This window comes from Danio aesculapii, chromosome 4 (genome assembly GCF_903798145.1).
Source record: "Danio aesculapii chromosome 4, fDanAes4.1, whole genome shotgun sequence".
Lineage (NCBI taxonomy): Eukaryota > Metazoa > Chordata > Actinopteri > Cypriniformes > Danionidae > Danio > Danio aesculapii.
This window is the reverse complement of record NC_079438.1, coordinates 9,685,094-9,757,182: the sequence shown is the minus strand read 5'-3', so window position 1 is coordinate 9,757,182 and position 72,089 is coordinate 9,685,094. Positions and strand designations below refer to the sequence as shown.

The 72,089-nt window shown below is 37.3% G+C and overlaps 2 non-coding genes across 2 annotated transcripts; both read left to right on the top strand.

Moving 5' to 3' along the window:
- The first annotated feature begins 37,230 nt into the window (after positions 1 to 37,230).
- Positions 37,231 to 37,303, top strand: trnar-ccg (transfer RNA arginine (anticodon CCG)). The gene has a single exon. It is a non-coding gene; the product is annotated as a tRNA-Arg (tRNA).
- Positions 37,304 to 38,252: 949 nt separating this feature from the next.
- On the top strand, positions 38,253 to 38,325 carry trnaq-uug (transfer RNA glutamine (anticodon UUG)). Its single transcript has one exon. It is a non-coding gene; the product is annotated as a tRNA-Gln (tRNA).
- Positions 38,326 to 72,089: the final 33,764 nt, after the last annotated feature.

The following is a 72,089-nucleotide window of genomic DNA, read 5'->3' as shown; positions in this document are numbered from 1 at the left end:
TCTCATTGAAGACCAGCACCTGTAGATGATTGAGGATGCACGATGGGAATCCAGCTAGAAGAGCACTAGTGGTCCAGCCTTGAAATGACAGGAGTTTGCACTAAAAGTTGTGCAGCATGATCTGTTAAGAAGAGTCTGATTTTTCTGATGTTGAAAAGTGCAGATCTGCCTGATGGAGCTGCGTCACCAATGTCCTCTTTGAAGGACAATTGATCATCCAGAATCAGATTTCAAGATTTCTTACCGAACTACATGGGGTAAGGGTGGATGATCCCAGCTGGATTGAGAAACTGTGTTGAATGTGTGGAGTTGCAGGGAAGGTGATGTAAGCAGATGAGTAAGCAGTTGGTGATGTTTTTTCCAAGCCGATATCCTTCAGGCAGTTTGGTGTGAGTTAAAAATTTGGAAATTTAGTTTAAAACAGCCCTTTGTAGTGTTTTAGCAAAAAATAGGAGAGAGACTGGTCTGTATTTTTCCTCCAAACAAGTGTTGAGTGAAGTTTTTTTTTAACAGTGAGGTTACCCAGGCATGTGTAACCCCGCTGGCCCTACACCAGCTGATATTGAATTGGCAACCTTCTGCATGGCAGTTGCTCTAACAAGTAGGCTAAAGACCATGGCCCCTAGTGTCTGTCCACCAGCTACGTACCCTGCCTCTCAACCTCTGCTATCCCGCTCTACTTCCTCCTCGCTTTTCTCAAAACCCTCCCTCCTCTTTATCTTGCAATAACTTTAATATAGCAAGAAGCTTTCGCCACCCCTGCAAATTTCTCCATATCTGCAATTACTTTTTAAATGTCGGGGTAAAAAAACTAAATTTTTTTCATATTTTCTTTTGAGTAAGCCTAGCAACACCTTAGCAACCACCTAGCAACATCTTAACAATCACCTAGCAACACCTTAGCACCCACCTAGCAACAGCTTAGCATCTGCCTAGCAACACCTTAGCAACCACCTAGCAATGCCTTAGCAACCACCTAGCAACTGCCTAGAAAGATCTTAGCAACCATCTAGCAATAACTTAACAACTGCTTAGCAACACCTTAACAACTGCCTAGCAACACCTTTGCATCCAACTAGCAACACCTGAGCAACCGCCTAGCAACACCTTAGCAACCGCCTAGCAACCACATAGTAACACCTTAGCAACCGCCTAGAAACCACCTAACAACACCTTAGCAACCGCCTAGCAACAGCTTAGCAACCACATAGCAAAACCTTAGCATCCGCCTAGCAACACCTTAGCAACCACCTAGCACCCGCCTAGCTACACCTTAGCAACCACCTAATTCAATTAACTTTTTATTTGTATAGCGTAGTTTTCAAAGTTTAAGTTCAGTTCAGTTTAGCTCAGTTCAGTGTGGTTTAATAATCACTACTGAAAGTCCAAACACTGAAGAGCAAGTCCATCGATGCGCAGCCCTACAGATCTCGAACCATGCAAGCTAGTGGTGACAGCGGCGAGGAAAAAACTTCACCAATTGGCGAAAGTGAAGAAAAAACCTTGAGAGAAACCAGGCTCAGATGGGCACGACCATTTCTCCACTGGCAAAATGTCTTGTGCAGAGCTGCAATCCAAGTGCCGGAGGCTTGAAGCTGGACCTCAGCGAAGACTCGTCTGTCTCTGGAGCATCACAGGAATCAGTCTCATGCTCTCAACTCTTCCATGACCACCACAGTAGCTGCTCTGGGTGCGGCCTGGTCCAGGATATGGAAACCTTGGGATCATCTCGTCGCTGGTCTTGGATCAAATCGGTGGCGCTGCATGGTCTGAGGGTCTCGGGATAAGTATCCTCACATGGAAATAGAGAATAAAGAAAATAATTAGCATAGCTGATGTTCACAGTGTATATCAACAAGATGCATAACCTGTGTGGAAGCTCCCTAAGTGGTGCACTAAGTGTACGCTTTACTGAACAGATAGGTCTTTAATCTAGTTTTGAATTGGGAGAGTGTGTCTGAGCCTCGGACGTTATCAGGAAGGCTATTCCAGAGTTTAGGAGCTATAAATGAGAAGGCTCGACCTCCTTTACTCGACTTTGCTATTCTAGGTACTACCAGAAGCCCTAAGTTTTGAGACCTTATAGAGTGAGTTGCATTGTAGCGAGACAGAAGATTGGTTAGATAAACAGGAGCTAGATTATTTAAGGCTTTATATGTAAGAAGCAATATTTTAAATTCAATACGAAACTTAACAGGCAGCCAGTGTAAGGAGGATAAAATTGGGGTGATGTGATCAAATTTTCTAGACCTGGTAAGAACTCTGGCAGCTGCATTTTGTACTAATTGAAGTTTGTTAATAGAGGATGCTGGGCAGCCAGCAAACAGTGCATTACAGTAGTCCAGCCTAGAAGTCATAAAAGCATGGACTAGCTTTTCTGCATCTGAGATGGATAGCATACTTCGTAACTTAGCAATATTTCTCAGATGAAAGAACATGTTTTTGTGACATGGGAAATATGATTTTTAAAAGTAAAATTGCTGTCTAATATGACACCCAGATCTTTTATAGTAGAGCTAACGCTAACTTTGTATCCCTCTAGTTGTAGGTCGAGTTGTGAGATCTGCTGTGTACAGGATTTAGGCCCAATAAGTAATAATTCTGTTTTGTCTGAGTTTAAGAGAAGATAATTGTTGGTCATCCAGTCTTTAACATCTTTAATACACTCAGTTAACTTGGACAGTTTAGACGTCTCATCAGGTTTAGTTGAAATATATAATTGAGTATCATCTGCATAGCAGTGAAAACTGATCCCATGTCTTCTAATAATGTCTCCCAGGGGTAGCATGTATATTGTAACCAGCAAAGGGCCTAAAAACTGATCCTTGAGGCACCTCGTATTTTACTGGGCTGATTTGTGAAGGCTGTCCATTAATATTCACAAACTGGTAACGGTCAGATAAGTATGACTTAAACCATTGTAGGGCCTGTCCCTGGACACCTGTAGACCTTAAGCGATTAATAAGGATACCATGGTCAATGGTGTCAAATGCCGCACTAAGATCGAGTTCATGTATCATACCGCTAAGTGATGCACTGAGTGTATGCTTTACTAAAAAGATAGGTGTTTAATCTAGTTTTAAAGCCTTGGACATTATCAGGAAGGCTATTCCAGAGTTTAGGAGCCATAAATGAGAAGGCTCAACCTCCTTTACTTGACTTTGCTATTCTAGGTACTACCAGAAGCCTTGAGTTTTGAGATCTTAAAGAGCGGGTTGGATTGTAGCGAGACAGAAGATTGGTTAGATAAACAGGAGCTAGATTATTTATAGCTTTATAGGTAAGAAGCAATATTTTAAATTTAATACGAAACTTAACATGCAGCCAGTGTAAGGAGGATAAAATTGGGGTGATATGATCATATTTTCTAGACCTGGTAAGAACTCTGGCAGCTGCATTTTGTACTAGCTGAAGTTCGTTAAAGAGCATATTGTAGGTTAGACACCCCAGTGAGTCAATGTGTGTAAGAGTAAAGTAGGAACTAGATTTTCTTTTAAATATATGTTAAAGTTTATTATTAAGCCATCTGGAGTCGTTTTAGTCACGGAAATTTACTCCCGCATCTGAAAAAAATCGCCAGATCGGAAGTGACGTTAGAATAGGCATTTCGCGCAAATACACAGTATGAAGACAACTGATCGCGGTGCGTGTTTGGATGCCAAGATAAGATATTCTGAGAGATTCACACAAACAACAGACCATAGCCACACAATTATGAGCCTGTGGACAGAACAGCAGTCAGAGAAGTGTAATTGAACTGTATTTTGTGGAGAACAGAGCAGGTTCATGGTGAGACCAGTGTTGGCTTACAGATATGCAAGCTAACGAAATCTTATCTGGCAATAGCAAAGCTAGTATTGATCATCTATAAGTATTAATTATACTTACCAGTAACAGAAACTAATGAGCATTTAACAGTTACGCCACATTGACCCTATTTTTAATTGTAGATAAGTGAATACAAAACACAAACATGTAAACAAGGTACTTGAAAATCTTATTACACGAAAGGTTTTCAGAGCTTTTGTATTAAAATAAAAACAACATCAAATATTAAAACAAGGTAAATAAGTTTTTAAATATGTGTCTTTTTGTCCGTTTTTTTTCATTGGGTATAAGATGATCCATATTGGATTGCATTTTGGCAGAAATCCATAAAAAATACAAGTACATTTGTTACTGTATAAAATATTTACAAAGATTTGATCAACAGATCTGATCTGCATTTATGGTTAAATAAACTTCAACCCTAATTAAAGTTCAAATTCTAATTCAACTCAAGTTCAAGTTTTATTTATGTAGCCCAAAATCATAAGCACTGTTAATACCCAACATTTTTACTCTTTGTATATGTATAAGTACCTGTGTGAGTGTGTGTATAATAGTTAACAAACATATAATACTGAAAGAAAAATATATCATCTGACCCATTTAAAAGTAAACCTTATTAAAATTATTTTTCAGTAAGCGGGCCAACATTTATGTGGGTACCACAGTATCATGTCTTCAATGTGAGCTAAATTGTGAATGCTGTGTAAAATGATGCCGACAGCCTCATCCTTGTAAACCCGCTGCAAGGATCTAGAAAGCAAATGTAGTGGACAGTTCTGCATTCTCGTCGAGCCTGTGATGACCTCCAGTATTCCACCTTCAGAGACGCCGTAAAGGCTGATGCATATATATGCTGCGAAAAGAATGCAATAGTTTAAATCATCTTTATCAATCATGTATATTTCAAAATTGACCATATGATTTTAATATAACATAATACAGAATACTCAGCCACATTTGCAGACCCCTGGATAGTGAACTGCATACCACCTCACAAATATAGATTGTACCCATTATAAGTTGAGCATGTGTGAACAAACTTAAATTTTACAAATGTTATTTGTTTTTCTTCTACAAGATTAATATTCCAAATATGTGAATAAAAAGTGCCTTACCTCATTGACAGGAGTCACAGGACATGTTTTACTCAACAAGTGGTTTCAAACCTTATTGACTTTCTTTCTTCTGTTGATCACAAACAAAGATATTTTAAAGAGAGCTGAAAGCCTGTAACCATTGACTTCTATAGTAGGAAAAACAGATACTATGGAAGTCAATGGTTACACATTTACAATATTTAAACAAAAGGAAATGAAAGATGGTGTTTGAGTTTACCTGCCTGCATTATATAGAAATAGTCTAGCAATTATTTGCCCTTCTAGTTTTTGTAAACAGATAATACCTTGTATAATTAAGATAGTAATAATCTACCTGATGCACGAGGTGAAGGTCTGAGGTTACTCTGTGAGCCAAGGTGAAGCATAGTTGAGCGAGAGGCCCGTGGAGAAAAAGCCTTCAAATGTAGACAAAATCAGACAAAACAAAAGTAGACAAAATCAAAAATCAAACAAAACAAAATCAGACAAAACTAGCCAAAATTAAACTAAACAAGACAAAACTATATTAGACAAAATCAGACGAAACAAACCTAGACAAAAGTAGACAAAACTAAAACAAAAGGAGACAAAATCAGACAAAACAAAACTAGACAAAAGTAGATAAAATCAGACAAAACAAAAATAGACAAAATCAGACAAAACAAAACTAGACAAAAGTAGATAAAATCAGACAAAACAAAAATAGACAAAATCAGACAAAACAAAAGGAGACAAAATCAGACAAAAGTAGAAAAAATCAGAAAAAAACTAAAGTAGACGAAAGTAGAAAAATCTGACAAAACAAAAGTTGATACAATCAGACAAAACAAAACTAGACAAAATAGACAAAATTAGACAAAACAAAAGTAGACTAAATCTGAGAAAACAATACTAGACAAAATCAGACAAAACAAAACTAAACAAAAGAAGACAAAATAAAACAAAAGTAGACAGTCAGACAAAACAAAACTTGACAAACTATGCAAAACTAAACAAAAGTAGACAAAATCCAACAAGACAAAAGTGGACAAAATCGGACAAAACAACACTAGACAAAACTATACAAAACTAAACAAAAGTAGACAAAATCAAACAAAACAAAAGTAGACGAAATCACACAAAACAAAACTAGACAAAAGTAGACAAAATCAGATAAATCAAAACTAGACAAAACTAAACAAACCTAGACAAACTAAACAAAAGTAGACGAAATCAGACAAAAGTAGACAAAATCAGACAAAACAAAAATTGGTTAAAAAAAGACAAAATAAGACAAAACAAAATAGACAAAAGTGGACAAATTCGACAAAAATAGAGACGATCAGACGAACAAGCTAGACAAAGTAGACAAATCAGACAAAACAAAAAGTAGACAAAAACCTTGCAAAAGTAGACAAATCAGACAAAACTAGACAAAGTAGGACAAAATCAGAACAAATCAAAAAATGACAAACTAAACAAAAGTAGACAAAAATCAGACAAAAACAAACTAGACAAAAAGAAGACAAAATCAGGATAAAAAAAGTTAGACCAAAACTAAACACGTAGACAAATCAAACAAAACAAAAGTAAACAAATCAGACAAACACAAAACATACAAACAGACAACACTATACAAAAATTAAATTAAATGAGACAAACTATATTAGACAAAATCAGATGAAACAAACCTAGACAAAACAAAAAAAACTAGACAAAAAAACTAGACAAAATGTAGGACAAAATCAGACAAAACAAAAGAATGCAATAGACAAAACAAAACTAGACAAAAGAAGACAAAATCAGAAAAAAAACAAAAGTAGACAAAATCAGACCAAACAAAACTAAACAAAAGTAGACAAAATCAAACAAAACTAGACAAAAGTAAACAAAATCAGACAAACAAAACTAGATGAAAATACACAAAATCAGACAAATGTAGACAAAATCAGACAAAACAAAACTAGACAAAAGTAGACAAAATCAGACAAAACAAAAGTAGACGAAATCACACAAAACAAAACTAGAAAAAACTAAACAAAAGTAGACAAAATCAGACAAAACTAAACTAGACAAAACTAAACAAAACAAAAGTAGACAAAATCAGACAAAACAAAACTAGACAAAATGAGAGAAAACTAAACAACTAAACAAAACTAGACAAAAGTTGATAAAATCAGACAAAACAAAAGTAGACAAAATCAGACAAAACTAAACTAGACAAAACTAAACAAAAGTAGTCAAAAGTAGACAAGATCAAACAAAACAAAAGTAGACAATATCAGACAAAACAAAACTAGACAAAAGTTGATAAAACCAGACAAAACAAAACTAGACAGAAATAGACAAAACAAAACTAGACAAAAGTAGATAAAATCAGAGAAAACAAAAGTAGACAAAATTATACAAAACCAGACAAAACTAAACAAAAGTAGACGAAAATACACAAAATCAGACAAAAGTAGACAAAGTCACACAAAACAAAACTAGAAAAAAAGTAGACAACATCAGACAAAACTAAAGTAGACAAAATCAGACAAAACAAAAGTACACAAAATCAGGCAAAACAAAACAAGACAAAAGTAGACAAAATCAGACAAAACAAAAGTAGACAATCAGACAAACCAAACTAGACAAAACTAAACAAAAGTAGTCAAAAGTAGACAATATCAAACAAAACAAAACTAGACAAAAGTAGACAAAATCAAACAAAACTAGACAAAATTAGACAAAACTATACAAGACAAAAGTAGAAAAAATCAAACAAAACAAAAGTAAACAAAATCAGACAAAACAAAACTAGATGTAAATACACAAAAGTAGACAAAATCAGACAAAACAAAAGTAGACAATCAGACAAACCAAACTAGACAAAACTAAACAAAAGTAGTCAAAAGTAGACAATATCAAACAAAACAAAACTAGACAAAAGTAGACAAAATTAAACAAAACTAAACAAAAGTAGACAAAATTAAACAAAACAAAACTAGACAAAATTAGACAAAACTATACAAAACAAAAGTAGAAAAAATCCAACAAAACAAAAGTAAACAAAATCAGACAAAACAAAACTAGATGTAAATACACAAAAGTAGACAAAATCAGACAAAACAAAAGTAGACAAAATCAGAAAAAAACAAACGTAGTCGAAATCACACAAAACAAAACTAGACAAAAGTGGACAAAATCAGACAAAACAAAACTTAAAAAATTAAACAAAATCAGACAAAACAAAAGTAGACAAAATCAGACAAAACAAAAGTAGACTAAATCAGACAAAGCAAAACTAGACAAAATCAGACAACACAAAATTTGACAAAATAGACAGTCAGACAAAACAAAAGTAGATAAAATCAGACAAAACAAAATCAGACAAAACAAAACTAGACTAAAGTACACAAAATCAGGCAAATCAAAACTAGACAAACTAAAAAAAACTAGACAAAAGTAGATAAACTCAGACAAAACAAAACTAGACATCAATAGACAAAAGCAGACAAAAAAAAACTAGACAAAAGTAGACAAAATCAGACAAAACAAAACTAGACAAAAGAAGACAAAATCAGAAAAAACAAAGTAGACAAAATCAGACCAAACAAAACTAAACAAAAGTAGACAAAATCAAACAAAACAAAACTAGACAAAAGTAAACAAAATCAGACAAAACAAAACTAGATGAAAATACACAAAATCAGACAAATGTAGACAAAATCAGACAAAACAAAACTAGACAAAAGTAGACAAAATCAGACAAAACAAAAGTAGACGAAATCACACAAAACAAAACAAGAAAAAATTAAACAAAATCAGCCAAATCCGACAAAACAAAACTAGACAAAACTAGAAAAAACTAAACAAAAGTAGACTAAATCAAACAAAACAAAAGTAGACAAAATCAGACAAAACAAAACTATACAAAACAAAATCCGACAAAATCAAACAAAACAAAAGTAGATGTAAATAATCAAAATCAGACAAAAGTAGGCAAAATCAGACAAAACAAAACTAGACAAAAGTAGACAAAATCAGACAAAACAAAAGTAGACTAAATCCGACAAAACAAAATGACAAAACAAAACAAAAGTAGACAAAATCAAACAAAACAAAAGTAGATGAAAATACTCAAAATCAGTCAAAAGTAGACAAAATCAGACAAAACAAAAGTAGACAAAATCACACAAAACAAAAATAGACAAAATTAGACAAAACTAAACTAGACAAAACCAAACAAAAGTAGTCAAAAGTAAACAAGATCAAAGAAAACAAAAGTAGAAAAAATCAGACAAAACTAAAGTAGACAAAATCAGACAAAACTAAACAAAACTAGACAAATGTCAACAAAATCAGATGAAACAAAACTAGACAAAACTAAACAAAATTAGGCAAAATTAGACAAAACAAAACTAGACAAAACTATACAAAAGTAGACAAAATTAGACAAAATCAAACAAAACTAGACAAAATTAGACAAATCTATACAAAACAAAACAAAAGTACACAAAATCAAACAAAAGTAGAAAAAATCAGACAAAACAAAACTAGAAAAAATTACACAAAATCAGACAAAACAAAGGTAGACAAAATCAGAAAAAACTAAACTAGACAAAACTAAACAAAAGTAGTCAAAAGTAGACAAGATCAAACAAAACAAAAGTAGACAAAATCAGACAAAACAAAACTAGACAAAATGAGAGAAAACAAAACAACTAAACAAAACCAGACAAAACACAACTACACAGAAATAGACAAAACAAAACTAGACAAAAGTAGACAAAATCAGAGAAAACAAAAGTAGACAAAACTATACAAAACCAGACAAAACTAAACAAAAGTAGACAAAAACAAAAAAACACAACTAAACAAAAGTAGACAAAATCAGACAAAACAAAACTAGACAAAATCAGACTAAACAAAAGTACACAAAATCAGGCAAAACAAAACAAGACAAAAGTAGACAACATCAGACAAAACTAAAGTAGACAAAATCAGACAAAACTAAACAAAACAAAACTAGACAAAATCAGACTAAACAAAAGTACACAAAATCAGGCAAAACAAAACAAGACAAAAGTAGACAAAATCAGACAAAACAAAAGTAGACAATCAGACAAACCAAACTAGACAAAACTAAACAAGTAGTCAAAAGTAGACAAAATCAAACAAAACAAAACTTGACAAAAGTAGACACATCAGACAAAAGTAGACAAAATCAGACAAAACAAAACTAGACAAAATCAGACAAGACAAAAGTAGACAAAATCAGACAAAACAAAACTAGACAAAATCAGACAAAACAAAACTAGACAAATGTCGACAAAATCAGATAAAACAAAACTAAGGAAAACTAGACAAATGTAGGCAAAATCAAACAAAACAAAATTCGACAAAACTTAACAAAAGTAGGCAAATTTAGACAAAACAAAAATTGACAAAACTATACAAAAGTAGACAAAATCAGACAAAACAAAACTAGTTGAAAATACACAAAATCAGACAAAATCAGACAAAACAAAAGTAGACAAAATCGGACAAAACTAAACTAGTCAAAACTAAATAAAACTAGACAAATGTAGACAAAATCAGTCAAACAAAAAATTAAACAAAGCTAAACAAAAGTAGACAAAACAAAACTAAACAAACCTAGACAAAACTATACTAAAGTAGACAAAACCAAACAAAACAAAATTAGACAAAACTAAACAAAATTAGACAAAATCAAACAAAACTAGACAAAAGTAGACAAAATCAGACAAAACAAAACTAGACAAAACAAAAGTAGTCAAAATCAAACAAAAGTAGTCAAAGTCAGACAAAACAAAACTAGACAAAACAAAACTAAAGTAGTCAAAATCAAACAAAACAAAAATACACAAAGTCAGACAAAAGTAGACAAAATCAGACAAAACAAAACTAGACAAAAGTAGACAAAATCAGACAAAACAAAACTAGAAAAAATTTGACAAAATCAGACAAAACAAAAATAGACAAAATCAGACAAAACTAAACTAGACAAAACTAAACTAAAGTAGTCAAAAGTGGACAAGATCAAACAAAACAAAAGTAGACAAAATCAGACTAAACAAAACTAGACAAATGTAGACAAAATCAGATGAAACTAAACTAGACAAAACTAAAGAAAACTAGACAAATGTAGGCAAAATCTAACGAAACAAAATTAGACAAAACTAAACAAAACTAAACAACAGTAGACAAAATTAGACAAAACAAAACTAGACACAACTATAAAAAAGTAGACAAAGTCAGACAAAACAAAACTTGACAAAAGTAGACAAAATCAGACAAAACAAATGTAGATGTAATCACACAAAACAAAAGTAGACAAAATCAGACAAAACAAAACTAGTGAATAATTTGACAAAACCAGACAAAACAAAAATAGACAAAATCAGACAAAACTAAACTAGATGATAATGCACAAAATCAGACAAAAGTATACAAAATCACACAAAACAAAACTAGACAAAAGTAGACAAAATCAGACAAAACAAAACTAGACAAATGTAGACAAAATCAGATGAAACAAAACTAGACAAAACAAAAAAACTAAACAAAAGTAGACAAAATTAGACAAAACAAAATTAGACAAAACTAAACAAAAGTAGACAAAATTAGACAAAACAAAACTAGACACAACTATACAAAAGTAGACAAAATCAAACAAAAGAAAACTAGACAAAAGTAGACAAAATCAGACAAAACTAAATGAGACAAAACTAGACAAAATAAAACAAAAGTAGACAAAATCAGACAAAACTAAACTAGATGAAAATACACAAAATAAGACAAAAGTAGACAAAATCACACATAACAAAACTAGACAAAAGTAGACAAAATCAGACCAAACAAAACTAGAAAAAAATACACAAAATCAGACAAAACATATGTAGACAAAACAGACAAAACAAAACTAGATAAAATCAAACAAAACTAAACAAAAGTAGACAAAATCAGACAAAACAAAAGTAGACAAAATCAGACAAAACTAAACTAGACAAAACTAAATAAAACTAGACAAATGTAGACAAAATCAGACAAAACAAAATTAGACAAAACTAAACAAAAGTAGACAAAACAAAACTAGACAAAACTAAAAAAACCTAGACAAAACTATACTAAAGTAGACAAAATCAAACAAAACAAAATTAGACAAAACTAAACTAAAGTAGACAAAATCAGACAAAACAAAACTATACAAAACTAGACAAAACAAAACAAAAGTAGTCAAAATCAAACAAAACAAAAATACACAAAATCTGACAAAACAAAACTAGACAAAAGTAGACAAAATCAGACAAAACAAAAGTAGACAAAATCAGACAAAACAAAACTATACAAAACTAGACAAAAGTAGACTAAATCCGACAAAACCAAACTAGACAAAACCATACAAAACTAGAATAACTAAACAAAAGTAGACCAAATCAAACAAAAAAATTAGACAAAATCAGACAAAACAATAGACAAAATCAAACAGAACAAAAGTAGATAAAAATACTCAAAATCAGACAAAAGTTGACTAAATCTGACAAAACAAAACTATACAAAACTAGACAAAACAAAACAAAAGTAGACAAAATCAGACAAAACAAAACTAGACAAAAGTAGACAAAATCAGACAAAACAAATGTAGATGAAATCACACAAAACAAAAGTAGACAAAATCAGACAAAACAAAACTAGTGAATAATTTGACAAAACCAGACAAAACAAAAATAGACAAAATCAGACAAAACCAAACTAGACAAAACTAAACAAAAGTAGTCAAAAGTAGACAAGATCAAACAAAACAAAAGTAGACAATATCAGACAAAACAAAAGTAGACAAAACTAAACAAAACTAGACAAATGTCACAAAATCAGATGAAACAAAACTAGACAAAACTAAAGAAAACTAGACAAATGTAGGCAAAATCAAACAAAACTAAATTAGACAAAACTAAACAAAAGTGGGCAAAATTAGACAAAACTATACAAAAGTAGACAAAATCAGACAAAACAAAACTAGACAAAACTAAACAAAAGTAGACAAAATCAGACAAAACAAAACTAGTTGAAAATACACGAAATCAGACAAAAGTAGACAAAATTAGACAAAACAAAAGTAGACAAAATGAGACAAAACTAAACTAGAAATGTAGACAAAATCAGTCAAACAAAATTAGGCAAAACTAAACAAAAGTAGACAAAAAAAAAACTAAACAAACCTAGACAAAACTATACTAAAGTAGACAAACCCAAACAAAACAAAACTAAACAAAAGTAGACAAAATTAGACAAAATCAAACAAAACAAAACTAGACAAAACAAAACAAAAGTAGTCAAAATCAAACAAAAGTAGACAAAATCAGCCAAAACAAAACTAGACAAAACAAAACTAAAGTGGTCAAAATCAAACGAAACAAAAATGCACAAAGTCAGACAAAGTAGACAAAATCAGACAAAACAAAACTAAACAAAACTAGACAAATGTAGACGAAATCAGATGAAACAAAACTAAAGAAAACTAGACAAATGTAGGCAAAATCTAACGAAACAAAATTAGACAAAACTAAACAACAGTAGACAAAATTAGACAAAACAAAACTAGACACAACTATACAAAAGTAGACAAAATCAAACAAAAAACTAGACAAAACTAAACAAAAGTAGACAAAATTAGACAAAATCAGACAAAACAAAACTAGACAAAACAAAATAAAAGTAGAAAAAATCAAACAAAACAAAAGTAGACAAAATCAGACAAAACAAAACTAGATGATAATGCACAAAATCAGACAAAAGTATACAAAATCACACAAAACAAAACTAGACAAAGTAGAAAAAATCAGACAAAACAAAACTAGACAAATGTAGACAAAATCAGATGAAATTAGACAAAACAAAATTAGACAAAACTAAACTAAACTAAACAAAAGTAGACAAAATTAGACACAACTATACAAAAGTAGACAAAATCAAACAAAAGAAAACTAGACAAAAGTAGACAAAATCAGACAAAACAAAATCAGACAAAACAAAACTAGAAAAAAATACACAAAATCAGACAAAACATAAGTAGACAAAACAGACAAAACAAAACTAGATAAAATCAAACAAAACTAAACAAAAGTAGACAAAATCAGACAAAACAAAAGTAGACAAAATCAGACAAAACTAAACTAGACAAAACTAAATAAAACTAGACAAATGTAGACAAAATCAGACAAAACAAAATTAGACAAAACTAAACAAAAGTAGACAAAACAAAACTAGACAAAACAAAAAAACCTAGACAAAACTATACTAAAGTAGACAAAATCAAACAAAACAAAATTAGACAAAACTATACAAAACTAAACTAGACAAAATCAGACAAAACAAAACTATACAAAACTAGACAAAACAAAACAAAAGTAGTCAAAATCAAACAAAACAAAAATACACAAATACAGACAAAACAAAACTAGACAAAAGTAGACAAAATCAGACAAAACAAAAGTAGACAAAATCAGACAAAACTAAATTAGACAAAACTAAACAAAAGTAGACGAGATCAAACAAAACAAAAGTAGACAAAATCAGACAAAACTAAATTAGACAAAATCAGACAAAACTAAACAAACTAAACAAACCTAGACAAAAGTTGATAAAATCAGACAAAACACAACTAGACAAAAATAGACAAAACAAAACTAGACAAAAGTGAACAAAATCAGACAAAACAAAAGTAGACAAAATCAGACAAAACAAAACTAAACAAAACTAGACAAATGTCGACAAAATCAGATGAAACAAAACTAGACAAAATCAGACAAAACAAAACAAAAAAAAAGTGAACAAAATCAGACAAAACAAAAGTAGACAAAATCAGACAAAACAAAACTATACAAAACTAAACAAAACTAGACAAAAGTAGACTAAATCCGACAAAACCAAGCTAGACAAAACTATACAAAACTAGAATAACTAAACAAAAGTAGACCAAATCAAACAAAAAAACTAGACAAAATCAGACAAAACAAAAGTAGACAAAATCAAACAGAACAAAAGTAGATGAAAATACTCAAAATCAGACAAAAGTTGACTAAATCTGACAAAACAAAACTATACAAAACTAGACAAAACAAAACAAAAGTAGACAAAATCAGACAAAACAAAACTAGACAAAAGTAGACAAAATCAGACAAAACAAATGTAGATGAAATCACACAAAACAAAAGTAGACAAAATCAGACAAAACAAAACTAGTGAATAATTTGACAAAACCAGACAAAACAAAAATAGACAAAATCAGACAAAACTAAACTAGACAAAACTAAACAAAAGTAGTCAAAAGTAGACAAGATCAAACAAAACAAAAGTAGACAATATCAGACAAAACAAAAGTAGACAAAATAAGACAAAACTAAACAAAACTAGACAAATGTCGACAAAATCAGATGAAACAAAACTAGACAAAACTAAAGAAAACTAGACAAATGTAGGCAAAATTAGACAAAACAAAATTAGACAAAACAAAACAAAAGTAGACAAAACAAAACTAGACAAAACTAAACAAACCTAGACAAAACTATACTAAAGTAGAAAAAATCAAACAAAACAAAATTAGACGAAACTATACTAAAACTAGACTAAACTACAAGAGAAAACTGGACAAAAGAAAAAGGGGCCTTCCCTTAGATCATTCAGCAGTAAGTAAACATTTAGCCACAGCTAACAGAATACCGTCCTAGTACCGTATTTAACAGAGTATCTCACCAGATTACTTTGAAACAGGGTTGTAGACATGAAACAAACAATCAGCCACCGCTAATGCAAGTTACCGTCCTAGTACCGTATTTAACAGAGTATCTCACCAGATGACTTTGGAAAAAGGTTTCAGACAGAAAGATATCACTGCCACACAGAGAACTTAGAGCGATCTTGTAGCAAAGTTCGATATTAGGGGAAGAAGAAGACAGGGTCGGCGATTCAGGTAAGCAGTATAGTTTTATTTTTAAATGAGTGCACAACACCCGTAGTGTGCGTGTGTGTGTGCTCTCTCCCTCTTCTCCCGGCTGCTCCTTCTGTTCTCCTTAAGAAGGTTGTCTCTCCGGCCCAATCACTAGAATAAACAGGTGTTATTTATTATTTCTGATTGGCCTGCTGATTAGCCGCCGGGCTCCAAGCCTGCTCTCCCCCCTCATTGGGTGTTCGATCATGCTTACCTCTCCACAGATCTGCTCACACACACAACAGCGAGGGGAAACAGGAAGAGAACTCGATGAAGAGCGAAAACAGCATGCTTTTATAACTGGCGCCGCCCCTCTCACAGCTGCACCTGATCTCCGCTCATGTGGAGAGATAGAGAAAAAGAGACAGATAGAGGATACAACACACAGGAACAATACACACTAGCATTGTCAAAATAATGTTACTCAATATGTAACACTCCTCCCCACCCATGGTAAAAAAAAAAATCTTTTTTTTTTTTTTTTTAACACTACTACACACTTTACCCAAAGCTTTCAGCACCCGGAGCTCTGGACAGCGCGTCCACGATCACATTCTCAGTCCCGCGCTTGTACACAATTTCAATATTGAATTCCTGCAGTGAAAGTGCCCAACGCATCAACCGTTGATTTGAATTAAACATGCGATTTAAAAACACCAAAGGGTTGTGGTCGGTGTAAACTTTGATCGGGAAACTTGAGCCACCCAGATATACTTCGAAGTGTTTTAAAGCCAGCAACAAAGCAAGGGCTTATTTTTCAATTGTGCTATAGTTGCACTGGTTTCGATTAAACTTCTTTGAGAAGGTTTTTAAAGGCCAGTTTCAGCACTTTGTAAAAGGACAGCTCCTGTTCCCACAGCGCTTGCGTCTACCTCCAGCTGAAAGGGGCGCTCAAAGTCCGGAGCAGTGAGAACAGGTGCGTTACTCAGCAGATCTTTTACACCATTAAAAGAAAGTTCACACTCCGGTGACCAGCGGAATACGTTGGAGGGCCGAAGAAGATCAATCAGGGAAGCAACCAGGCTGGCAAAGTTGCGGCAAAACCCTCTATAGTAGCCAGCTATGCCGAGAAAACGGCGCAGCTCTCGTTTGTTAGAAGGCTTAGGGAAATCCATTATTGCATCCACTTTGGCACTGACAGGGAACACTTGACCCTGTCCCACACGTTTACCCAGGTAGGTAATATAAGCTTTAGCAAATTCGCATTTAGCGAGATTTACGGCCAACGATGCAGCTTTCAATCTTGAAAACACCTCACGTAAGGTTTCAACATGCTTCTCCCACGTAGAAGAGTACACCACGATATCATCCAGATATGCGTCACAGTTTTTAATGTCTCGTAAGACAAGGTTCATAAGTCTTTGGAATGTGGAAGGGGCGTTCCTCATCCCGAACGCCATCACAGAATATTGACCAAAGAAGTCTGGGGTGACAAAGGCAGAAATTTCAGCAGCGCGTGGAGTAAGAGATATTTGGCAGTAACATTTAAGCAAGTCAAGCTTTGTGACAAACTTAGCAGGTCCAACTTTGTCGATACAGTCATCCATTCTCGGCAGAGGAAAACAGTCAGGTTTGGTAACTGCATTTACTTTTCTAAAATCAGTGCAAAAACAGAAAGACGCATCAGATTTCGGAACTAAAAGGCAGGGGGAGCTTCATGCACTCTGCGATGGCTCCGCTAAACCATGAGTGAGCATATATTCCACTTCTGTTTTCATAATCTTGCGCTTAAAAGGATTGACTCTATATGGATGTTGTTTGATCGGAGATGCGCTGCCTACGTCAATATCGTGATGCAAAACGTTCGTGCGGGATGGAACATCGGTAAAGATCTCTGGAAAACTCTGTATTAGGCACATCACACTGTCTCTTTGACCATCACATAGGTAAGACAGACGGGCATTCAAGTCCTTTAAAATGACAGAGTTTTGTAAACTCCCCAATACACATTGCGTCACAAGTTTCCACTTTCATATCACTGTCCTTTGATACCGCTGTCACTGCCACTGCCACTGCAGATTTACACATCGTTTCACTGGGGTTTCTTGAGTGATAGAGTTTCAGCATGTTGATATGACACATTTTAAGTTTCTTGCGTCGATCTGGGGTTTTTATCTCGTAGTTGGTGTCATTGATTTTTCTTTTCACAACATAAGAGCCCTCAAATTTAGTCTGGAGAGCAGAGCCTGGCACCGGCAGTAAGGCGAGCACTAAATCACCTGGCTCAAATGAGAGAGCAACACTCTGTTTATCATAACGCTCCTTCATATTCGCTTGAGAATTCGTTAAATGAATTTTGGCAAGATCACATGAGCGTGACAAACGTTTGCGTAACGAGTCCACATACTCAGTTACTGGTATAGAAGAAGATTCACTCGCTAGTAACTGCTCCTTCATAAGCTTTAAGGGGCCGCGGATTACGTGGCCATAAACAAGCTCTGCCGGACTGTATCCGAGCGAGTCCTGCACGGTTTCCCTCACAGCAAACATTAAAAATGGGAGGCTCTCTGCCCAGTCTTTGTCTGCATCGACACAGTGAGTACGCAGCATTGTTTTAAGTGTTTGGTGGAAGCGCTCTAACGCTCCCTGTGACTGTGGATGATATGCGCTGGAGACTTGATGTGACACTGAAATTGCCTCGAGCGCTCGCTTAAACTGAGTAGACATAAAATTCGTTCCACGATCGGTTTGGATTACGCGAGGCAGACCAAAGAGCGAACAGAATTTAATCAGCTCCTTTACAATTGATTGAGTTTTAATGTTGCGTAAAGGTACGGCTTCAGGAAATCTACTGGCCGCGCACATCAGTGTTAAAATGTACTGAAAACCCTGCTTAGATTTTGGAAGGGGACCAACACAATCCAAAATTAATCGCTCAAAGGGCTCACCCATCACCGGTATAGGGTGCAAGGGAGCCGGCCGCAAGACTTGATTAGGCTTCCCGGCGACCTGACACGCATGACATGATCGACAATAATTACAAACACTCGATCTCAGACTAGGCCAAAAGAAATACTTTGTGATGCGACTAAAAGTTTTATTAACACCAAAGTGTCCTGCCATGACGTGGTCATGGGCTAATTTCAACACTGCTGAACGATAACAGGCTGGCAACACAATTTGATAGGTGGGCGGTGTGTCTGGCTCAACCACAGACGCTGATGTCCACTTACGCATCAGAATTTCACCATTCCAAAAGTACCCAATTCTAACGCCATCTAGTTCGGATTCAGTTTTGACAGCAGAGTCAACACAATAAGATAACGACGGGTCGGATTTTTGCGCTTCACTCAATTGTTTACGACCAATATTAACAATTTGATTATCCAATACGTTTTCATTTCTACTCACCACATTGTCATCCACTGACAGAACGAGCTCGGTAGGATCCGAGTGTAGCAGAAACGAATCAGACAAGTCAACAGTATTTTCAAATTTACGTGACTGCGAGCGTGTAATCGCACAGGCTGGGAAAAATTTAGATGTGTCAGTTACCTCAGCAACATTATTATCAGGACAATCGGACACAATTGGACAAAGGAAAACACTACCTCCGGCCAAATCATTCCCCAGAATAAAATCTACCCCCTCAACGGGAAATTGTGCGCACACACCCACTTTGACTACTCCAGTGACCAGTGCAGATTTTAAAAACACAGAATGAACCGGAATTCTCACACAACCCAGTTCAATTCCGCGAATTAAAACATCTGAACCAGTATAGGTCCTTTCCGATAAATTTAAGATGTTCTCCCGAATGAAAGAGTGGGCTGCACCAGTGTCCCGCAGGATGGACACGGCTTTCACGGTCTCCCCTGGAGACGTGGAAACCGAACCTTCGAGCAGAAAAGGTTTAAAAATATCAGTGTGCAGCCCAGTGTTCTCAATCTCCATCATCCGAGGTTCAATTACTGCATGTACGACACTTTTAGATTTACCGGACGCATTCTTTAATTTCCATGCCTTGCAATCCGCAATAAAATGATTAGGATCAAGACAATAAAAGCAAAGTCGTTTTTCTGTGCGACCAGACACTCCACTCGTGGATGCTCTAGTGCGCGCGGCCTCCGGCTTCATGGGACGCGTATCTGTGAGCTCTCTCTCACGATCAACTTTAAAACTTTGGTGCGGGCGGGCTGCAGGAATGACAGCGCGGTGAGTGAGTACGTACTCATCGGCCAGTGTAGCGGCTTTAGACAGCGTAGTGACTTTTTGTTCGTTTAAATATAAAACCATATTCCCAGGCAGACCATTTTTGAAGTCCTCCAACAAAATCAATTCCTGGAGATCTGCAAAAGTGGTAACCTCAGATGCAGTACACCATTTCTCTAGCATGGTCTTTTTATCGCGAGCAAACTCCAAAAAGGTTTGTTGAGCTTTTTTAGTATAGCCCCTGAACTTCTGCCTATATGCCTCTGGCACCAATTCGTACGCCTTCAGTACAGCAGCTTTAACAACGTCATATTTTAGCGAACGCGGAGCACACCTCCTGCGCTTTGCCCACAAAAGTGCTCTGCAGCATAATCGCCCACATTTCTTTTGGCCAGCCCAATTTGCCTGCCACCCGCTCGAAAGCAGTAAAATAAGCGTCCACTTCCGACTCTCTAAATTGAGGAACGAGTTTCATACAGCGACTGGGATCAAACTGACTACCCTCAACAGTTCGCACTTCTCTAGCTTCACCCTTCTCTAACAGGTGAGTCTAACTCTCTAACTTGTCGTTTAATTTTTTACTCGAGTTCCTTTAATTTCAGTGCCACATTCGCGTCATAATCTGCTGCAGGAGAAACAGCGGCTTCGAGCTCCTCTGAATAAACACCTTGTGAGGTCAGTTCAGAGAGTAGTTCAGCTTTAATTTCAGCTTTCGCTGCAGCAGAAGAAACGGATATTTTATAGAGCTCTGCCACTTGCAGCAAATCTTTTTTTCGGAAGCGATCTAAGCGCTCTAACGACGGAGAATCAATAAAAGCTTTCACTTCGTCTTCCATATTTCCTCCCCCTCACCCAAATTACTACAACAAATCACGAGGAAAGAGAGAAAAAAAAAATTTACTCACCAATTTAGACGCGCAGACAAACAAAAGGCAGATGGGCTTTCACACAATAACTTATGGACGAGCCCCCAATTATGTTACGTAGCGGATGCACCTCGCTACGCACATAAGGTTAAGGATGACCGCTATTAAAAGAGGTCACCCGGAGTCCCAGTTCCTGTTCCCCAAGCACTCACACACAGGCCAAGTTGCGAAAAAGGGGTAACAAATTTATTAAACAAAAATTCCAGTATAGGAAGCAGGGAACAAAAAGGCCAAAACAATAAACAAAACAAGGTACGCTACCTATTATTAAATTTCTTACCTAAAACCGAAAATAAAGATCCGTAAATGAAAAACAATTCTGACCTCCATAACTATCCATTAAACAAGAGAAAACTGGACAAAAGAAAAAGGGGCCTTCCCTTAGATCATTCAGCAGTAAGTAAACATTTAGCCACAGCTAACAGAATACCGTCCTAGTACCGTATTTAACAGAGTATCTCACCAGATTACTTTGAAACAGGGTTGTAGACATGAAACAAACGATCAGCCACCGCTAATGCAAGTTACCGTCCTAGTACCGTATTTAACAGAGTATCTCACCAGATGACTTTGGAAAAAGGTTTCAGACAGAAAGATATCACTGCCACACAGAGAACTTAGAGCGATCTGCTCACACACACAACAGCGAGGGGAAACAGGAAGAGAACTCGATGAAGAGCGCAAACAGCACGCTTTTATAACTGGCTCTAAAACTAAACAAAAGTAGACAAAACAAAACTAAACTAAACAAACCTAGACAAAACTATACTAAAGTAGACAAAATCAAACAAAACAAAACTAGACAAAACTATACAAAACTAAACAAAAGTAGACAAAATTAGACTAAATCAAACAAAACAAAACTAGACAAAAGTGGACAAAATCAGAAAAATCAAAACTAGACAAAACTTGACAAAACAAAACAAAAGTAGTCAAAATCAAACAAAAGTAGACAAAATCAGACAGAACAAAACCAGACAAAACTATACAAAACTAGACAAAACAAAACTAAAGTAGTCAAAATCAAAAAAAAAATACACAAAGTCAGACAAAAGTAGACAAAATCAGACAAAACAAAACTAGACAAAAGTAGACAAAATCAGACAAAACAAAACTAGAAAAAATTTGACAAAATCAGACAAAACAAAAGTAGACAAAATCAGACAAAACTAAACTAGACAAAACTAAACAAAATCAGACAAAACAAAACTATACAAAACTAGACTAAACAAAAGTACACAAAAGTAAACAAAATCAAACAAAACAAAAGTAGACAAAATTAGACAAAAGAAAATTAGATGAAAGTACTCAAAATCAGACAAAACAAAACTATACAAAACTATACAAAACTAGACAAAACAATACTAGACAAAAGTAGACAAAATCAGACAAAACAAAACTAGACAAAATCAGACAAAACAAAACTAAACAAAACTAGACAAATGTAGACAAAATCAGACAAAACAAAACTAGACAAAACAAAAGTAGACAAAATCAAACATAACAAAAGTAGACAAAATCAGACAAAACAAAACTAGATGAAAATACACAAAATCAGACAAAAGTAGACAAAATCACACAAAACAAAACTAGACAAAAGTAGACAAAATCAGACAAAACAAAACTAGAAAAAAAAACACAAAATCAGACAAAACAAAAATAGACAAAAACAGACAAACCAAACTAGACAAAACTAGACAAAACAAGACAAAAGCAGACAAAATCAAACTAAACAAAACTAAACAAAAGTAGACAAAATCAGACAAAACAAAACTAGATGAAAATACACAAAATCTGACAAAAGTAGACAAAATCACACAAAACAAACCTAGACAAAAGTAGACAAAATCAGACAAAACTAAACAAAACTAGACAAATTTAGACAAAATCAGATGAAAGAAAACTAGACAAAACTAAAGAAAACTTGACAAATGTAGGCAAAATCAAACAAAACAAAATTAGACAAAACTAAACAAAAGTAGACAAAATTAGACAAAACAAAACTAGACACAACTATACAAAAGTAGACAAAATCAAACAAAACAAAACTAGACAAAACTAAACAAAAGTAGACAAAATTAGACAAAATCAAACAAATCAAAACTAGACAAAAGTAGACAAAATCAGACAAAACAAAACTAGATAAAAATGCACAAAATCAGACAAAAGTAGACAAAATCACACAAAACAAAACTAGACAAAAGTAGACAAAATCAGACAAAACAAAACTAGAAAAAAAAACACAAAAATAGACAAAAACAGACAAAACTAAACTAGACAAGACTAGACAAAACAAGACAAAAGTAGACAAAATCAAACTAAACAAAACTAAACAAAAGTAGACAAAATCAGACAAAACAAAACTAGATGAAAATACACAAAATCTGACAAAAGTAGACAAAATCACACAAAACAAACCTAGACAAAAGTAGACAAAATCAGACAAAACTAAACAAAACTAGACAAATGTAGACAAAATCAGATGAAACAAAACTAGACAAAACTAAAGAAAACTAGACAAATGTAGGCAAAATCAAACAAAACTAAATTAGACAAAACTAAACAAAAGTAGACAAAATTAGACAAAACAAAACTAGACACAACTATACAAAAGTAGACAAAATCAGACAAAACAAAACTTGACAAAAGTAGACAAAATCAGACAAAACAAAACTAGAAAAAATTTGACAAAATCAGACAAAACAAAAGTAGACAAAATCAGACAAAACTAAACTAGACAAAACTAAACAAAATCAGACAAAACAAAACTATACAAAACTATACAAAACTAGACTAAACAAAAGTACACAAAAGTAAACAAAATCAAACAAAACAAAAGTAGACAAAATTAGACAAAAGAAAATTAGATGAAAGTACTCAAAATCAGACAAAACAAAACTATACAAAACTATACAAAACTAGACAAAATAATACTAGACAAAATCAGACAAAACAAAACTAGACAAAATCAGACAAAACAAAACTAAACAAAACTAGACAAATGTAGACAAGATCAGACAAAACAAAACTAGAAAAAAAAAACAAAACAAGACAAAAGCAGACAAAATCAAACTAAACAAAACTAAACAAAAGTAGACAAAATCAGACAAAACAAAACTAGATGAAAATACACAAAATCTGACAAAAGTAGACAAAATCACACAAAACAAACCTAGACAAAAGTAGACAAAATCAGACAAAACTAAACAAAACTAGACAAATGTAGACAAAATCAGATGAAAGAAAACTAGACAAAACTAAAGAAAACTTGACAAATGTAGGCAAAATCAAACAAAACAAAATTAGACAAAACTAAACAAAAGTAGACAAAATTAGACAAAACAAAACTAGACAAAAGTAGACAAAATCAAACAAAACAAAACTAGACAAAACTAAACAAAAGTAGACAAAATTAGACAAAATCAAACAAATCAAAACTAGACAAAATCAGACAAAACAAAACTAGACAAAACTAGACAAAACAAAACAAAAGTAGACAATATCAAACAAAAGTAGACAAAATCAGACAAAACAAAACTAGATAAAATGCACAAAATCAGACAAAAGTAGACAAAATCACACAAAACAAAACTAGACAAAAGTAGACAAAATCAGACAAAACAAAACTAGAAAAAAACACAAAATCAGACAAAACAAAAATAGACAAAAACAGACAAAACTAAACTAGACAAAACTAGACAAAACAAGACAAAAGTAGACAAAATCAAACTAAACAAAACTAAACAAAAGTAGACAAAATCAGACAAAACAAAACTAGATGAAAATACACAAAATCTGACAAAAGTAGACAAAATCACACAAAACAAACCTAGACAAAAGTAGACAAAATCAGACAAAACTAGACAAATGTAGACAAAATCAGATGAAACAAAACTAGACAAAACTAAAGAAAACTAGACAAATGTAGGCAAAATCAAACAAAACTAAATTAGACAAAACTAAACAAAACTAAACAAAAGTAGACAAAATTAGACAAAACAAAACTAGACACAACTATACAAAAGTAGACAAAATCAGACAAAACAAAACTTGACAAAAGTAGACAAAATCAGACAAAACAAAACTAGAAAAAATTTGACAAAATCAGACAAAACAAAAGTAGACAAAATCAGACAAAACTAAACTAGACAAAACTAAACAAAATCAGACAAAACAAAACTATACAAAACTATACAAAACTAGACTAAACAAAAGTACACAAAAGTAAACAAAATCAAACAAAACAAAAGTAGACAAAATTAGACAAAAGAAAATTAGATGAAAGTACTCAAAATCAGACAAAACAAAACTATACAAAACTAGACAAAACAATACTAGACAAAATCAGACAAAACAAAACTAGACAAAATCAGACAAAACAAAACTAAACAAAACTAGACAAATGTAGACAAGATCAGACAAAACAAAACTAGACAAAACTAGACAAAACAAGACAAAAGCAGACAAAATCAAACTAAACAAAACTAAACAAAAGTAGACAAAATCAGACAAAACAAAACTAGATGAAAATACACAAAATCTGACAAAAGTAGACAAAATCACACAAAACAAACCTAGACAAAAGTAGACAAAATCAGACAAAACTAAACAAAACTAGACAAATGTAGACAAAATCAGATGAAAGAAAACTAGACAAAACTAAAGAAAACTTGACAAATGTAGGCAAAATCAAACAAAACAAAATTAGACAAAACTAAACAAAAGTAGACAAAATTAGACAAAACAAAACTAGACACAACTATACAAAAGTAGACAAAATCAAACAAAACAAAACTAGACAAAACTAAACAAAAGTAGACAAAATTAGACAAAATCAAACAAATCAAAACTAGACAAAAGTAGACAAAATCAGACAAAACAAAACTAGACAAAACTAGACAAACAAAACAAAAGTAGACAATATCAAACAAAAGTAGACAAAATCAGACAAAACAAAACTAGATAAAAATGCACAAAATCAGACAAAAGTAGACAAAATCACACAAAACAAAACTAGACAAAAGTAGACAAAATCAGACAAAACAAAACTAGAAAAAAAAAACACAAAATCAGACAAAACAAAAATAGACAAAAACAGACAAAACTAAACTAGACAAAACTAGACAAAACAAGACAAAAGTAGACAAAATCAAACTAAACAAAACTAAACAAAAGTAGACAAAATCAGACAAAACAAAACTAGATGAAAATACACAAAATCTGACAAAAGTAGACAAAATCACACAAAACAAACCTAGACAAAAGTAGACAAAATCAGACAAAACTAAACAAAACTAGACAAATGTAGACAAAATCAGATGAAACAAAACTAGACAAAACTAAAGAAAACTAGACAAATGTAGGCAAAATCAAACAAAACTAAATTAGACAAAACTAAACAAAAGTAGACAAAATTAGACAAAACAAAACTAGACACAACTATACAAAAGTAGACAAAATCAGACAAAACAAAACTTGACAAAAGTAGACAAAATCAGACAAAACAAAACTAGAAAAAATTTGACAAAATCAGACAAACAAAAGTAGACAAAATCAGACAAAACTAAACTAGACAAAACTAAACAAAATCAGACAAAACAAAACTATACAAAACTATACAAAACTAGACTAAACAAAAGTACACAAAAGTAAACAAAATCAAACAAAACAAAAGTAGACAAAATTAGACAAAAGAAAATTAGATGAAAGTACTCAAAATCAGACAAAACAAAACTATACAAAACTATACAAAACTAGACAAAACAATACTAGACAAAATCAGACAAAACAAAACTAGACAAAATCAGACAAAACAAAACTAAACAAAACTAGACAAATGTAGACAAGATCAGACAAAACAAAACTAGACAAAACAAAAGTAGACAAAATCAAACATAACAAAAGTAGACAAAATCAGACAAAACAAAACTAGATGAAAATACACAAAATCAGACAAAAGTAGACAAAATCACACAAAACAAAACTAGACAAAAGTAGACAAAATCAGACAAAACAAAACTAGAAAAAAAACACAAAATCAGACAAAACAAAAATAGACAAAAACAGACAAAACTAAACTAGACAAAACAAGACAAAAGTAGACAAAATCAAACTAAACAAAACTAAACAAAAGTAGACAAAATCAGACAAAACAAAACTAGATGAAAATACACAAAATCTGACAAAAGTAGACAAAATCACACAAAACAAACCGAGACAAAAGTAGACAAAATCAGACAAAACTAAACAAAACTAGACAAATGTAGACAAAATCAGATGAAAGAAAACTAGACAAAACTAAAGAAAACTTGACAAATGTAGGCAAAATCAAACAAAACAAAATTAGACAAAACTAAACAAAAGTAGACAAAATTAGACAAAACAAAACTAGACACAACTATACAAAAGTAGACAAAATCAAACAAAACAAAACTAGACAAAACTAAACAAAAGTAGACAAAATTAGACAAAATCAAACAAATCAAAACTAGACAAAAGTAGACAAAATCAGACAAAACAAAACTAGACAAAACTAGACAAAACAAAACAAAAGTAGACAATATCAAACAAAACAAAAGTAGACAAAATCAGACAAAACAAAAGTAGATAAAAATGCACAAAATCAGACAAAAGTAGACAAAATCACACAAAACAAAACTATAAAAAAAACACAAAATCAGACAAAACAAAAATAGACAAAAACAGACAAAACTAAACTAGACAAAACAAGACAAAAGTAGACAAAATCAAACTAAACAAAACTAAACAAAAGTAGACAAAATCAGACAAAACAAAACTAGATGAAAATACACAAAATCTGACAAAAGTAGACAAAATCACACAAAACAAACCTAGACAAAAGTAGACAAAATCAGACAAAACTAAACAAAACTAGACAAATGTAGACAAAATCAGATGAAACAAAACTAGACAAAACTAAAGAAAACTAGACAAATGTAGGCAAAATCAAACAAAACTAAATTAGACAAAACTAAACAAAACTAAACAAAAGTAGACAAAATTAGACAAAACAAAACTAGACACAACTATACAAAAGTAGACAAAATCAAACAAAACAAAACTAGACAAAACTAAACAAAAGTAGACAAAATTAGACAAAATCAAACAAATCAAAACTAGACAAAAGTAGACAAAATCAGACAAAACAAAACTAGACAAAACAAAACAAAAGTAGACAATATCAAACAAAACAAAAGTAGACAAAATCAGACAAAACAAAACTAGAAAAAAAATACACAAAATCAGACAAAACAAAAGTAGACAAAACGGACAAAACTAAACTAGACAAAACAAGACAAAGTAGACAAAATCAAACAAAACAAAACTAAACAAAAGTAGACAAAATCAGACAAAAGTAAACTAGACAAAACTAAACAAAAATGGACAAAACAAAACTAGAAAAAACTAAACAAACCTAGACAAAACTATACTAAAGTAGACAAAATCAAAGAAAACAAAATTAGACAAAACTATACAAAACTAGACAAAATCAAACAAAACTAGACAAAAGTAGACAAAATCAGACAAAACAAAACTAGACAAAACAAAACAAAAGTAGTCAAAATCAAACAAAAAAATACACAAAATCAGACAAAAGTAGACAAAATCAGACAAAACAATACTAGACAAAACTAGACAAAATCAGACAAAACAAAACTAGAAAAACTTGGACAAAATCAGACAAAACAAAAGTAGACAAAATCAGACAAAACTAAAGTAGACAAAATCAGACAAAACTAAACAAACTAAACAAAACTAGACAAAAGTTGATAAAATCAGACAAAACACAACTAGACAAAAGTAGACAAAACAAAATTAGACAAAAAAGAACAAAATCAGACAAAACAAAACTAGACTAAACTATACAAAAGAAGACAAAATCAGACAAAACAAAACTAGACAAAACTAAACAAAAGTAGACAAAATCAGACAAAACAAAAGTAGACAAAATCAGACAAAACTAAACTAGACAAAACTAAATAAAACTAGACAAATGTAGACAAAATCAGTCAAACAAAATTAGACAAAACTAAACAAAAGTAGACAAAACAAAACTAAACAAACCTAGACAAAACTATAATAAAGTAGACAAAATCAAACAAAACAAAACTAGACAAAACTATACAAAACTAAACAAAAGTAGACAAATTTGGACAAAATCAAACAAAATAAACTAGACAAAAGTAGACAAAATCAGACAAAACAAAATTAGACAAAACTAGACAAAACAAAACAAAAGTAGTCAAAATCAAACAAAAGTAGACAAAATCAGACAAAACAAAACTAGACAAAACAAAACTAAAGTAGTCAAAATCAAACAAAACAAAAATACACAGTCAGACAAAAGTAGACAAAATCAGACAAAACAAAACTAGAAAAAATTAGACAAATTCGGACAAAACAAAAGTAGACAAAATCAGACAAAACTAAACTAGACAAAACTAAACAAAATCAGACAAAACAAAACTAGACAAAACAAAATAATATATATGTGTGTGTGTGTGTGTGTGTGTGTGTGTGTGTGTGTGTGTGTGTGTGTGTGTGTTACTGCAACAGAAAAAGATTTTAAAAAGATAGCACCAGATCTGACGCAATACGCTCTAGTCTAAACTTACGTGATGAATTATTATCGATCTCACAAACAATGTAATATATATTTTAAAAATATTCAAAGCCTAAATTTATTTAAATGTTGAAATATCTAGAACTTTATCATCCTGGAACTTTTGTAAATATTTTATATTCTGACTTCCCCCCCCCAAAAAATTTTTTTACTCGAGAAATCTTAAGGAACAAATAGTAGAGAAAATACACACATGAAAATCAGACTTTGTTTTGTTTAACTGAATATATTTGTTATGTTTTGTTGTTTTGTCTCACTTAGATGCTGATACAAAAAGCAGCTTGGCCGCAGCATCCAAAGTGGAACCTTCTTGCAAGAGACAGGGTGATGGAAAGAGCAGAAGATCGGTGATCGGTTATTTACAAGTGTTACGACTGTAGTTTATTTATTTATTGCGTATTGCATGTATTTTTCTTTGTCCCGCCTCTTTGTTGTCTTTTCTGTTATCCCATAGGCTCCCGTTTTGGCATGATCTCGTGTTCTGATTGGCTGCTGGTCTCGGAGGCCTGTATAATAAGGAGCTTCTGGCAGCAAGCTCATTTGTGCTGCGATCGTTGCTGAGAGTGGAGCTCCTGGTTCCTCTTCGGATGGGGAACTCCAATGCTATGTGGAAACTTCCACTATGGGGATTTTGTCAGAAACCAATCATCTGAAAGAGTATAAAAACGGGCCAATGAGTTGGCTGCGTCAGCGTGCACAGCTGGCATCAATGACAATCAGTCATGCTATAAAGACGCAGCCAGTGCCATGCTCGACATCCTTTCGCTTTCAGAGTCTTTCACGAAGCTTCTGAGAGAGTCTTTGAGGGTATCTCCAACCTGTGTCTACAGAGAGAGATCAAGAAGCAGCTTCTCCCAGTCCAGAGCGCGTATACGCAGTGGCAGATGGTCGAGCTGGGTTTTTCTCCCTTGCCTCGCATCCTTTGGGTCCGGTCCTCCAAGAGCGGTTTGTATATAGGAAAAAAGCTTTCCTAAAAGAGCAATATGGTCTACAGCGCGTCTTTATCAAGACATCACTCCGACCGTGCGTTTCTGGATGCAGTGGTTTCCTATCCCCGGATAATGGGCACGAGCACAGCGTTTCATGTCTGGGGGTCCAGCATGTTAATGCGGTGCTCGCGCACAGTACATGCCATCACTGTGATGTCATGTCTGTTGCGCAGTTAAGATCGCAGTTCGCTCTTGCAAAAGAGCCACCCACCCCAGTTGTCACCCGCACTGCGGTTGGCACTCGGGCAGATCTGAGGGTTTCAGTGGGAGTAAATCCGCCGCCCTCGGGCTGCGGACCTCTCGCTCCTCCACGCGCTCCATCCAAGCTTCAGGTGAAGAGGAGCGCTCCGTCCTTGCATGGTCGCTCTCTCACATGATGACACCGGGGTCAGATGTCCATCGCTGCATCGGAGGATGGGCTGTCATTGTCTGATGAGAATGCGAGCCCGCTCGCTCCCTCCGGGATGATGAGCGTGGCATCGAATCTAGAAGCAGACTTTGTGGCTGTGCTTCCTCAGGCTGCTTCGGCCATGGCTCTGGAGATGGTTTATCCCCCAGCCCCGCGGCTGGACCGATTAGAGGGGTGTGATGTGGAGGATGAAGGCAAGACCTTCTAAGTCTCCCCATCCCCTTCTTCCTGGATGGGCACAGTAGGCTCACGCAGTGCACTGCATGTGCCTTCGCCCTCACCATGCATGCTATGGCCACCTACCAGCGCTACCAAGCGCAGGCGCTGGCCCTGCTGCGCGAGGATGGTTCCGACCCAGGACTGAGCATGAGCTCCGCACCGCAACCGACTATGCTCTTAAAAAAAAAAAAGTTGGCTGTATGTGCCCTGGGAAGGACAATGATCACATCCGTGATCCAGGAACGCCACCTCAGGCTAAACCTGGTGATATGCGTGATGTTGACAAAGTTTGCTTTCTTAACTCACCCATATCCCAGGCTGGCCTGTTCGGCAACACCGTAGGTAAATTTGCCCAGGAATTTACGCCGGTGATAGAGCAGTCGGAGGCGATGGGTGATATCTCTATCAGCAGGATTGTATGATCGCTCCCCCCCCCACCGAGCCATCCACATCCACTGCTTTTCACCGAAGACGCCCGCCTGCAGCTTTGCTCCGCTGCACCGGCCCCAGGGCCAACTGGGGAGGAGGGAATTTGCTCTTTCCCCCTGAGGGGCGGGGCACTTAATTTAACGGCGTTAAAAAATAAATAAATTAAAAAAACGCCATAAAATCCTCAATGAAAGAGCATTTTTCCCCTTCTCCAGATGTGACAGCCCGAACACTGCCAGTCTGGGATACGGTCTCCTTTCTCTCCCACTCCCAGCCCCTCCTCTGGAGTTTGGGTGCGAGACGAGAGCATCTCGTCTCCTGCTCTCCCGTTGGACCCCAGCGCTCCCCGGGTGAGCCCACTCACTCCACGCTGCCCCGCCGCTGGCACGTCAGCGATCATGCGGGTGGGACCACTTGCTGGGGCTCTGCCTGCCTGGTTAGCGCTATGCGATACAGTTCGAGAAACGGCCTCCCAGGTTCACGAGCGTGTATTTCACCAGGGTCAGCCTTGCGTCCGCCCCTGTCTTGCGAGAGGAGATTGCTGTCCTCCTGGCGAAGGATGCAATTGAGCCGGTCCCTCCAGCCGAGATGGAGTGCGGGTTTACAGCCCGTACTTCATCGTGCCCAAAAAAGAGCAGTGGGCTATGGCCAATCCTAGATCTGCGAGTTTTGAACCGCGGCCTTCAGAAGGCCTTCAGAATGCTTAAGCAGATGCGCATCACCCGATGCGTTCGTCCTTGGGATTGGTTTGCAGCAATAGACCTGAAGGACGTGTATTTCCATGTCTCCATATGTCCACACCACAAAACTGTGGTTTGCGTTCGAAGGTCGAGCATGGCAGTACGGGTCCTCCACTTCAGGCTTTCTCTGTCTTCGCGGGTTTTCACCAAGCTCGCGGAGGGTGTCCTCACGCCCCTTCGGCTCGCGGGCATCCGCATGCTCAATTATCTCGATGACTGGCTGATTTAGCCCACTCTCAGGAGCAACTGATTATGCACAGAGACAAAGTGTTCTGGCACCTCCGCCTGTTGGGGTTTCAGGTCAACCGAGAAAAGAGCAAACTCGCCCCCATGCATAGCATCTCCTTTCTTGGGTTGGAGCTGGACTCAATCACCATGAAGGCGCACCTCTCACAAGAACGCGCCGAGCTAATGCTGAACTGTCTGAGAGAGTTTGACAGGAAAAAGGTGGTCCCCCTGAAATCTTTTTCAGAGGCTCTTGGGGCATATGGCATCTGCAGCCGCGGCCACGCCACTCGGATTGCTCCATATGAGACCACTACAGTGTTGGCTTCATGATCGGGTCCCCAGACGTGCATGGCTCACACCAAGTGACTGTCACTGCGCTGTATCGACGCACCCTCACCCCCTAGAGGGACCCCTCCTTCCTACGGGCCGGAGTGCCCCTAGGTCAGGCATCCAGGCATGTTGTCGTTTCGACAGATGCCTCCAGTACGGGTTGGGGGGCCGTGTGTTGCGGGCATGCTGCTGCGGACCTGTGGAAGGGAACCCAGCTGCATTGGCATATCAACTGCCTAGAGCTGTTGGCAGTGTTTCTCGCTCTGCGCCGCTTTTTACAGGTGCTGAGGGGGCAACACGTGCTGGTCAGGACAGACAGCACGGCTGCGGTAGCGAATACCATCCGTATGGGGGGTATACGCTCCCGCTGCATGTCTCAGCTCGCCGTCTGCTCCTCTGGAGTCATACGCGGCTGAAGTCGCTGCTTGCTATTCCCACCTCGGATGGGCTCAACCATGCGGCCAATGGGCTCTCATGGCAGCTCCTTCCCCAGGAGAATGGCGACTCCACCCCATCACTCAGGCTAGTGCACCCTCTACGAGGCATGCCTACACCCTGAAGTGGAGTCTATTCACTGAGTGGTGTGCTTCTTGCCGAGAAGACCCCCGATCTTGCCAGATCAGTGTGGTGCTTTCTTTCCTTCAGGACAGGTTGGAGCGAAGGCTGTCGCCCTCCACACTGAAGGTTTACGTGTCCTTGAAGACAGCTCTGCTGGTCGCAGTGGCATCGATTAAGAGGGTTGGGGACCTGGAGGCATTTTCGGTCAGTGACTCGTGCTTAGAATTCGGGCCGGCCTACTCTCACGTTGTCCTGAGACCCCGGCCCGGCTATGTGCCCAAGGTTCCTACCACGCCGTTCAAGGATCAGGTAGTGAGCCTGCAAGCGCTGCCCGTGGAGAAGGCACACACAGCCCTTTCATTGTGTCCTGTTCGCGCTTTGCGGATATATGTGGACCACACTCAGAGCTTTAGATCCTCTGACCAGCTCTTTGTCTGTTACGGTGGTCGGCAGAAGGGAAGTGCCATATCTAAACAGAGGTTGACCCACTGGATAGTGGATGCCATCTCCCTCACTTACTAGAGCCAGGGTGAGCCGTGTCCCCCGGGGGTGAGAGCGCACTCCACTCGGAGCGTCGCATCCTCCTGGGCGTTAGCACGCGGCGCCTCTCTGACAGACATTTGTAGAGCTGCGGGTTGGGTAACACCCTATACATTTGCAGTGTTTACATTCTGTGAGTGGAGCCGGTTTCCTCAAGGGTATTAGGTAACCCTTGGTGTATGTGGAAACGATTCGGTTGAGGTGTTGAAACACGATTGCTGCGCCATTCTCCTTAACCCGGAGATACGTGCGCTTTTTCAGCTTTGTCAGTTTAGTTCCCCATTTTTTGGCGAACCCTGCAGAGTTCCTCCGAGGCCCCCAGCACCTGACACAGCGGAGGAGTCAGGTGTTGGTCCGTTACATTGTTGGCATGCCTGCTGGTCAGCCCGCGTTCTGGGTATAGGTGCCTGCTATGCGTGATCCCCGCTGGCGATCCCATACGCTCACTCAGCCATGGTATAGTCTCCCCTTCTAAGCGGGCTCGTGGCTTCCCTCCCCACTAACCATCCTTATGCGAGGACTCCCCATCTCTGGGCTAGTCCATAGGTTGTCACCAGGTCTTCCCTCTGGGTAGCAGGTGAGCTCCGCAGCGTCCTCCCTGTCGGGACTGAACGCTTTCCCAACATACTGTCGTATTAAAACCTATTTTACTGGGTTATTGCGACTCCCCGAAAAATATAGTAAGGTAAGTACTAAAAGTAAGGTAAGTATAAAAGTAAGGTAACTAAGGGCCAGGGGACACATTGGAAGACTGTGTCTCGGGGTGTTGTAGGTGTGCTCACTCTACTGCGTGGCACACCCTTCGCCAGGGACGCAGTATGGTTCTTTCGTTGTGGCGTTTTCCATAGATTTCCCCATAGTGGAAGTTTCCACATAGCATTGCAGTTCCCCATCCGAAGGAGAACGTTACGGTTACTTAAATAACCCTTCGTTCCCCGAGGGGGAGAACGGAAATGCTATGTTCATTCGCCACAATGATTGTCCCTTAGCTGTTGAGTGTGAAAGTCTCTTCAGCTAGAAAAGGATGTCGAGCATGGCACTGGCTGCGTCTTTATAGCATGACTGATTGTCATTGATGCCAGCTGTGCGCGCTGACGCCGCCATCTCATTGGCATTTCATTGGCCCGTTTTTATACTCTTTCAGATGATTGGTTTCTGACGAGTTTCCACATAGCATTTCCGTCCCCCCCCTCGGGGAAAGAAGGGTTACTTTAGTAACCGTAACGATTTCCCGTACCCCTCTGGTCGACGACCAACATTCAAACTTGTTACAAATGTTTATATGTTTAACTTATTTTTGAGAGTTTGAGCTTGTAGGGATGGCCTGCCTGTTTATTTGATTACTTTTGACTATGTTTATGTTTAGGGAGAAAGGTAAGCTTTCTGTATTTTTCTTTAAATATTTATAGGTAATTTAGAGCATTTACTTTATAGGTTCTTTTGTTTGTTATTTTGGCCTGTGGCCACCCTGAAGAGATGCTCCATTTAAATTTACTACTTTTTCTATAATAAATCTATTCAATTACTCTCAACTGAGTGTCTGAGTTTGGTTGTCGACCGAAGGGGATCTTTTGTATTAAGGTTTTGTTTGGAAAATCCACCAACCCAACACATTTGTTCTTCCGTTTACTATGCCCATGTTGTTTTCCCCTAGACTTGGGGTGTAACAACAAGGTTACTTTTATACCTGCATTTTTAGAAAATAAAGCAGTCTTGTCCCAAACCTTTGAAAAATAGTCCATGTTGTCTTTATATATTTAGATGGCTTCATTTATTACTGACATTACTTTATGCTTTCAAAATATGTAATTATGCAGTTGAAGTTGTTTTTGTCTTGTGTGTCAGCAACTCCCTGGAGGCATATTACAGTTCACAGGCAGTGAAAAACAGCCCAGTGGCCTAATGGATAAATCACCAGCCTTCGAAGCTGGGGATTGTGGGTTCAAGTCCCGCCTGAGTTGTCCTTGATGCAGTTCCTTTTAAGTTGGCTGTGCAAGACAATCCAATGTGACCTTCAAAAAGCTATGTTCATACCCTTAGATCAAAAAGACATGACAATGGAAAACTCCTCAGAGATGCTGTTTTGTCATTAGGTGTACACACCAGATCGTCTGAATGCTATATGACATAGGGATCCTTAAGTGCTGTTTTCTGAGTTACAAGAACTTCCTGAGCCATACAAAAAATGAAAATGCTAGTATTGGCCTGGTGGCCTAATAGATAAGGCATCAGCCTTCAAAGTTGGAGATTGTGGGTTCAAGTCCTATCTGGATTGTGTTTGTTAGGTTACATTTAAATTGTGTGAAAAAAATCCTGACTGGTCTCCTCAAAGCTTAGTTACAATAGTTAGCTTCAAATGCTCAGACTTGCTGCACACATCAATTCAAGAGTTCCCACAGATATGCTTGGTGTATAAAGCAGGTTTGGCATGCTGTCCCAGGAGAGAACCCTGAGCTCGGAGATATTTGAGCCCAGGGCTCTCGCCCGGTCGATAAGCATATCAAGAGATCTGAGATCAGGTAGGTCTCGATAGCTCCCCCTTTAGAAAAGGGAGGAAAAGGAGGAGATGGGGTGGAATGGGGATTCTTCCAAACGAAGACAGAACAGTAGGGAGAAAATGATCCATTTATAGTAAACAAGGATCACTCTGATTGGATTATTACTAATTACAGATGAGTGGCCAGACGTGCTCATTCATATCACGTGGTCCTCTCGAAATTAGTTTAAAACTTCACTTAAGATTCATCCAATCTTGCTTGCATCTCACTGTCACGTTACAAACCTAAAAGGTTCCTGCTAAGCTCTGGTAATGGAGATCTTGACTTCAAGCACCCTGTGGCTTTCAACTAATGGTCTCATGTTAGGTGGATGATGATGAAATGTAAAGAAGGAAATAGCTGCAGAAAGGTTGTGATTTCAAGTTAATGAGAATGGCCTTGTCTGGAATTTGAAACTCAAGACCAGTCACAACATACGTGAGAACCATACCCCAGGAGCAATGAGACGCGAATGTGGATGATTGTACAAAGAAAATGTTTGTCCATTAGTTGCACACATCTCATTTGACGGAATGCAAACTGGCATCGAGATCCTAAAGTGCAGTTTTCCATGTGTTGGCATCTTGTTGAAGGCATACAAGAGATACATGACAAAAGATTGGAGAAGTGGCCCAGTGGCCTAATGGATAAGGCATCAGCCTCCGGAGCTGGGGATTGTGGGTTCAAGTCCCACCTGGGTCGTCTTTGAAATCTTACTTCAAGTCGGGAGCAATGTTTGGTGGATGAAACACGGTAGCTGTGAAAACCTTCTTGAGATGTGTTTGCATGTTATTAACTTCCTGCATGCTCATGCATTTTACCTGTTGTGACTAAAAGGGTAACGAGATACTTAACGCGAAAGGTCATATTGAATCCTGCATGGTGCCTACAGAGAAGAGACTGCGTAGAAACACAAAAATGGTGCTTACATATAAAGCTGGTGGGTTGTTTAAGATCCAAAAACAAATCTAACAACCGAATCATTGCCGCTCCTTTTTTTGTCTGTGTAATTGTACATGTTAGACTGATTTAGATCAGAAGTCCACTAAATGTTCATTAACTAAAGTTACTACAACTAACACAGTAACACCATATAGAGCACAGCATCACCGATTTTTCTGCGATAGGTGTAGGGCTCGTCCAGAATTTGAACAGAGGACCTCTCAAACCCTTATCCAGAATCATACCCCTAGACCAACAAGCCCTGTAGAAGCACTATGCAGTGCCACAAAAAATTCAGTGAAACTGATCCAATCTACTTTTTGTTCATGTTGTTTTTGTTACATGTGTCAGCAACTATCTGGAGGCATAGTACAGTTAACAGGCAGTAAACAACAGCCCAGTGACCTAATGGATAAGGCACCAGCCTTCGAAGTTGGGGATTGTGGGTTCAAGTCCCGCCTGGGTTGTCTGATGCAGTTACTTTTAAGTTGGCTGTGCAAGACAATCCAGTATGACCTTCAAAAAGCTAGGTTCATACCCTTAGATCAAAAAGACATGACAATGGAAAACTCCTCAGAGAAGCTGTTTTGTCATTAGGTGTACACACCAGATCGTCTGAATGCTATATGACATAGGGATCCTTAAGTGCTGTTTTCTGAGTTACAAAAACTTCCTGAGCCATACAACAGATACAGAAAATGCTAGTAATGGCCCAGTGGCCTAATGGATAAGGCATCAGCCTTTGAAGCTGGGGATTGTGGGTTTAAGTCCCATCTGGGTTGTGTTTGTTGGGTTATATTTAAGTTGTGTGGAAAAAATCCTGACTTGTCTCCTTGAAGCTTAGGCGTGATGATCGGAGGACAACAGATAGCTTCGAATTCTCAGACTTGCTATACATATCAATTAAGATGCATCCAATCTTGCTTGAATCTCACTGTCACGTTACAAACCTAAAAGGTTCCGCTAAGCTCTGGCAATGGAGATCTTAACTTTGGGTACCCCGTGGCTAGTGTTCTCATGTTAGGTGGATGATGATGAAATGCAAACAAGGAAATAGCTGCAGAAAGGTTGTGATTTCAAGTTAATGAGAGTGGCCTTGTCTGGAATTTGAAACTCAAGACCAGTCACAACATATGCGAGAACCATACCCCAGGAGCAATGAGACACAAATGTGGATGATTGCACAAAGAAAATGTTTGTCCATTAGTTGCACATATCTTATTTAACGGAATGCAAACTGGCATCGAGATCCTAAAGTGCCGTTTTCCATGTGTTGGAATCTTGTTGAAAGCATACAAGAGAAACATGACAAAAAATTGGCGAAATGGCCCAGAGACGTAATGGACAAGGCATCAGCCTCTGGAGCTGGTATTGTGGGTTCAAGTCCCATCTTGGTCATTTTTAAAGGTCTCACTTCAAGTTGGGAGCAATGTTTGGTGGATGAAACAGTAGCTATGAAAACCTTCTTTAGATGTGTTTGCATGTCAATAGGCTCGTTTGAGGTGCGCCTCGCCTTGACTGCAGTGCAGACGAGAGCAGGCATCTGCAGTAAGAGGAGGGCTTAAAAAATACATCAGAAGTGGGACACTTCCCAAATCTTGCTGTTTTGCCACCTGGAAACGTCACCAGTGGCGGAGATCACGTTCGCGTTTTTTATCGCGGACAACCTCATGAAAAAATACTATTGTGATTTATAGTAAATAGTATAGCGTTTTTGAACATGTTTTTTCAGTATTGGGTTTTGTTTATAGTTGTGATACCAGAGCAACTTTAGAATTTAAACAGGCTATTTTTATAATATGGTTCAAAAACACTATAGTATTCCTATAACTCATTATAGTATTTTTATTGTGGGAGTGGATGCAATTGAAATATCACTTTTTACAAAAAAAGAGGGTCACAATCACAGAAGATGAACAGCTTATTACTTAAAAGGGTGTATTTAAAATATAAATCTGTATATTCAACAAATGTTTAAAGAATGACAAAATAAACAGCTTATACAACAAGAACGCTTTCAAGAAATCTCATTTGGCTACATTATAAATAAGTAGCTATAGCAAGATGCTTTTGAGTGACAAGTCATGACAAATGTTTGTTTGACATCAAGAAATTCTTAAGGGGTTTATTATATTGACATGTTTATTAGGCCTATCTGCTTTTACTGCAGCCAGACTAAAATTAATACCCCAAGACCTTCTCCAAAATAAAAACTATTAGACTGTAGGAAATACTTTTCTTGGTCTAGAAAACATGACTTTAGACTTTACATACATATGTGTATGTGTGTGTGTGTGCTTTGTTTACTATACCTCTTTCACTTCTCATATGAAACCATACAAAGATGAGGCCTAATGACAAAGCAGTCTGATTACCTTTGTATGCATGTATGCATATAAGTATGTATTGGATGGACTTTCATGGAATAACATTGCATAAAAATTACAAAACAAAATTCACACATCATACAAAAGTAAAAATGACAACAAACAGGACTTTAAATTAGGAGAGAAATAAAATACAGCACATGCACATCCTAATGATTTATTAGAAACATTTAGTTTTATTAGGTCACGTTATGTTTTTACAAAGATGTGTTTTGTTTTTGTTTGCGTGTAAATCTAAATAAATAACCATATGTTATGCTCTTTATGACTTTTTTTTATTATCACCGAAAATACAAAAAGGTATTTAACAAAGCCAGGTATAAACCTTAGTAAAAACAAGATAGAGAATAGAGTGTAGTTTGTCAGTCTCATCTAATGAGCATTCAGCTGTGTCGTCAGCCAGTCGTTTCTCATCATGCTTTTGATGAGCAGTCTTTGGAGAGCAACTTCTGCCGACTGCTCAATCCGAGGTACCCGCCTAGCCCTCGTGAAACTTTTTTGGCGCACGTCAGCGTGACATCAGAGCGAGGCGTAGGCAACTTGGACACATTTCTAACCGGCATGCATCTTGCGCTGATCACCGGTAATTGACTCTGCGCAGATTTTGGCTATCTCAAACGAGCCTAAACCTTTCTCCAGTCAAATCACATTGCGGGAGCGGCGCAGCCTTATGACGTCACACATCATGCCAAAATAAAAATCTTTGTTGATAAGCTTTTTTGCCACTTACTGTTGCAGTCATGACTTATTGATCCATTTCTCCCTCGTTTTCCACTTTCTCACATACACAAACACACATATATTCAGCATTTGAAGTTGATCAAAACCTTTACTCCAAACATTTTTAAGACAATTAAAAAAAACTTTTTTAATCCACTAAGACTCAACGATAATCCCAACATTCTAAAAGGTATAACAAATAATCTGATGGGTGTTTTGAGCTGAAACTTTACAGACACATTCTGGAGACACAAAAATTAAATAGGTGCACTTTACGTATAAAGTACCCATTACTACTACATGTTTTAGTTTCACTAGCTGGGTCATTATCACTGTAAAGTGCCTTTGATGTCTCACAAGATTGAATCAGTCCTATATGGACATAATGCACAATAATGAAACTCTAATGTTTTGATATAATTGGTTAAACCTTTACACACATGCAGGTACAATTATAACTGTTTTGAAATATGTTTTTGTCTGTTTTTGCCAAATTCTTTTATTAAATAGATGCGATTTTGCCATGTCCCACACACTGCTCAGACAACTTCAGTGAGTCTAAAAAGTAGGTAAATTAGATCAAATTTATAAAAAGTTTTTTAAATATTATTATTGTTTAACAAGTTATTTAACAAAAAAAGTCATTTGAATAACTTTTATTCTGTTTTAATATTATCATTAATCATTTTGCACGTGTCCTTAAAATTGCTGTACAAAATGCCCCTTTAAGATGTACTCTGATGTACTCATTGGCATCCCCCTGCCCATTTTGCTTTTCTTCAGAGGAGGTTAAAACATCTCCTGTGCACACAGTAAATATCTACACTTATGTTTCCTATTTTTCCTCATGTTGTGTTTGAAAATGAATGTTGTTAAGCTTAACATGTCCACCCTGTCAGAGTGAAATATTAATTAATACAAAAAAATCAGAAATTAAAAATAAAGCTTTTAAACTGTGTACAAAGAGCTTAAATAGGGAAACACTTTAGCAGCTGCAGGAACAACCTGTGTTGAATAAATGCTATATATATATATATCTTTAGCCAAAAATGTCCACCCTGTCATTGTCCACCCTGTCACAAATGCTTTCCTGACAGGGTGGACATAGGTGCATTGTTATGGACACTTTATTTTCTTTAATATTTTATTGTTAATTAGTTCATGTTTTTTATGTCACAACACTTATACACACACATACACTGCAGGAGTAGATGCAATATGAGTCGTGGACAATACAAACCTTTTGGCAATATCTGTCTCAGTCTATATTTAGGATATACTTTTAACATCCATATCATGGAGCTCACTGACTGTCTGAAATAAAACTGCAGCCCTAAGCATTTATACATTTATGTGAACATCGGTAATATTATTTACCTTATTCTGAAAAAAAAAGTATTATTAAGGTGTTTAACTTGAGTTGTCTCCAACATTCCCTTCACTCCTTCAATACAATGTACAATGTAAAGATTTACATTCATTAGCAAATTTAGTTTAATTTGAAGGACAATAATAGTTAATTTTACTATTAATTTGCATATTGATAAAACCTAATTGATAACAGAAGAGGCTGCATGGTGGCTCAGTGGTTTGCAGTATTAGTGAAAACAGAAGGTGAATTCTTAAAAACTTTTACAACCCTTTTATATGAACCCTTTAATATTTCTTGTTGTACCTTTTCAAATGTTCCTCCATATTTATTTCACCAAATAAAGCCTTTGTCCACACTGTCATCTAGTTTTCCAAAGTCATGTTTAACTTTTATGAAAATTAAACAAATTATTTATAACCTCTGCAAAACATCTTGTGTGATTTCTTAATTAACCAATAAGGGCCAGTTAATATTGTTTAAAAGTTTTGACAAAATATTTTAGATCTTGGGATTTATTTAGAAAAGAACATGCAACAATTGCATATTTTATTGGGAAATGAATATTTTGTCCATTATGTCATCATGATAAATAGACTTTTCCCATAATCTTTAAAGTTGTGTTTGTAAAGGGACACATTACCTTTCTGAAAATATACATTTTATAATCACAATGCAATGAAGATATACTACTTTGAATTTGTCCATCACAGGGTGGATACAATTTGAGCTTTGTTTCCTGATTTTCTGCTTGCAGATTATTTGTAAAAAGTGCAGGAGTTTGACCAACATTCATTTCTTACAGCCTAAGGTCTAATTGATTCCACAACTATGTGGTTGTTCTCAAACTTCTTTTTTTTATTTTGATGTCTCAAAGGCTCTTTATAGTGATAATGACCCTATTGCCAAGTGTAACGGTTAGTACTCAGTTTCCTCTGCATTGTGTACAGTACAGATGAGACCTGACACCGAATCATGCCTTGGACAGATCACTTTATTCTGGTAAACAGAGTAAAACCACAGTGATCAGTTTCGGCAGTCTAACATGTCGTCCACGACCACTCTCTTGGCTGGTGCGAATAATAATAACGTAAACATATAACATGAGTTCAGAAACACAGTAAATATTAAATCATGTACCTGGTGTACCTCTCAATTGATTGCTTTGCTCGCGCATGCTCGAGTGACGTCGCTGTCACCGGACGGTAGCTTGGAGTTTAGATTCGCAATTTACATTTTTATCATAAAATACCTACTCATTCATTAAATATTTATCTCTCCTACTTGGGGTAAACAATCCCTTAACACACTCATACAAACAAATCTACTTTTAAACGTTCTGTCTCTCGAGCATCCGCCTGGTGTTTGTAGCTTTAGCCTGCTAGCACCGCTGGTCAGCTAAAGCTACCGACCTCTTTCATTCACTTATTTTCTCACTTACTGGCTTTGCTCTTCACCTTGTACAATGTCGCTTGCGTGTCTGTCCTTGAGTGCAGGAGAAGCATCGATAGAGGCGCTGGAGCTTGAGCTGGAAGCAGTGGAGTCCCAGATTCGCTCCCTTGAGATGAAGCGAGAAGGGCTCAGGGCTAAGCTCTTAACCCGTACTCGCTCGTCTGAGGTAAGTGTTCAGTACAATAACATTTTTCCTTCTTCCTTAACCCCACGTGTTTCTCTGTCCAGGCCCAGCGCACCGAGGGCACGGCTCTCCCAGGCGTCGTTCACGCCAACACCCGGCTACCATGGCCCCTGGGTGCAGCCGCGTTAGGTGCTTAACGGGTCCCGGGGCAGAACGTCTCCTCCTCCGGTATTCGAGATCCCCACGGAGAACCGCTTCGCCCCTCTCCGCGAGACAGGTCGCGATGTGGCCATCATTGGTGACTCAATCGTGCGCCACATCCGCTCCGCTTCCTCCAAAGGTAGCAAAGTACGCACTTTCTGCTTCCCTGGTGCCCGAGTTAAAAATATTTCTGCACAGATACCTACTATCCTGAGCGCTGCCGAGAGCCTCGGTGCCGTCGTCCTCCACGTGGGGACGAACGACACCGGGCTCCGGCAGACGGAGATCCTGAAGAAGGACTTCAGGAGCCTGATCGAGACGGTTTGACGCACCTCGCCCGCCACGCAGATCGTTTCTGGACCGCTTCCTACCTATCGCCGAGGAAATGAAAGGTTTAGTAGACTTTTTGCTCTGAATGAATGGCTATTAACATGGCGTGAAGAACAGAAATTGCTCTTTGCCAATAACTGGAATCTTTTCTGGGAGCGTCCTAGGCTTTTCCGCGCTGACGGGCTGCACCCCAGTCGAGCTGGAGCTGAACTCCTGTCGGACAACATCTCCAGAATACTTCGCTCTATCTGACTAGTAAGTAAAAATTCACAAAATTCACAATTTAGCCATACAGACTCCTATTCGTCCCACATAAATAACAGTAATGCATACCTAGCTAACCCCATAGAGACTGTGTCTGTTCTTCGCATTATTAGATCAAGAAACAAACGTACTGTGTGCTCCAGAAATAATCTATTAAGAATTAAACCAGAAAAACCACTAAAAAGTGAAAATACAAATTTCATAAAGCTTGGTCTCCTAAACATCAGGTCACTAGCACCTAAAGCACTTATCATAAATGAAATAATAACAGATAACAATCTTAATGCACTCTGTCTCACTGAAACCTGGCTGAAACAAAATGACTATATTAGTTTAAATGAAGCAACTCCTCCAGGATTCTTATATAAATATGAGGCTCGTCAAACTGGTCATGGTAGTGGAGTTGCGTCAATCTTTAGTGATATTCTTAATGTTAATCAGAGAAACGGACTTATGTTTAGCTCCTTTGAAGTATTAGCGCTTAATGTTGTCCTTCCAAACACTATGCAAAAACCTATGTTATCTCTCGCTCTAATCACCATATATAGACCCCCAGGACCCTATGTCAATTTTCTAAAAGAGTTTTCTGATTTTATCTCTGACTTACTAGTTAAAACTGATAAAATACTAATTGTAGGAGACTTTAACATCCACATAGATGACGCTAACGACACATTAGGGCTTGCGTTTATGGACTTACTACTTTCACTAGGGATAAAGCAAAATGGTATTGGTCCAACCCATCGACTAAAGCATACACTAGATCTAATTCTGTCTTACGGAATTGAGGTCATTGATGTAGACATTATACCACAAAGTGATTATATTATAGACCACTACCTCTTACTATATAAGCTGTGTTTACCTGAAATTAGCAGATCGGCTCCGATATAATCGCCCTAGTAGAACTATTGTTCCATCCACTAAAGATAAATTTATAAATAACTTACCTGATCTTTCTCTACTTCGAAATGCACCCGCAAACGCAAATGACCTTGATGTAGTAACCAGCAGTATGGATGCCATCTTTACTAGCACTCTAAATACTGTGGCACCCATCAAACTAAAAAAGGCCAGAGAGAATAAAACTACAACATGGTATAATAGTCATACCCGCTCTCTCAAAACAGCAACCCGTGCCCTGGAACGTAAATGGAAAAAAACTAATTTAGAAGTCTTTAGAATTGCGTACAAAGACAGTATGTCCAGCTATAGGAGGGCTTTAAAATCTGCCAGGGCTGAGCACCTCCGCAAACTGATAGAAAATAATCATAACAATCCTAGATTCTTGTTTAACACTGTGAGATAGCCCAGTGGTCAGGCATGAGGACACAGGAAAATTAAAGCCAAAAAATATTTATTTAACTTAAACAAAATAATATTCCAACATAAATACTAGCTGGAAAATAAATTGAGGTCAACCAAACAAAAATATAACAGAAATTCAGAAAGTCTGAACACAACCAAAACTGACCTACCAAATGAAACAACTACAGAGTATTTATACACAAACGGAGGATCCACTTAAACAACATAGGGGAAACAATAAAATATAACAATTACAAATATAATATTTACTAATCAAACTAATTCTAAATAAGGCACTTACAAAATATAAAAACATAATTACTCAAAATAAACAAGTCATTTCAATTAAACAAATAATATTCAAGACATATTCCTAATTAACTTCTCCTCCCGCCCCCCTTATCACTACATTACATTGGTTCTGCCACGCGGGATCACCCGGACATAAATCTTTGACGCACACGCGATTCAGCCCTTTGCCAGTAAACACGGCGGCCGATCCAGCAGAACACAGTCACCAGTCATCCTCCACTGCACCCTCCGGTAACTTTAACTCAACAGAAATAACCATCAGATAACAGAAACAGTACAAATGAAAACTAGAATGTGTGCACTCCAAACCAGTAAACAATGTACCGAAACTGAAAGAAATTGTGACATGTAATATTCAGACTTATTTTATGAATAAAGATATGAAACAAAGCAAAGTTGTCAGTCTCCATTACCGAAAGTGCTTATGGATACGATGTATGTGTGTAGTTCTAAGCAAGGAGCATCAGTATTGTTTGGGTCTGAGCGAATGTGGGTGTATGTTTACGTGTATGCGTGTGAGTCTGAGCGAATGTGAGCGTGTTTGTGTGTGTGCGTGTGCATGTGTGCGTGTTACCCTCAGTCTTGTGTGGCCATATGACAGGCCATCACAAACACCATCGCTAAATTAACAAATAATCGGTCATCTTTGGAACAAAATGTTCCATTGCAAATTAGTAGTGATGACTTCATGAATTTTTTCAGTGATAAAATAGAAGGCTTTAGACAGACAATAGGAGATATTAAACTTTCTGCACCGCCTTATACTTCAGATCCAGTAAACAAGCCACTGAATCTAAATAACCTACAGTGCTTTAAAATCATAAAACAGGAAGAGCTAGACAAAATTATAAATAGCTCTAAACCAGCTACGTGTATATTGGACCCAATTCCAACAAAGTTACTGAAAGAATTGCTACCTGTTATAGGAGAAACTCTTCTTAACGTTATCAACTCTTCTTTATCTTTAGGCCATGTTCCAAATCCTTACAAGTTAGCTGTTATTAAACCTATTATTAAGAAACCACAACTGGACCCCAGCAACTTAGCTAATTATAGGCCTATTTCAAATCTTCCATTTATATCTAAAATACTAGAAAAAGCTGTTTCTGCTCAATTATGCTCCTTTCTGCAGCCCAACAATGTTTTTGAAGTGTTTCAGTCAGGTTTCAGAACTCATCACAGTACAGAAACTGCATTAGTGAAAATAACCAACGATTTACTCTTAGCTGCTGACCAAGGGTGCATCTCGCTGTTTGTTCCACTCGATCTTAGTGCGGCATTTGACACCATTGACCATGGTGTCCTCATTAATCGCTTAAAGTCTACAGGTGTCCAGGGACAGGCTCTACAATGGCTTAAGTCATACTTAGCTGACCGTTACTAGTTTGTGAATATTAATGGACAGCCTTCACAAATCAGCCCAGTAAAATACGGGGTGCCTCAAGGATCAGTTTTAGGCCCTTTGCTGTTTACAATATACATGCTACCCCTGGGAGACATTATTAGAAGACATGGGATCAGCTTTCACTGCTATGCAGATGATACTCAATTATATATTTCAACTAAACCTGACAAGACGTCTAAACTGTCCAAGCTAACTGAGTGTATTAAAGATGTTAAACACTGGATGACCAGCAATTATCTTCTCTTAAACTCAGACAAAACAGAATTATTACTTATTGGGCCTAAATCCTGTACACAGCAGATCTCACAACTCGACCTACAATTAGAGGGATACAAAGTTAGTGTAGCTCTACTATAAAAGATCTGGGTGTCATATTAGACAGCAATTTAACTTTTAAAAATCATATATCCCATGTCACAAAAACATGTTCTTTCATCTGAGAAATATCGCTAAGTTACGAAGTATGCTATCCATCTCAGATGCAGAAAAGCTAGTCCATGCTTTTATGACTTCTAGGCTGGACTACTGTAATGCACTGTTTGCTGGCTGCCCAGCATCCTCTATTAACAAGCTTCAATTAGTACAAAATGCAGCTGCCAGAGTTCTTACCAGGTCTAGAAAATTTGATCACATCACCCCAATTTTATCCTCCTTACACTGGCTGCCTGTTAAGTTTCGTATTGAATTTACAATATTGCTTCTTACATATAAAGCTTTAAATAATCTAGCTCCTGTTTATCTAACCAATCTTCTGTCTCGATACAATCCAACTCGCTCTTTAAGGTCTCAAAACTTAGGGCTTCTGGTAGTACCTAGAATAGCAAAGTCGAGTAAAGGAGGTCGAGCCTTCTCATTTATAGCTCCTAAACTCTGGAATAGCCTTCCTGATAACGTCCGAGGCTCAGACACACTCTCCCAATTCAAAACTAGATTAAAGACCTATCTGTTCAGTAAAGCATACACTCAGTGCACCACTTAGGGGGCTTCCACACAGGATCTGCATCTAGTTTATATACACTATGAACAGCAGCTACGCTAATTATTTTCTTTATTCTCCATTTCCACCTGGGGATACTCTTCCCGAGGCCCTCAGACTATGCAGAGTCACTGGTTCGATCCAAGACCAACGACGAGATGATCCCAAGGTTTCTATATCCTTGACCAGGCCGTATCCTGAGCAGCTACTGTGATGGTCATGGAAGAGTGGAGAACATGAGACTGATTCCTGTGATGCTCCAGAGACAGACGAGTCTTCGCTGAGGCCAGCTTCCAGCCTCCGCCACTGAGACTGCAGCTCTGCACAAGACGTTTGGCCAGCGGAGAAATTAAAATGATCGTGCCCAACTGAGCCTGGTTTCTCTCAAGGTTTTTTTTTCTTCACTTTCGCCATTTAGTGAAGTTTTTTTTTCCCTCTCCGCTGTCGCCACTGGCTTGCATGGTTCGGGATCTATAGAGCTGCGAAATTAAACACTACAAACTAATCTACACTGTTCCAATTTACTATGACCTTTTATGTGAAGCTGCTTTGACACAATCTACATTGTATAAGCGCTATACAAATAAAGGTGAATAAAAAAAACTGGTAAACAGAGTAAAACCACAGTGATGAGTTTCGGCATTCTAACATGTCATCCTGCAATGATGGGTGTATATTAGCAATTATAAAGTTGTATGCACAAAGAAATGATACATTGTGAATAATAAAAACCAAAAAGTATATATATATATATATATATATATATATATATATATATATATATATATATATTACAGGAGAACTCACTCACCACGGCCACTCTCTTGGCTGGCGCGAATAATAATGACCTGTCCGGAACTAGTTTATAACATGCCACCAGCCAATGAACAGAGAGGGGGGTCTTTTAGAATTAAAGGGCCATATACATAAAATAAGAGCAAGTGAAAGCACTTTTATTACCTGTTACACAAGCACAGACACTGTGATCGACTTTACATTTATTAATTTGAAATAAATGGAAATTAATTATTATTTTTTTTAATTAATAGATTTTAATAGCTTGATATGGGGTGATGGGAATGGATTAGTGATTGAAGAATGAATGGAGATCAAAAAATTATATGTTTAAATGATGGGAGAGGTACACGTATTATTGTAGGAACAGGAAAAGAAACAACCATTGACATAACACTTGTTTCTAATTCTCTAGCAGGAATCTGCCTATGGGGTCTGATTAAGGAAACAACAATAGGAAGTGACCATTACCCTATAGCTGTTGAAAAAAGGGTGGGTACAGAAGAATTAAACACAAGAGGAACAGAAAGATGGTGTTTTGAGAAAGCCGACTGGGACACATCCAGCTATATCAGTGAGCAAGAGATGAAAAATATTGAAGTATACTGATGAAGAAGATGACAAGGTGAATACTGTTTGTAATGTTGTTTTGTGTTCAGCAAATTAGGCTAATATGAAGAAGGGGCATAAGGAGAAATGATTGTATCATGGCAGACAAATTAATGTGGTGAAGAAATCCAATCTAGAAATAAAGCATTTAAATGTTGAAATTAATCACAGTTTCAAAATTGAATTTAAATTTTTAGGACAGTTATAAAAAGATTTTTAAAAATACCCCAGTTTGTCCCGGCCTATATATCTTGCCTTGACATGCCCCTGTCTATACAGCGGAACTTTTAAGTTTGTGTTCTCCTTAAAGGTCCTGCAGGTCCTCTGCTCAGCTCCTGCTAACTGTTCCTAAATCCTGCTTGAAAACTAAAGGAGACAAAGCCTTCTCAGTCTATGCTCCAAAACTTTGGAACACATTACCCTAGAAAATTAGAGCTTCATCTACACTGTTTTTTAAAAATCAGTCAAGACCTCCCTCTTCTCTCTGGCCTATATAAATTAGTTTTTTTTTTTCTTCTTTTAAAGGACTCATCGACGATACAGATTTTTCACATTTATTTTTAGCTTTTAAATTTTATTGTAGCATATATTGTCCTGTCTCTCTAATTGTGTATTATTTTGCCATGTTTGTGAAGCATTTTGGTCAACATTCATGTTGTTTTAAGGTGCTATTTAAATAAAGTAGAGCTTGATGAAAGAATAGTGGAGGTAGTTCTGTAATACATGAGGAGGGAAACAGAGTTTAGTCAAGTTTGGGGAATAATAAAAACACTGAGTGGGATAAAGGCATGGGCCAAGTGGGCATGGGTTTGATCTGGGAACACATATAGGGGTCTTGCATGACATATTTATGGGCCGAGTGGGCATGGGTTTAAACTGGGAATGCATATATGGGTCCTGCATGGCATATTTATTGGCCAACTGGGCATGGGTTTAAACTGGGAATGCATATATGGGTCCTGCATAGAATTTTTATGGGCCAAGTCGGCATGGTTTTAAACTGGGAACACAAATATGGGTCCTGCATGACATATTTATGGGCCAAGTGGGCATGGGTTTGAACTGGGAACACATAAATGGGTCTTGAAAGGGATATTTATGTGCAAAGTGGCATTGGGTTTGAACTGGGAATGCATATATGGGTCTTGCATGGCATATTTATGGGCTGAGTGGGAATGGCCAAATGGGTTTGATCTGGGAATCTGGGCTGTTTTTAGGCCCATAAGGCCATGAGCTACAGCCCTGCCTGTCCCAGGCGGCTGGCTGCGAGGCGGGGTCTAAAAGACTATTATGTTTAGTATGTGTTTAACAGTGTAAATAATGTGTTTGAGGGTCATAAATGTATGTTTATATGGATAAAACAACCGCATTAGCGTACTCGTGACAGAAATGCGGCCAGGACGGCTGCGCGCGAATGAAGGCCGCTGACGTCCATCAAATGGAGATGAGGCTGCGCATGATTATAGAAATATAATATACATATAAATATGATATACATATAGATTAACACAACGTTTATTTAGTGGGAGTTTACAGTTTGATACAGTCCTGTGGGTTAGTACAGTTTCATAATATAATGTCAAAACATTTTAGTATTTAAATAAGAAGAGTAATTTAATACTAAATAGTTACTGTGTTGATTGTTTATGCAATAAGAGATTTATAACTACTATTGATCTGTGGTAATGTATATTATTTAGTGGAGAAATACAGTGACTTATAGTGTCTGTTCATTGCCATTGTATATTGGTAAATTGTATATTTTTGTGTTTATTTGAGTATTTCTGTGTTTGAGTAAGTCACACTGCCAGCACTGAAACACTGTTCACAGTATCTTGTCATTGTCTGTGTTTGTTTATATTACAGATTGTGCAGTGTGACAACAATAAAAACAATATTATGGTGCCACCTGAAATCTCTGCCTCTTCTGTGTGTGCAACGAACAGTGATGCTTACACTATCACACATAACTGAACACGCTTCACCCCTCATATTCTGCATGGCGACACAATCACTGTGTCCTCTGGTAAACATGTAAAAACAAGGCAAAGTTTATTTGTATAGCACAAATTATGTTACAAAACAATTCAAATTCATGCTTTACATAAAACATGTGTTTTATGCAGAAAAAGCATTAAAAAGTAAAAGAATAAAAAGCATAATTTCTGTGTGTAAACCGTGTACATTGATGGCTTTTTTTTGTGCGTGTTATACATATATGTATTTGTGGATTTGTGCATGAGTGTACAAACTTTTTGTGCCATGTTTGTTGTTCAATGTCTCATGAGTGTATTTTGCACTGTTTTTGAAGGTATTTTTTTTGTTTTTTTTAAACATATTTTTTAGTTTACCTGTATGTTGTGACATTGTTTTATAAAGATAATTTTTGTTGTTCAATTTAATATATTTCTTGCAGTTCAAAGCATCAATTGTCTTGTATTTATCTTCCTTTTTAATTTTTCTTAGACTGTTTCCTTAAAGCATTTGGCATGGTTGGGCTTAAATAGGCCTTGCATGAATTGCCCAGTTAGGACCAACATAAGATGCTTACAGAGCCCACTTTAAGCCCATATGGGCATTCACGGTTGAATCCTGGTGCAAGCCCACTTTAAACCCCTTTAGGCAGGTGGGGCCCAAATGAATCTGACATAAATTACTTTTCAATTCAATTCACCTTTATTTGTATAGCGCTTATACAATGTAGATTGTGTCAAAGCAGCTTCACATAAAAGGTCACAGTAAATAGGAACAGTGTAGTTCAGTTTGTAGTGTTTAAGTTCAGTTCAGTTTAGCTCAGTTCAGTGTGGTTAATAATCACTACTGAGAGTCCAAATACTGAAGAGCAAATACTGAAGAGCAAATCCAACGATGCGCAGCTCTATAGATCCCGAACCATGCAAGCTAGTGGCGACAGCGGAGAAGGAAAAAAAACTTCACTAAATGGCGAAAGTGAAGAAAAAAAACTTGAGAGAAACCAGGCTCAGTTGGGCTTGACCATTTTAGTTTCTCCGCTGGCCAAACGTCTTGTGCAGAGCTGCAGTCTCAGTGGCGGAGGCTAGAAGCTGGCCTCAGCGAAGACTCGTCTGTCTCTGGAGCGTCACAGGAATCAGTCTCATGTTCTCCACTCCTCCATGACCACCACAGTAGCTGCTCAGGATACGGCCTGGTCCAGGATATGGAAACCTTGGGATCATCTCGAATCAGTGACTCTGCATAGTCTGTGGGCCTTGGGAAGAGTATCCCCAGGTGGAAATGGAGAATAAAGAAAATAATTAGCGTAGCTGCTGTTCATAGTGTATATAAACAAAGTGCAGAAACCTGTGTGGAAGCCCGCTAAGTGGTGCACTGAGTGTATGCTTTACTAAACAGATAGGTCTTTAATCTAGTTTTGAATTGGTAGAGTGTGTCTGAGCCTCGAACGTTATCAGGAAGGCTATTCCAGAGTTTAGGTGCTATAAATGAGAAGGCTCGACCTCCTTTACTCGACTTTGCTATTTTAGGTACTACCAGAAGCCCTAAGTTTTGAGATCTTAAAGAGCGAGTTGGATTGTAGCGAGACAGAAGATTGGTTAGATTATTTAAAGCTTTATATGTAAGAAGCAATATTTTAAATTCAGTACGAAACTTAACAGGCAGCCAGTGTAAGGAGGATAAAATTGGGGTGATGTGATCAAATTTTCTAGACCTGGTAAGAACTCTGGCAGCTGCATTTTGTACTAATTGAAGTATGTTAATAGAGGATGCTTAGCAGCCAGCAAACAGTGCATTACAGTAGTCCAGCCTAGAAGTCATAAAAGCATGGACTAGCTTTTCTGCATCTGAGATGGATAGCATAATTCGTAACTTAGCAATATTTCTCAGATGAAAGAAAGCAGTTTTTGTGACATGGGATATATGATTTTTAAAAGTTTAATTACTGTCTAATATGACACCCAGATCTTTTATAGTAGAGCTAACGCTAACTTTGTATCCCTCTAAGTGTAGGTTGAGTTGTGAGATCTGCTGTGTACAGGATTTAGGCCCAATAAGTAATAATTCTGTTTTGTCTGAGTTTAAGAGAAGATAATTGTTGGTCATCCAGTCTTTAACAAATTACCCAGTTAAGACCCTTCACAGGTCCCCCTAAAAGCTCATCTGGGCAATCACAGCTGGTCCCGAAGTGGATCCCAGGTGCAAGCCCACTTTAAACCCCTTCTGACTGGTAGGGCCCAAATAGGTCTGACACAAATTGCCTGGTTAAGACCCTTACAGATCTTTCTTAAAACCCACCTGGACATCCACAGCTGCCCCCCATGTGTATCCGGGGTGCAAACCCACTTTAAACCTCCTCAGACTGGTGGGCCCCAAATGGGTCTGACATGTATTGCCCGGTTAAGACCCACATAAGACCCTTACAGATCCTACTTAAAATCCATCTGGGCATCCATGGCTGGCCCCCAAGTGGATCCCGAGTGCAAGCCCATTTTAAACCCTTTAAGCAGGTGGGGCCCAAATGGGTCTTTCGTGAATTGCTCGGTTAAGACCCACATAAGACCCTTACAGACCCCAATTAAAACCCATCTGGGCATCCACGGGTGGTCCCCATGTGGATCCTGGGTGCAAACCCACTTTAAACCCCTTTGTGCAGGTGGGGCCCAAATGGGTTTGGCATGAATTGCCCTGTTAGGACCCATGCTTTACCTTTACAGGTCCCACTTTTAGTACGCCTGGGCTTCCACGGCTGGGCCCAATGTGGATCCCGGGTGCAAGCCTATAATGGGGCCCACATTTGCTGCCCATGAAGCCCTCATCTGGGCCCCACATGTCATTGCTGGCTGGGATATAACTGCCTGAATATAGATTATACTGGTTTTTAACCAGTTTTGATAAAGACGGCTGAGAGTACACTCAGCCTTGGGTAATAAACAGATTTTACTTTAAGTGTTCTATTTGATTGTGGATTAGTTCCACAGGTCTAGAGTCAGCTCTAAACAGTCTAGTGGATATCTGACGTTTATATGCTTAAGATATTGTTCAGAGTTGTACGCACACACCCACGTGGAAATTTTCCTAGTCTATCTGTGTTATAACCAATCAGGTTAAAATACCTATATGTATGACGCAGTTAATGACGTTATGTGAAAGTATAATTGATGTTGATTTGTGATTACAAGCAGAGCGGCCTAGGAACTCATTGCGAGTGTTGAAGCTGGCTTCTGCTGATGAAACTGCAAACTATCTTCAGTAAACTTTATTTATTTAAATCTCTGACTCCGGCTCTTCTTCATCTAACAGACTGGTCATTCTTTAGGTTAAAACTGTAAATTACCCCTACATGATCTAAGATGATTTAGCAGATCCTGGATATTTTAATCTTGATAACTGATCTCTGGCTAATTTGGTTCTTCAGATAAGTTTGCGAATCAGATTAAAATGTATGAATGGACTGATCTGAGATCGCGGGCTTGTGTTGTGAAGAACAGATCTATCGATCTGCGAAAGCATGATCAGCAATGCAACGATTGGCTGACGGCACAGCAGCGTAATGACATTATCTGATTAATATTCAATTATCCATGTGAGCAAAATTACATAAAATTAGCAATAAACAGTTTGTTAAATATGATACTTTCCACATTTCTTGTGAGCTGCAGGCTTTACACTCATGTGTCAAGAGTATTCATCATATATTTCAATGCATATCAACGTATTTAGTTCTACATTTAGAGAAGATTTTCTTTATTATAGTACCCTAGGCTGACTCTAATTTTTTTAATCGGCGTAAGGAATAACTGTATAAATTAATTTTGCATCAAAAAAGCATTTTGATATTGGTAAAGGTGACTGCAACTTTTGCGTATCATCAAATCACTGGTATATTAGCGGTCAAAACATGTGTATGACTGCACAAATTAATATCTTTTTTAAAAAAAAAAGTCGAATATTGTGCATGTACGTGTTTGTATCTAAAAAGTTCATATCAATAAATTTTCTCTTTGAACCACCAGGTGGCAGTCTTTGTACTTTTATTTCGGAGTGCAGATTGCATAAGTTTTATTAATACATAACTTTTAACTTATATTTACTATTTTCCCAAGTGTATATAACTACTGTAAGAAAATATCAGCATTTGGTACATACTTTCCGTATTATCTTTGCTTGAACTGACCTGATATAATCCTGTTTGAAATAAACCTGCTCCCAAGCAGGTTTTATCTACCAGAACTGTTGCTATGACAACAAGTCTCAGAAGAGTTTTGAAGAACTAAACAATCCTGGATCGTGTCAAGTCGTCAATAACCAAATCCAGCTAATTGAGTAATCCACGTACAAAGATCGGACCCCTGAAGCTTTTTTTGTTGTGGTTGTTGTTAATGTTAATTTGACCAATAAATGTTTTGTCATTACTTTTGTCTGTTGTCCTTTTTTGAGAGCAAATATTAGGCTAATAAAAGAAAATATATTTTTAACAAAATGTTGAATTTATAAATTACGGAAGTTTTCTGAAACGTTTAGAAGATTGCTTCATAAAGGTCTTTCTCATGACCTGAAAAAGTCATCATTTACTTTAATGTATGTGTATTTATATGTGTTTATATATGAGTTACATAAGCTTTACATCAAAATACAAAAAAGCTAACTACTGCTTGTGTGAGGTGTTTATAATGCAGTGTCTATGGAGCTTGCCTATTATTTCCTTTGCTGCTAAAGACTTTAAATGCCCTTGTGATAAAAATCCAGTTAATGTCAACTCTAACTTTAGCGTCTTTCTTTTAAGCAAAGTAGAAAGTGCTATCAAGTTAGGGTAGATGTTTGCTGACTTAGTCACCTCTGTCCACCATGATTCTGTTCTATTTGTACTCCTCTACTATTCAATTTTAAATGCGACCTAGTAATGTTTGGAAAGAAAAGCAATAGTAATTCTGTTTTAGAATCACTGTTTCTCTTTTGGCCAGTGTTTTCCCTGTTTTTATTTATGTTTTTGTCCATCATGCACTTCTACCACTGGCAGCATACACACAGTAAACACTAGAGGGTGTGAGTTTGCATGAGAGTGGTCCTGTTGTTCACTGGTTTTGCATCTGGATTTGATATAGCTTGTCAAATGGTATCCTAATTCCTTCCTGCTCAAGCAGACATAGAACCTAGATGCGTTTGCATCAAGATAATTTGAATGTGTGAAAAGTCCCATCACTTTCAAATAGCAGAGATGTCTAAAGACTTTCAGCCAGCAATGAAAACTTGATTATTTTTCAAGAAAGGCTGAGTGTTAACGACTATGGCAAAGCCATAAGGCAAGTGCACACTTATAATGCGACCTGGCAAACCACATGGCTCATATCAGCTCTTCCTAACAGCGGACAAGATGCCTGAGGCTCTGCCTGCCAATGATTTCCTTTGCTGCTAAAGACTTTAAACGGACAAGATTTTATTCTGCCACTATTGTCACTATCGGTACCCTCACAAAGGCACTGACTTGGATGCTGTATTTGGTAAGTGCTATTTGTTGGGGTAGTTTCAAGTGACCTGTGCTACAAGAGAATGTCGTCTTTTGGAATTCACAGTGATCTGAATTCACAGTGATCTGCATGCCATGCTTATTTAATTACAATCTAAAACACATTAAGATCACTTCAAACAGGAGCATTGATTTGTCCTATGTTCATAAGTGCTTCTCTTTGGGGTAGTTTTAATAAGGACATGAACAACAAGCAAGACTGAAAATGGTTTGTATGGAATTGCATTGTTTACTATTACCCTTTTTGATTTTTGCTAATGTTACATCTTCTCATCTTACTTTACATTCCAACAAGTAGAAGTAACACGGGAACACTCCTGTGCATCTTCCTCATTTTTAATTTCTTTGCCTTTGTGATAGAAAACCAGTTGATGTCAACTCTAACTTTAGCATCTTTCTTTTAAGCAAAGTAGAAAGTGCTATCAAGTTGGGGTAGATGTTTGCTGACTTAGTCACCTCTGTCCACCATGATTCTGTTCTGTTTGTACTCCTCTTCAATTGAATTTTAAAACCTAGATTTTCCTTTGCTGCTAAAGACTTTAAACGGACAAGATTTTATTCTGCCACTATTGTCACTATCGGTACCCTCACAAAGGCACTGACTTGGATGCTGTATTTGGTAAGTGCTATTTGTTGGGGTAGTTTCAAGTGACCTGTGCTACAAGAGAATGTCGTCTTTTGGAATTCACAGTGATCTGAATTCACAGTGATCTGCATGCCATGCTTATTTAATTACAATCTAAAACACATTAAGATCACTTCAAACAGGAGCATTGATTTGTCCTATGTTCATAAGTGCTTCTCTTTGGGGTAGTTTTAATAAGGACATGAACAACAAGCAAGACTGAAAATGGTTTGTATGGAATTGCATTGTTTACTATTACCCTTTTTTGATTTTTGCTAATGTTACATCTTCTCATCTTACTTTACATTCCAACAAGTAGAAGTAACACGGGAACACTCCTGTGCATCTTCCTCATTTTTAATTTCTTTGCCTTTGTGATAGAAAACCAGTTGATGTCAACTCTAACTTTAGCATCTTTCTTTTAAGCAAAGTAGAAAGTGCTATCAAGTTGGGGTAGATGTTTGCTGACTTAGTCACCTCTGTCCACCATGATTCTGTTCTATTTGTACTCCTTCTATTCAATTTTAAATGTGACCTAGTAATGTTTGGAAAGAAAAGCAATAGTAATTCTGTTTTAGAATCACTGTTTCTCTTTTGGCCAGTGTTTTCCCTGTTTTTATTTATGTTTTTGTCCATCATGCACTTCTACCACTGGCAGCATACACACAGTAAACACTAGAGGGTGTGAGTTTGCATGAGAGTGGTCCTGTTGTTCACTGGTTTTGCATCTGGATTTGGTATAGCTTGTCAAATGGTATCCTAATTCCTTCCTGCTCAAGCAGACATAGAACCTAGATGCATTTGCATCAAGATAATTTGAATGTGTGAAAAGTCCCATCACTTTCAAATATGCAGAGTTGTTCTAAAGACTTTCAGCCAGCAATCAAAACTTGATTATCTTTCAAGAAAGGCTGAGTGTTAACGACTATGGCAAAGCCATAAGGCAAGTGCACACTTATAATGGGACCTGGCAAACCACATGGCTCATATCAGCTCTTCCTAACAGCGGACAAGATGCCTGAGGCTCTGCCTGCCAATGATTTCTTTTGCTGCTAAAGACTTTAAACGGACAAGATTTTATTCTGCCACTATTGTCACTATCGGTACCCTCACAAAGGCACTGACTTGGATGCTGTATTTGGTAAGTGCTATTTGTTGGGGTAGTTTCAAGTGACCTGTGCTACAAGAGAATGTCGTCTTTTGGAATTCACAGTGATCTGAATTCACAGTGATCTGCATGCCATGCTTATTTAATTACAATCTAAAACACATTAAGATCACTTCAAACAGGAGCATTGATTTGTCCTATGTTCATAAGTGCTTCTCTTTGGGGTAGTTTTAATAAGGACATGAACAACAAGCAAGACTGAAAATGGTTTGTATGGAATTGCATTGTTTACTATTACCCTTTTTTGATTTTTGCTAATGTTACATCTTCTCATCTTACTTTACAATCCAACAAGTAGAAGTAACACGGGAACACTCCTGTGCATCTTCCTCATTTTTAATTTCTTTGCCTTTGTGATAGAAAACCAGTTGATGTCAACTCTAACTTTAGCATCTTTCTTTTAAGCAAAGTAGAAAGTGCTATCAAGTTGGGGTAGATGTTTGCTGACTTAGTCACCTCTGTCCACCATGATTCTGTTCTATTTGTACTCCTTCTATTCAATTTTAAATGCGACCTAGTAATGTTTGGAAAGAAAAGCAATAGTAATTCTGTTTTAGAATCACTGTTTCTCTTTTGGCCAGTGTTTTCCCTGTTTTATTTATGTTTTTGTCCATCATGCACTTCTACCACTGGCAGCATACACACAGTAAACACTAGAGGGTGTGAGTTTGCATGAGAGTGGTCCTGTTGTTCACTGGTTTTGCATCTGGATTTGGTATAGCTTGTCAAATGGTATCCTAATTCCTTCCTGCTCAAGCAGACATAGAACCTAGATGCATTTGCATCAAGATAATTTGAATGTGTGAAAAGTCCCATCACTTTCAAATATGCAGAGTTGTTCTAAAGACTTTCAGCCAGCAATCAAAACTTGATAATCTTTCAAGAAAGGCTGAGTGTTAACGACTATGGCAAAGCCATAAGGCAAGTGCACACTTATAATGGGACCTGGCAAACCACATGGCTCATATCAGCTCTTCCTAACAGCGGACAAGATGCCTGAGGCTCTGCCTGCCAATGATTTCCTTTGCTGCTAAAGACTTTAAACGGACAAGATTTTATTCTGCCACTATTGTCACTATCGGTACCCTCACAAAGGCACTGACTTGGATGCTGTATTTGGTAAGTGCTATTTGTTGGGGTAGTTTCAAGTGACCTGTGCTACAAGAGAATGTCGTCTTTTGGAATTCACAGTGATCTGAATTCACAGTGATCTGCATGCCATGCTTATTTAATTACAATCTAAAACACATTAAGATCACTTCAAACAGGAGCATTGATTTGTCCTATGTTCATAAGTGCTTCTCTTTGGGGTAGTTTTAATAAGGACATGAACAACAAGCAAGACTGAAAATGGTTTGTATGGAATTGCATTGTTTACTATTACCCTTTTTTGATTTTTGCTAATGTTACATCTTCTCATCTTACTTTACATTCCAACAAGTAGAAGTAACACGGGAACACTCCTGTGCATCTTCCTCATTTTTAATTTCTTTGCCTTTGTGATAGAAAACCAGTTGATGTCAACTCTAACTTTAGCATCTTTCTTTTAAGCAAAGTAGAAAGTGCTATCAAGTTGGGGTAGATGTTTGCTGACTTAGTCACCTCTGTCCACCATGATTCTGTTCTATTTGTACTCCTTCTATTCAATTTTAAATGTGACCTAGTAATGTTTGGAAAGAAAAGCAATAGTAATTCTGTTTTAGAATCACTGTTTCTCTTTTGGCCAGTGTTTTCCCTGTTTTATTTATGTTTTTGTCCATCATGCACTTCTACCACTGGCAGCATACACACAGTAAACACTAGAGGGTGTGAGTTTGCATGAGAGTGGTCCTGTTGTTCACTGGTTTTGCATCTGGATTTGGTATAGCTTGTCAAATGGTATCTTAATTCCTTCCTGCTCAAGCAGACATAGAACCTAGATGCATTTGCATCAAGATAATTTGAATGTGTGAAAAGTCCCATCACTTTCAAATATGCAGAGTTGTTCTAAAGACTTTCAGCCAGCAATCAAAACTTGATTATCTTTCAAGAAAGGCTGAGTGTTAACGACTATGGCAAAGCCATAAGGCAAGTGCACACTTATAATGGGACCTGGCAAACCACATGGCTCATATCAGCTCTTCCTAACAGCGGACAAGATGCCTGAGGCTCTGCCTGCCAATGATTTCCTTTGCTGCTAAAGACTTTAAACGGACAAGATTTTATTCTGCCACTATTGTCACTATCGGTACCCTCACAAAGGCACTGACTTGGATGCTGTATTTGGTAAGTGCTATTTGTTGGGGTAGTTTCAAGTGACCTGTGCTACAAGAGAATGTCGTCTTTTGGAATTCACAGTGATCTGAATTCACAGTGATCTGCATGCCATGCTTATTTAATTACAATCTAAAACACATTAAGATCACTTCAAACAGGAGCATTGATTTGTCCTATGTTCATAAGTGCTTCTCTTTGGGGTAGTTTTAATAAGGACATGAACAACAAGCAAGACTGAAAATGGTTTGTATGGAATTGCATTGTTTACTATTACCCTTTTTTGATTTTTGCTAATGTTACATCTTCTCATCTTACTTTACAATCCAACAAGTAGAAGTAACACGGGAACACTCCTGTGCATCTTCCTCATTTTTAATTTCTTTGCCTTTGTGATAGAAAACCAGTTGATGTCAACTCTAACTTTAGCATCTTTCTTTTAAGCAAAGTAGAAAGTGCTATCAAGTTGGGGTAGATGTTTGCTGACTTAGTCACCTCTGTCCACCATGATTCTGTTCTATTTGTACTCCTTCTATTCAATTTTAAATGTGACCTAGTAATGTTTGGAAAGAAAAGCAATAGTAATTCTGTTTTAGAATCACTGTTTCTCTTTTGGCCAGTGTTTTCCCTGTTTTTATTTATGTTTTTGTCCATCATGCACTTCTACCACTGGCAGCATACACACAGTAAACACTAGAGGGTGTGAGTTTGCATGAGAGTGGTCCTGTTGTTCACTGGTTTTGCATCTGGATTTGGTATAGCTTGTCAAATGGTATCCTAATTCCTTCCTGCTCAAGCAGACATAGAACCTAGATGCATTTGCATCAAGATAATTTGAATGTGTGAAAAGTCCCATCACTTTCAAATATGCAGAGTTGTTCTAAAGACTTTCAGCCAGCAATCAAAACTTGATTATCTTTCAAGAAAGGCTGAGTGTTAACGACTATGGCAAAGCCATAAGGCAAGTGCACACTTATAATGGGACCTGGCAAACCACATGGCTCATATCAGCTCTTCCTAACAGCGGACAAGATGCCTGAGGCTCTGCCTGCCAATGATTTCCTTTGCTGCTAAAGACTTTAAACGGACAAGATTTTATTCTGCCACTATTGTCACTATCGGTACCCTCACAAAGGCACTGACTTGGATGCTGTATTTGGTAAGTGCTATTTGTTGGGGTAGTTTCAAGTGACCTGTGCTACAAGAGAATGTCGTCTTTTGGAATTCACAGTGATCTGAATTCACAGTGATCTGCATGCCATGCTTATTTAATTACAATCTAAAACACATTAAGATCACTTCAAACAGGAGCATTGATTTGTCCTATGTTCATAAGTGCTTCTCTTTGGGGTAGTTTTAATAAGGACATGAACAACAAGCAAGACTGAAATTGGTTTGTATGGAATTGCATTGTTTACTATTACCCTTTTTTGATTTTTGCTAATGTTACATCTTCTCATCTTACTTTACATTCCAACAAGTAGAAGTAACACGGGAACACTCCTGTGCATCTTCCTCATTTTTAATTTCTTTGCCTTTGTGATAGAAAACCAGTTGATGTCAACTCTAACTTTAGCATCTTTCTTTTAAGCAAAGTAGAAAGTGCTATCAAGTTGGGGTAGATGTTTGCTGACTTAGTCACCTCTGTCCACCATGATTCTGTTCTGTACAATTCAATTGTACTCCTCTTCAATTGAATTTTAAAACCTAGATTTTCCTTTGCTGCTAAAGACTTTAAACGGACAAGATTTTATTCTGCCACTATTGTCACTATCGGTACCCTCACAAAGGCACTGACTTGGATGCTGTATTTGGTAAGTGCTATTTGTTGGGGTAGTTTCAAGTGACCTGTGCTACAAGAGAATGTCATCTTTTGGAATTCACAGTGACATCTGCATGCCATGCTTATTTAATTACAATCTAAAACACATTAAGATCACTTCAAACAGGAGCATTGATTTGTCCTATGTTCATAAGTGCTTCTCTTTGGGGTAGTTTTAATAAGGACATGAACAACAAGCAAGACTGAAAATGGTTTGTATGGAATTGCATTGTTTACTATTACCCTTTTTTGATTTTTGCTAATGTTACATCTTCTCATCTTACTTTACAATCCAACAAGTAGAAGTAACACGGGAACACTCCTGTGCATCTTCCTCATTTTTAATTTCTTTGCCTTTGTGATAGAAAACCAGTTGATGTCAACTCTAACTTTAGCATCTTTCTTTTAAGCAAAGTAGAAAGTGCTATCAAGTTGGGGTAGATGTTTGCTGACTTAGTCACCTCTGTCCACCATGATTCTGTTCTATTTGTACTCCTTCTATTCAATTTTAAATGCGACCTAGTAATGTTTGGAAAGAAAAGCAATAGTAATTCTGTTTTAGAATCACTGTTTCTCTTTTGGCCAGTGTTTTCCCTGTTTTATTTATGTTTTTGTCCATCATGCACTTCTACCACTGGCAGCATACACACAGTAAACACTAGAGGGTGTGAGTTTGCATGAGAGTGGTCCTGTTGTTCACTGGTTTTGCATCTGGATTTGGTATAGCTTGTCAAATGGTATCTTAATTCCTTCCTGCTCAAGCAGACATAGAACCTAGATGCATTTGCATCAAGATAATTTGAATGTGTGAAAAGTCCCATCACTTTCAAATATGCAGAGTTGTTCTAAAGACTTTCAGCCAGCAATCAAAACTTGATTATCTTTCAAGAAAGGCTGAGTGTTAACGACTATGGCAAAGCCATAAGGCAAGTGCACACTTATAATGGGACCTGGCAAACCACATGGCTCATATCAGCTCTTCCTAACAGCGGACAAGATGCCTGAGGCTCTGCCTGCCAATGATTTCCTTTGCTGCTAAAGACTTTAAACGGACAAGATTTTATTCTGCCACTATTGTCACTATCGGTACCCTCACAAAGGCACTGACTTGGATGCTGTATTTGGTAAGTGCTATTTGTTGGGGTAGTTTCAAGTGACCTGTGCTACAAGAGAATGTCGTCTTTTGGAATTCACAGTGATCTGAATTCACAGTGATCTGCATGCCATGCTTATTTAATTACAATCTAAAACACATTAAGATCACTTCAAACAGGAGCATTGATTTGTCCTATGTTCATAAGTGCTTCTCTTTGGGGTAGTTTTAATAAGGACATGAACAACAAGCAAGACTGAAAATGGTTTGTATGGAATTGCATTGTTTACTATTACCCTTTTTTGATTTTTGCTAATGTTACATCTTCTCATCTTACTTTACATTCCAACAAGTAGAAGTAACACGGGAACACTCCTGTGCATCTTCCTCATTTTTAATTTCTTTGCCTTTGTGATAGAAAACCAGTTGATGTCAACTCTAACTTTAGCATCTTTCTTTTAAGCAAAGTAGAAAGTGCTATCAAGTTGGGGTAGATGTTTGCTGACTTAGTCACCTCTGTCCACCATGATTCTGTTCTATTTGTACTCCTCTTCTATTCAATTTTAAATGCGACCTAGTAATGTTTGGAAAGAAAAGCAATAGTAATTCTGTTTTAGAATCACTGTTTCTCTTTTGGCCAGTGTTTTCCCTGTTTTATTTATGTTTTTGTCCATCATGCACTTCTACCACTGGCAGCATACACACAGTAAACACTAGAGGGTGTGAGTTTGCATGAGAGTGGTCCTGTTGTTCACTGGTTTTGCATCTGGATTTGGTATAGCTTGTCAAATGGTATCCTAATTCCTTCCTGCTCAAGCAGACATAGAACCTAGATGCATTTGCATCAAGATAATTTGAATGTGTGAAAAGTCCCATCACTTTCAAATATGCAGAGTTGTTCTAAAGACTTTCAGCCAGCAATCAAAACTTGATTATCTTTCAAGAAAGGCTGAGTGTTAACGACTATGGCAAAGCCATAAGGCAAGTGCACACTTATAATGGGACCTGGCAAACCACATGGCTCATATCAGCTCTTCCTAACAGCGGACAAGATGCCTGAGGCTCTGCCTGCCAATGATTTCCTTTGCTGCTAAAGACTTTAAACGGACAAGATTTTATTCTGCCACTATTGTCACTATCGGTACCCTCACAAAGGCACTGACTTGGATGCTGTATTTGGTAAGTGCTATTTGTTGGGGTAGTTTCAAGTGACCTGTGCTACAAGAGAATGTCGTCTTTTGGAATTCACAGTGATCTGAATTCACAGTGATCTGCATGCCATGCTTATTTAATTACAATCTAAAACACATTAAGATCACTTCAAACAGGAGCATTGATTTGTCCTATGTTCATAAGTGCTTCTCTTTGGGGTAGTTTTAATAAGGACATGAACAACAAGCAAGACTGAAAATGGTTTGTATGGAATTGCATTGTTTACTATTACCCTTTTTTGATTTTTGCTAATGTTACATCTTCTCATCTTACTTTACATTCCAACAAGTAGAAGTAACACGGGAACACTCCTGTGCATCTTCCTCATTTTTAATTTCTTTGCCTTTGTGATAGAAAACCAGTTGATGTCAACTCTAACTTTAGCATCTTTCTTTTAAGCAAAGTAGAAAGTGCTATCAAGTTGGGGTAGATGTTTGCTGACTTAGTCACCTCTGTCCACCATGATTCTGTTCTATTTGTACTCCTTCTATTCAATTTTAAATGCGACCTAGTAATGTTTGGAAAGAAAAGCAACAGTAATTCTGTTTTAGAATCACTGTTTCTCTTTTGGCCAGTGTTTTCCCTGTTTTATTTATGTTTTTGTCCATCATGCACTTCTACCACTGGCAGCATACACACAGTAAACACTAGAGGGTGTGAGTTTGCATGAGAGTGGTCCTGTTGTTCACTGGTTTTGCATCTGGATTTGGTATAGCTTGTCAAATGGTATCCTAATTCCTTCCTGCTCAAGCAGACATAGAACCTAGATGCATTTGCATCAAGATAATTTGAATGTGTGAAAAGTCCCATCACTTTCAAATATGCAGAGTTGTTCTAAAGACTTTCAGCCAGCAATCAAAACTTGATTATCTTTCAAGAAAGGCTGAGTGTTAACGACTATGGCAAAGCCATAAGGCAAGTGCACACTTATAATGGGACCTGGCAAACCACATGGCTCATATCAGCTCTTCCTAACAGCGGACAAGATGCCTGAGGCTCTGCCTGCCAATGATTTCCTTTGCTGCTAAAGACTTTAAACGGACAAGATTTTATTCTGCCACTATTGTCACTATCGGTACCCTCACAAAGGCACTGACTTGGATGCTGTATTTGGTAAGTGCTATTTGTTGGGGTAGTTTCAAGTGACCTGTGCTACAAGAGAATGTCGTCTTTTGGAATTCACAGTGATCTGAATTCACAGTGATCTGCATGCCATGCTTATTTAATTACAATCTAAAACACATTAAGATCACTTCAAACAGGAGCATTGATTTGTCCTATGTTCATAAGTGCTTCTCTTTGGGGTAGTTTTAATAAGGACATGAACAACAAGCAAGACTGAAAATGGTTTGTATGGAATTGCATTGTTTACTATTACCCTTTTTTGATTTTTGCTAATGTTACATCTTCTCATCTTACTTTACATTCCAACAAGTAGAAGTAACACGGGAACACTCCTGTATATCTTCCTCATTTTTAATTTCTTTGCCTTTGTGATAGAAAACCAGTTGATATCAACTCTAACTTTAGCATCTTTCTTTTAAGCAAAGTAGAAAGTGCTATCAAGTTGGGGTAGATGTTTGCTGACTTAGTCACCTCTGTCCACCATGATTCTGTTCTGTACAATTCAATTGTACTCCTCTTCAATTGAATTTTAAAACCTAGATTTTCCTTTGCTGCTAAAGACTTTAAACGGACAAGATTTTATTCTGCCACTATTGTCACTATCGGTACCCTCACAAAGGCACTGACTTGGATGCTGTATTTGGTAAGTGCTATTTGTTGGGGTAGTTTCAAGTGACCTGTGCTACAAGAGAATGTCATCTTTTGGAATTCACAGTGACATCTGCATGCCATGCTTATTTAATTACAATCTAAAACACATTAAGATCACTTCAAACAGGAGCATTGATTTGTCCTATGTTCATAAGTGCTTCTCTTTGGGGTAGTTTTAATAAGGACATGAACAACAAGCAAGACTGAAAATGGTTTGTATGGAATTGCATTGTTTACTATTACCCTTTTTTGATTTTTGCTAATGTTACATCTTCTCATCTTACTTTACATTCCAACAAGTAGAAGTAACACGGGAACACTCCTGTGCATCTTCCTCATTTTTAATTTCTTTGCCTTTGTGATAGAAAACCAGTTGATGTCAACTCTAACTTTAGCATCTTTCTTTTAAGCAAAGTAGAAAGTGCTATCAAGTTGGGGTAGATGTTTGCTGACTTAGTCACCTCTGTCCACCATGATTCTGTTCTATTTGTACTCCTCTTCTATTCAATTTTAAATGCGACCTAGTAATGTTTGGAAAGAAAAGCAATAGTAATTCTGTTTTAGAATCACTGTTTCTCTTTTGGCCAGTGTTTTCCCTGTTTTATTTATGTTTTTGTCCATCATGCACTTCTACCACTGGCAGCATACACACAGTAAACACTAGAGGGTGTGAGTTTGCATGAGAGTGGTCCTGTTGTTCACTGGTTTTGCATCTGGATTTGGTATAGCTTGTCAAATGGTATCCTAATTCCTTCCTGCTCAAGCAGACATAGAACCTAGATGCATTTGCATCAAGATAATTTGAATGTGTGAAAAGTCCCATCACTTTCAAATATGCAGAGTTGTTCTAAAGACTTTCAGCCAGCAATCAAAACTTGATTATCTTTCAAGAAAGGCTGAGTGTTAACGACTATGGCAAAGCCATAAGGCAAGTGCACACTTATAATGGGACCTGGCAAACCACATGGCTCATATCAGCTCTTCCTAACAGCGGACAAGATGCCTGAGGCTCTGCCTGCCAATGATTTCCTTTGCTGCTAAAGACTTTAAACGGACAAGATTTTATTCTGCCACTATTGTCACTATCGGTACCCTCACAAAGGCACTGACTTGGATGCTGTATTTGGTAAGTGCTATTTGTTGGGGTAGTTTCAAGTGACCTGTGCTACAAGAGAATGTCGTCTTTTGGAATTCACAGTGATCTGAATTCACAGTGATCTGCATGCCATGCTTATTTAATTACAATCTAAAACACATTAAGATCACTTCAAACAGGAGCATTGATTTGTCCTATGTTCATAAGTGCTTCTCTTTGGGGTAGTTTTAATAAGGACATGAACAACAAGCAAGACTGAAAATGGTTTGTATGGAATTGCATTGTTTACTATTACTCTTTTTTGATTTTTGCTAATGTTACATCTTCTCATCTTACTTTACATTCCAACAAGTAGAAGTAACACGGGAACACTCCTGTGCATCTTCCTCATTTTTAATTTCTTTGCCTTTGTGATTGAAAACCAGTTGATGTCAACTCTAACTTTAGCATCTTTCTTTTAAGCAAAGTAGAAAGTGCTATCAAGTTGGGGTAGATGTTTGCTGACTTAGTCACCTCTGTCCACCATGATTCTGTTCTGTTTGTACTCCTCTTCAATTGAATTTTAAAACCTAGATTTTCCTTTGCTGCTAAAGACTTTAAACGGACAAGATTTTATTCTGCCACTATTGTCACTATCGGTACCCTCACAAAGGCACTGACTTGGATGCTGTATTTGGTAAGTGCTATTTGTTGGGGTAGTTTCAAGTGACCTGTGCTACAAGAGAATGTCATCTTTTGGAATTCACAGTGACATCTGCATGCCATGCTTATTTAATTACAATCTAAAACACATTAAGATCACTTCAAACAGGAGCATTGATTTGTCCTATGTTCATAAGTGCTTCTCTTTGGGGTAGTTTTAATAAGGACATGAACAACAAGCAAGACTGAAAATGGTTTGTATGGAATTGCATTGTTTACTATTACCCTTTTTTGATTTTTGCTAATGTTACATCTTCTCATCTTACTTTACATTCCAACAAGTAGAAGTAACACGGGAACACTCCTGTGCATCTTCCTCATTTTTAATTTCTTTGCCTTTGTGATAGAAAACCAGTTGATGTCAACTCTAACTTTAGCATCTTTCTTTTAAGCAAAGTAGAAAGTGCTATCAAGTTGGGGTAGATGTTTGCTGACTTAGTCACCTCTGTCCACCATGATTCTGTTCTATTTGTACTCCTCTTCTATTCAATTTTAAATGTGACCTAGTAATGTTTGGAAAGAAAAGCAATAGTAATTCTGTTTTAGAATCACTGTTTCTCTTTTGGCCAGTGTTTTCCCTGTTTTTATTTATGTTTTTGTCCATCATGCACTTCTACCACTGGCAGCATACACACAGTAAACACTAGAGGGTGTGAGTTTGCATGAGAGTGGTCCTGTTGTTCACTGGTTTTGCATCTGGATTTGGTATAGCTTGTCAAATGGTATCCTAATTCCTTCCTGCTCAAGCAGACATAGAACCTAGATGCATTTGCATCAAGATAATTTGAATGTGTGAAAAGTCCCATCACTTTCAAATATGCAGAGTTGTTCTAAAGACTTTCAGCCAGCAATCAAAACTTGATAATCTTTCAAGAAAGGCTGAGTGTTAACGACTATGGCAAAGCCATAAGGCAAGTGCACACTTATAATGGGACCTGGCAAACCACATGGCTCATATCAGCTCTTCCTACCAGCGGACAAGATGCCTGAGGCTCTGCCTGCCAATGATTTCCTTTGCTGCTAAAGACTTTAAACGGACAAGATTTTATTCTGCCACTATTGTCACTATCGGTACCCTCACAAAGGCACTGACTTGGATGCTGTATTTGGTAAGTGCTATTTGTTGGGGTAGTTTCAAGTGACCTGTGCTACAAGAGAATGTCGTCTTTTGGAATTCACAGTGATCTGAATTCACAGTGATCTGCATGCCATGCTTATTTAATTACAATCTAAAACACATTAAGATCACTTCAAACAGGAGCATTGATTTGTCCTATGTTCATAAGTGCTTCTCTTTGGGGTAGTTTTAATAAGGACATGAACAACAAGCAAGACTGAAAATGGTTTGTATGGAATTGCATTGTTTACTATTACCCTTTTTTGATTTTTGCTAATGTTACATCTTCTCATCTTACTTTACATTCCAACAAGTAGAAGTAACACGGGAACACTCCTGTGCATCTTCCTCATTTTTAATTTCTTTGCCTTTGTGATAGAAAACCAGTTGATGTCAACTCTAACTTTAGCATCTTTCTTTTAAGCAAAGTAGAAAGTGCTATCAAGTTGGGGTAGATGTTTGCTGACTTAGTCACCTCTGTCCACCATGATTCTGTTCTATTTGTACTCCTCTTCTATTCAATTTTAAATGCGACCTAGTAATGTTTGGAAAGAAAAGCAATAGTAATTCTGTTTTAGAATCACTGTTTCTCTTTTGGCCAGTGTTTTCCCTGTTTTATTTATGTTTTTGTCCATCATGCACTTCTACCACTGGCAGCATACACACAGTAAACACTAGAGGGTGTGAGTTTGCATGAGAGTGGTCCTGTTGTTCACTGGTTTTGCATCTGGATTTGGTATAGCTTGTCAAATGGTATCTGTTATGAAGCGGACAGGAGACAGAGGTAAGGAAACGTTAGGGTGTTTATTGAATGACAACAAGGAGCACATGAAGGATAGCCAGGAGGATCAGGAATGATGTTGGGGTCTTTTCCTCCGTGGCTGGGTAACAGGAATACACGAGGATGGACAGCACACACCAGATACAGCTGACAGAGGATGACACAGACTTGGAAGGACTGGAAGACAGGACGATTCGGAGGACCAGGAAGACTAGGAGGAATACAAAGAGAACAGGTAAGTAAATCGTTTGTTTAGCTGAGGATGACTACGCTGAGTGGTCGCTCAGTTGTCCGCTTTCGTCGAGACGAGCCCGGACAATGAGCGACTGGAGTGCTGTGCTTTTATCTGGTGCTCGTGAATGTGATGCAGCTGTGTGCTCATTAGAAGTCAGGTGATGGTGATCTTCGTGAGTGGGGGTCGTGAGAGCCTGACCAATCCATGACAGTACCCCCCTCCCCAGGGCCCGCTCCTGAGGGCCGACACCTCCGACGCCGTGGTGGTCTCCCTCTGCCTCTAGGCGCTGGGAACTCAGGGTGGCTCTCATGAAACTCCACCATGAGACTAGGATCGAGAATATCAGCTCTGGGAACCCATGTCCTTTCTTCGGGGCCGTACCCTTCCCAGTCCACCAGGTACTCCAACTGGCCACCACGACGTCGGGAACGCAAGATCTCCTTCACTGCGTAGACGGCTCCTTCTTCTAGGAGCAGTGGAGGAGGGGGTTCCTCTTCGTGGTCAGGCTCTGTGGAGGGAAGAACAGGATCGTGATAGGGTTTCAGGAGTGATACGTGGAATGTAGGGTGAATACGGTAGTGAGAGGGTAATTGTAGTTTGTAGGTGACGGGGTTAACCTGTTCCACGATGGTGAAGGGACCAACAAATCGGGGACTTAACTTGCGAGAGGGCAGTCGCATGCGTATGTCCCGGGTGGATAGCCACACCTTTTGTCCGGGTGTGTATCTGGGTTCTTCAGACCTTCTTCTATCGGCGGTTACCTTGCTTCGACGGACTGCCCTCTGCAGATGTTGATGAGCCTCGTCCCAGACTCTCTCGCTCTCCCGGAACCAGTGATCCACTGCGGGGACATCAGATGGTTCGCCATCCCAGGGAAAGAGCGGTGGTTGGAAGCCCAGGACGCACTGGAATGGCG